The 72,089-nt window shown below is 40.7% G+C and overlaps 3 protein-coding genes and 3 pseudogenes across 3 annotated transcripts in view; 1 reads left to right on the top strand and 5 right to left on the bottom strand.

Moving 5' to 3' along the window:
- Positions 1-7,590: 7,590 nt before the first annotated feature.
- On the bottom strand, positions 7,591-11,011 carry LOC147435674 (sugar transport protein MST4-like). Its single transcript, XM_086488666.1, has 5 exons — positions 10,853-11,011; positions 10,262-10,399; positions 9,315-9,640; positions 8,586-9,212; positions 7,591-8,264 (listed from the first exon to the last, which is right to left on the bottom strand). The coding sequence occupies exons 1-5, from the start codon at positions 10,857-10,859 to the stop codon at positions 7,794-7,796; spliced, it is 1,569 nt and encodes a 522-aa protein (XP_086344792.1). The 5' UTR covers positions 10,860-11,011; the 3' UTR covers positions 7,591-7,793.
- Positions 11,012-38,533: 27,522 nt separating this feature from the next.
- Positions 38,534-38,885, bottom strand: LOC147435673 (uncharacterized; annotated as a pseudogene).
- Positions 38,886-45,487: 6,602 nt separating this feature from the next.
- On the top strand, positions 45,488-48,825 carry LOC147435672 (uncharacterized; annotated as a pseudogene).
- Positions 48,826-50,544: 1,719 nt separating this feature from the next.
- Positions 50,545-58,424, bottom strand: LOC147435671 (uncharacterized; annotated as a pseudogene).
- A 9,338-nt stretch (positions 58,425-67,762) lies between these two features.
- Positions 67,763-70,862, bottom strand: LOC147435670 (uncharacterized). The gene is made up of 4 exons (XM_086488665.1): positions 70,201-70,862; positions 70,052-70,115; positions 69,874-70,003; positions 67,763-69,682 (listed from the first exon to the last, which is right to left on the bottom strand). Exons 1-4 carry the CDS (start codon positions 70,305-70,307, stop codon positions 69,516-69,518), a joined length of 468 nt encoding a protein of 155 aa, XP_086344791.1. The 5' UTR covers positions 70,308-70,862; the 3' UTR covers positions 67,763-69,515.
- Positions 70,863-71,048: 186 nt separating this feature from the next.
- LOC147435669 (uncharacterized) overlaps positions 71,049-72,089 on the bottom strand; it is a 122,453-nt gene continuing 121,412 nt past the window's right edge. The window contains exon 14 of the mRNA XM_086488664.1: positions 71,049-72,089. This exon is cut by the window's right edge and continues 264 nt beyond it. Within this exon, the coding sequence (XP_086344790.1) occupies positions 71,274-72,089 (816 nt within the window). The 3' untranslated portion in view covers positions 71,049-71,273.

Genomic DNA, 72,089 nt, shown 5'->3' with positions numbered 1-72,089 from the left:
CCCATGAATACATTGAAGATCTCTACAAACCCATGTGGAAGAAGAATTCTTAACAAAGATGATTCGAATTGTGGTGCTATCTACATACACTGTCTGTTTCACAATTTCCTTCTCCATTGGATCTTACCAAAAAAAATAAAAATATGAGTGCTTTGACTTATTTTTTGGTAATCATAAACTGCTTGACAATATTCTCATAGGATGGAAATACCATCATCCTATAAAAGGATTAGTTTTAAACAATGACTTTCTTAGACAAGAAACAATTCCTTACTGTACGTGCATTCAATCTACCTCATTCTGCAGGAATTTTGAAGGATTTGGTAACCATGTCTGTACTCAAGACCTTAGCATTATCGATAATGTCACAATACGTAAGTTACTGGCCAAAGGGCTCAATCACATACCCAACTATCCAAAAAACCCTTACCTTGCCCTATCAGCTTTACTTAGTTGCCTCACTGACCTTGTCAGTGCTCTCCGGCTGGAGATGACAGTCCTACCGGACTTAAAGGAATTAGTGAAGGAAGGCTTCCTGCATAAAATTTATCTACTTCCTAGGAAGTGGCTCTCTTTTGATAGCTCTTGGCTTACACCTCAACTAGCTCTTGATTTTCAACTAATCTCAGATAAATGGCTTGTGGTTGGGCTTGACAAAAGTGTCAACTGTCCTACTATTATGTGAAAATAACTTGCTTGGAAAGCAGCTCGAGATCGAGTATCAGGTAAAGAATTCTGTCATACTAACAATACACCGCAAGATATCTCTAACAAGATCTCTAAACATCTAGGACAACTTGGTTATTCTCTTAGTAACACCAGGTTACATGTACTATTTCCTACATATAAATTCCACAAACATAAATTCAGAGGGATATCTGATGCCTCTAACTGTATCTTCACAGATATCACCAAAGATATTACTCTTTGCCTTGATATTATTCTCACAGAATTTGAACTCCTTTGTGCAGAGAAGCAAAGAATCTGCAAGGACTTCCTAAATATTCAATACAATCTCTCTGGTTAACAAAAAATGCTACAGAAGTCACACTTAACCTTCCTCAACATATCTTCCACATCTTCACAGCTGATATTACACAATGCTATGAAAACATTCCACTTAGTGGAGATCTCGGCCTTAAAACTGTTTTAGCTAAGGTTATTGATTTAGCCTTTCCCAATGCTAAAAAGAGAAAGTATCATTTTATCTCCCTATCCAAGAAACCCAGATGGATTCAAGCGTCTCACTCCATACACCCTCTACACTTCAATGAAACAAAGATCTGCTCCTATATCTTCTGGCTATTGAATAACTGCATTGTTATTGCAGGCGGCTGCTGCTTTAACCAATGCCTTGGCATCCCTATGGGTTTCTCTTGCTCACCACTTATGTGTAACATTTACCTATCTTTTTTCGAATACAAATGGTGTCTTAAGAACATGGAAACTAACCATAAAATACTTCCATTATTCAATCACTTTTAGATATATGGATGACCTGCTTAGTGTTAACAACATAATGTTCTCTAAAGAGATTGATCTAATCTACCCCCACTGCCTAAAAATTGAGTCTAGTTCCCTCCCAGATAATTCGACTGTTGTTGAGAACCTTTGCAAATCAACCCAATTTCTTAACCTTTCAATATCCCTTCACTCCCCATCTACAGGTGGATATGACCTTAGATTTATCTAGAGAAAGGATCTTCTTAAGCTTCCTCATATAGAATTCATTAAAAGAAATAGCAATAGGCCATACAAAGCCTCTATTTGCTCTTGTATTGGCCTTCTTTACTTAATTTGCTACTTTTCATCTACCTCCTCTTTGGCCTTGGAAGAGATTTCTATACTAATTAAAAAATACTGCCAGAACAGATTGAACCATAATCAGATCCGGAACACCATCATACAAGCCCTCATTCGGCATAATTGGCCTGGACTATTGTTTCAAAAAGAGAGTCTCATCTCTCTCATAAGGTAGTAGGCCCATACACAATGGGCCTACTACCGACCCATTGTGTGTCGTGCCTGGGTTAGGGCGGGTACACACACACACACACACACACTGTGGTATATTGTTCATAAGTTGTATTTGTTAAAAAAAAGAGAGAAGAAAAACTTCCAAAAAGAAAACAACCCCCCCCCCCCCCCCCCTCTTGTTGCTCTTTTGCCTGGACCATACTAGGTCAAACTTAAGAAATTGTTTTATTAAAAATGGACCACTACTACCGGGGGGCCTAGCCCTTGAATATATTATGATGCTTCGTACTTCTACAGAGTCGAGCGTGATCAATGTCGAGCGTGATCAATGTCGACTGCTCTCATGGCATAGTGAAGGAGGCTTTCTTCCCCCCTGAGTATCGATCTCCATTGATGGCCATAGGCATGCAGCTCTATGCTATCACACACTCATGGTGGAGTGCGGCCTAGCTCTCTCGTTACCTTGGCACAGCATACGGACAAGACCTGCCTCCTCTTGCTATAAAAACAGGTGAGGGCGCATCTCTGCCCCTCACTTAGCCATTGTGGGTGTGTTGAGTTATTTTGTGAAACACCTCTTGTCTGCTTTACTACCAAGGAGCATGGAGCTCTCCACGCAGGTGACTCAGGTGCTCATTCTTACCCCTGCTGAGTTTGCTAGTTTACTGCACTATTTATGCATGATTAAAAAGGTTCTAATCTAGGGAAAGTGGTCCTACCTTATGCTTGTTGCAAGCACACATACTATGCAATAAAAACTATAGCTATGGTATTATTGTAAACTGTTTGCAAACAGAATTTTCTGCTGCTCCTCCTGACCGTGGACTGGTTAGGTCACCTTTGTGGTTTACTGTTGGGGACTGTCGGGCTCTACATATTAAGATGGGTTGGCATCTCTTGGGCAGGTCAATGGAAGTGACTGCATGTAGTAACTAGGGCATATTTTGGTGGTTAGTGGGTGTTCTGCTGCTTTATTTGAAAAGGAACTTTGGGTAGTTAAGCTCATTACTGCATATAATTTTATGAATAGTTTTCTCATAACCAAGCTCTTATCTGCTTGTATTGAAAACACTGTACATGGAAAAAATTTGATAGGCCTAGGTATTATTTATGGCCTTGGGATCACTTGTGCATAAAAAACGACGGTCGGTGTTTTTTTTTATTGAAAGGAAAACTTGCATAGAAGCTGGGGCTTGGCACAGTATGATGAAATGGCTCTGTAAACAGTTGTTGTTCAACTTCACCTCTGCATAAATTATTATGTGTGTGTGTGGCAGTATGTATGTGTGTACATGTGTATATGGTTGGGAGTATGATGGTTGGCTTGGCTTAAAGGTCGTTCTTAACATCTGCTACATCTAGATATGTACATTGCTTGACGAAAAACTGATTCTTTTTCCCGATTATGTTGGTGATGACCTACTGGTCACTTGGCTCTGACTCTAGCCGTTGCAGGACCTGGAAAAAAACTAGCATATTGATTGGTTTTGTCGCTGTTTTAACTGGGTTTTTTGGCCAGACACTACAGTCCGTGATAGCTTGGCATTTTTTGAAGATAAGTACACAACAGTTAATTTTTTTCGAAAAAAAAGGGCTATGTAGAGTCGGACACTACTGTTCTTAAAAGCCGCTAATGACTTTTGGATATGAAGGTAAGTATATGGTCGGGTTTTGTTTCGGCTTGGGTATAGCTTCCAAGCTATTGCTCTTAAAAATGAGGTTCTACTCCATAAAAAAGAGGGAGTCTTGCTACTCTGTTGACAGGTTACACTGGTGTCTTATTGGTTATGAAAATGAGGTAGTCATCATCATCATTTGATACCTTTGGTTAACAAAAAATAGTCGGATTTCACATCTCTTTATATAAAGAAATACCTTTGATACCATGGGTTTACTGATTTTGAAGGTAAGTATATGGTTGTTTTTTTAAGCATAGCTACTGTGCTATGGCTCTTGAAATAATTTGACTTTTGATGGACTTCACCATGTTAAGAAAGACTGCTAACATACCAGTTCTAAATGAAAAAACTAGCTTGTCTAAAGTAATTAAAACCTATAAGATGGACATGGATAACAACTGATATAGTCCATTGATACCCCTAAAACACATCCAAGGCTAACAGAATTGTTGTCTTGTTTGGATGGATGCAGGTAAGGACTCTATCTTATCTTGGATGGCTTTCTTTTCTTTGGCAAGCAACCTTTCTATAATGAAATACTCACTGAGGAATAGGGAAGTTCTTTTACTTTTAGTCTTACTGAAAGAGGATCTCTTTCCTACAATCATTGTACCTAAATAATTCTAATATTGAGTTATTTTTGTACATATCAGTTCATTATTCCTTGGCCAGCTGTCTTTTGAATGTAAAAATTTAATTATGTCTTATTAGTTAAGATTTAAACAGCTACACACACACACACACACACACACAATACAAGCACATGAGTCATGTGGTCTGCTACTCTGCTATACTGCCACACATTGCGACACAGAGTACGCTTCCACACTCATCCCTCTTCTCAACGTACTTACAAAGCTCATCATCTCTCTCTCTCTCTCTCTCTCTCTCTCTCTCTCTCTCTCTCTCTCTCTCTCTCTCTCTCTCTCTCTCTCTCTCTCTCTCTCTAAATCTCTGTGTGTATGTGTGTATGTATGCTCTACAAATGAGCTCCTACAGGCTCATCCGAGCCCGTTTTTTATATTCTTACAGGCCTGCTGGGATTTTACGTTTCCCGAGTGAATCTGCCAAGCTTTTACGTCTCACTAATATGCCTGTAGCGAGCTTGCTGGGCTTGTTGTTTTCTCCGGTAAGCCTGCTTGGAAAATTCAAAAGCCCGGTGGGCTTTTGGTGGGTTATCATGTCACCATTCACTGGCTTGAATGTGATCATGCAAAGTGTAAGATGTGAATATGATAATAACACATTGTAATCACATTAAATAATATATTGTAATCACATAAAATTTTATGTGATCATGCGATTATTAAATCGTTGCAACGAACTATTAGAGGAGCCTCTATGAGGGTTTTAGGAAAGCATTTAAAGGAAATTCTCTTGAGCTTCAGAGAATAAACTTCAAGCATCCAAAGGAAACCAATGACCTTCCAAAGATTTGTTCAAAAGGCTTTCAAAGGCTTTTCAAGGCATCAAAAGCTACTGACTTCGAGCTTCAAACAAAAGAACATTTTTTTCTCTCTCTCATTCTCCTTCAAGCTTCACAGTTAAACCTTGTAATTTAAAGCTTAAATTTTGTGTTCGAGCACAATATCATGCATGTCTATACATCCATCATTGATTATTTTATCATGTGCGATTGTACGGACTTCAACAGACACTGGCTTTGGGTTAAAAAACCAAAAACTAAGACCACTCTAAGGCATGATGAGAAAGCAAAAGGGAAAAATCACTTTAAGGAGAGGAGCATTGGTTGTCACATTAGATAATTTTCACCAGTAGTTCTTAGTCTGCATTTACTCTTTTATTCAAAAAAAGTGTCAAGAAGTGCTACGAGTCTGGATATTTAACAAAGGATTGCTGGAGATAAACAACCAAGATAGCATGTATGAGTGACATCCATAGCTTAATTTGTCATGGGTCCTCCACAAAAACTCTCAACAAGCTCCAACTTGATGCCAACCCAACCCCCACAAAAAAAAACAATGAAGTGGTTGTTGATTGTAATAAGTCGGTTCTTGAGACCTTTTCACACTTGGTTGTAGTTGATACTTGATTCACACTACCTTGACCATAATCCCGGGGCGTCCACTACAAAATATGTAAGATAGCACGTGTGAACACAAGGGATTTATAACTAGGTACATTTACAGAAAAATGTACTTACATAAAGGGTTATTTAATTGAGAAAGTGAAAACTATCATACGTAAGGGCTAGTTTTTTTACAAAAACGCATACATAAGGGATACATATAGTACTTGAAAATATACAGGTAAAAGATTGTTTAAATACATCTTGTTTGCACGTGCTATATGCAATTTTTACGTAGTGGACTCCTCGGGACCATAATAATGGGCCTCCATAATTCTTTGAATCACAATTCTAGAGAACATACACCAATTAGGAAGGGAAAAATAGTGTAGTTCTTACAATATATTACATAAATTAGTGGCAAAATCCAGAGTGGAAGTCAAATTGGATTGAGATGCGTCAATTCAACCATCAAAATGCCCATGAGTTACCATATACAATATAGTTTCTACAGAACATGGTACCTTTCTTTGTATCATGGTCTCACTTGCTGTATCTGGTTGTAACAAAGATGTTAGGTCATAAACTTAAATAATTATATTTGTAACTAGAGGAGAACTAGAGGTGCCTCCACACTATGTTACATGGGCCATGTATTGTAACCACCATGGGTGTACTATATTGTGAATGTTGTATGCTTTGTAAATTCGGGTTGCCTGATTGGACGGCCCACAATTCACACACCCCCCAATTTTTGCCTCCACCCTTGATTCCATTTGAACATGCCCATGAGAGATAGTGTTGAGGCTGGTGGTGGGTAAAGGTCTTGGGCACCAAACCCTTAGTACATCAAACTCTAGATGTATATTGTGAGCACACTTTTGGAAATGAAGAAATTTGGAGCTTACGGGTGGAAGTCTTCCTTGTTCTTCTTCCTATCTTTTCTCTTTCACCAAGAATTGACTTGCCTGTGCATATTGCTATTTGCATACCTGGGTGCTGGGTGGGGTGTGTGTGTGTGTGTGATTTCATACAAATTATATGTGATTAGCAATAATCATGACAAGTTGTGAGTCTTACAAAATGTTTACTTAGGTCGATCAGGTTTTAGGTTAATCCATTGGTTTCCAACAAAATCAACACCACTCAATATACACAAACATATACACATATACATGTGTATGTATACATATCTATACATATGTATATGTATATATGTATATGTATGCATGGAGGAATACACGATAAACCCAAATTCACCTTAAATGGACAATGCAATGTATAACAAGAGTATACAATCATCAGCTCCATCATGCATGGTGTGGTGTATAGACAAAGATATTGGACCAAACTCAGCTTGCTCTCCACAAGTGAGGCATCCCCTTATTTGCCCTAAAGGCGAGCTGGCCACCTGTCCTCGACACACACCACAATAGTATTGACCAAATACTACAGCATCCCCACTGACGTCGTCGTCTGGGCCGAGTTGTGGGTGAACAACTGGGTACCAACACAAGAAGATTTTCTCATGTAGGAAAACGGAGTCTTTTCCAGTGTTTTTCATATAGTAAATAACATCATGAGCTTTTGCTCGAGAGGCATTGCATACCTAGGTAGGTACGATTGGGGGCAGGGGACCCCCAGCCCCCCCACCAGGCCGACGGTCCCCTGCCCCCAATCGTACCTAGCTAGGTATGCGGTGCCTCCCTCACAAAAGCTCATGATGTTAAGGAAAGTCACAATGTGGGAATCATTGTGAGAATTAGTCCAAAACTTCTTGTGCAATATATGATTGCAGAATGGGCCTTTTCTAGGGTGAATTCTTTAGAGAGAGAATCCTGTGAGAGGATTGCATAGAATTGTAGCACACACTCCACAATATTAGATTGCACAGACTCACACACATCAACCACTAATTTAGCCTACTACTCAAAATCAAATTGACATTCAATATATACATGGCATTGTTTAGAGTTGTGACAGAGGAAAAAATAGTGCTTGCAAACAAAAAAGCAAGCACTTTTTACACAAAATTACTACTTTACAATGTGGAGAGCTCGTCAATCCGAAGGCGCAGAATGATTAGAAGCAAGACACCAATGTTGCCATTATATTGGGACTGGTTTAAGCTCCAATCCATTGTCTGTGCCTGCCTCGGGATAATCCGAGCTGGGCACAATCCTCTTCCAAAACCAATGTTGCTTCCACACAACTCCCATCTCTTCAATGGGGATGTTCTTTGTCTCCGGAATAAAGAGCAGCGTGAAGATGCCCATTACCACGACCCACGCCGCAAAGAACAAGAAAATGCCATACTTGAATGTACACAGCATTGACAAAAATGCCTGTGCAATCACAAATGTGAAGAGCATGTTTATGCATACTGTCACACTTTGCCCTGATGACCTTGTCTCGAGTGGGAAGATCTCACTCGGAATTAGCCATCCCAATGGGCCCCATGACCATGCAAATGCAGACACAAACACACACACCATCAGCACCACCACAATGGCCGTCCCATGCGATAGCTCCGACCCACCGCTTTTGAGCCCAACACCTAGAAGAATACCGATTGCCACCTGCGTAACGATGCAATCTTGTTAGTATACATTCTCTCTCTCTAGCATACTACTCCAAGCATATATATCATCTGATCTAGTAGTTTGGGGGGGTCACTCATAAATATGTAAGCCTAGAACGCCTGTGATAGAGAGGCTTTACATATACTGTTGTAGTAGTGAGAGCTCTTTACCACAAATAGGCCTTCAATGCATGTGATATAGTCTATAGAGGGCCTAGGCTTTACATATAGTGAACCCCCCAGTGTAGTAATGAGCTTTACCACACGACTGACAAGACATATAGTGCAATATATGAGGTCAAACAGATGATTACAATACCTGAGACAAAAACATTTGCACACAAGCTTCAAGCAGCAGCACTCTGCGCCCGACCTTATCAACCGAATAAACCCCCACAAGCGTCGAGAGAACATTGACGGCTCCCGTAATCACAGCCGAGTACAGAGATGCATCATTCTTGAACCCAAGAGTTTGAAATAGAACAGGAGCATAGAACATGATGGCATTGATGCCTGTAAACTGCTGGAAAATCTGAAGCGCGCACGTGATTACAAGCTGCGGCCAGTTTCTTCTCTGAATCAAGTTCCTAAATGGGTGCTTTACTTGTTGGGCAATGTGGCTTGCTTCGACAAGATCTTCGAATTCTGCATTGATGTTGTCTGTACCCCTTATCTTCTTCAATACTACCTTCGCCTTCTCTAAGTGGCCCCTCTCGACCAAGCTATTGGGCGTCTCTACAAGCACTAAGCTTCCAAGGGTTAGGCACAAAGCGGGTACTCCAGCTATGGCTAGCGACAGACGCCACCCCCATGGCCGGATGCGAAGTGTGCCATAGTTGACAAGGTTTGCAAAGAGGATCCCTATGGTTACATTCAGCTGAAACAAGATGTTGAGCGCCCCTCTGAGGTGCGTAGGTGCGATTTCGGAGAGGAATAACGGCACTCCCTGCACAAACAGCATCCGCAAATCAGCAATCTTCTCTCATATGTACATACATACATTCATACATATTTGACATCAAACATTGTACTCAGAATAGGATACTACCTGATTAGCAAATCCCACACCGCAGCCAAGAAGAATGCGACCGATGATAAGCATGGGCAAGTCCTGGGCAGCCGCATTGAGCACCACTCCGACATCGAAAAAGACGCCTGCAACAAGCATGGTGACCTTCCTACCATACTTGCGGGTCACTATGGATGCGAAGAATGTTGCTATAAGAGCTGCCAAGTAGAGGGAAGATGTGAAGAGCTGCAAATTTTGGTTGTCGTATTGGCAGTAGCTGTCCCCTGTTGTGGCGCTTGTCTCTTTGTTCCTCAACACTTCAGGAAAGAACTTTGCCAGAAAGTCATCCATGGATGTAACTCCGCCTGAAATGCGAAGCTCATTATGAGTGTGAGAGGAGACACTTCCTATATCACTGGAACTCTAGTCTATGCGTTTATATGCATATACAGTACATACTTATACATATGCATATGCACAGATACATAATACATACACATATACGTATACTCCGCCTGAAACGCTACTCTCGTCGTGAGAGTGCAAGCTTCCTATATCACCGGAACTCTCTATGTGTATGAAAATAGACACATACATATACATACGCAGACAAATACACATGTACGTATGTACATTTCCACATGCTTTAGACATATCCCTGTCAGTTCAAGTCATGCACATCTACATTGACCTTCCACAAAAACATACAGAAATGTGTTGCATACACAGGTATATCCAACTTCACAAAAAACGCGCAGTCAACAAAACCCAATTCACATTTCCATCCATCTCATTACAACGATGACTGCTTAATGTGCATGTTTGAAAATTTGCACAAACATACTCTCTGTTGAAACGCATCGCCTACCGTATCTGAAATTCTCTACTTATGTGCAAGTGATCAAGATGGATCTGTGCAAAGATGCATGCTTGCAAAGGAAGAACTACATACACAAATTGTGTATAAGAGAATCTGTAAGTGTTACCTGAAATACCAACATCATAGCCGAACATAAGGCCGCCACTTGCCGCAATAATGCAGGTGATGATGACATAGAAGGTAATTTTGCCTTCATATTCGGCAGCTCTGCTCCCAGCAGCAGGTGCTGCTGAGAATCCCCCTCCTGAAATGTACCCAATCTTCTTTTTCAATGGAAAGTTGAAGAGATTTTTTCTAAGAAGAGATTGCAGGGGACTATGAAGTGAACTCTAACTCAAGCTAATTGTACTTTTCTGTTAAGCTTGAACTAATCAATCAGCCGCAGGCTTTTCGAATTTTTACCAAAGAATATAACAGAAAAGCCTGATCCTGCTAAAAAAGAACTTCCAAATAAGCAGTTTACTTAAGAAGAGTGAAGCCGAAGTTAGCTTAGAGATGGACAAAATTCTCTAAGCTTTCTGCATGTAGGACTAATGATGGGGGTGTACTTAATTAACTACTTAATCAAGATACCAGTCAGCTGATTAACTATCTAGTCAGTTTACAGTAGTTAAGTAAAGCTGCAGAAAGCTTAATTAATACCACTTCATTAGCAAACCGGTGTTCGATCAGCTGAGGTTTAACTAATTATGCTTACCTGCCATGGAGAGCTTGCTGGTTAGACCTTCTTATGTCAGATACTTATGTCTGATGAGATGAGGAGAGAGAGAGAGAGAGAGAGAGAGAGAGAGAGAGAGAGAGAGAGAGAACCAGCGAGCTGCACTGCAGGTGTTTTAAGCAGAAAGAGAGAGAGAGAGAGAGAGAGAAAAGGTGTTTTAATAAACAGACGTTAGTAAGAGAAATTCTAATTGCCAAAAAAGGAAGAGCAAATCGAAGACGTGTGTTATAAGAAAAAACGTTAATCTTTAGAGAGTAATAATAATAATATTAATATCTTTTCTTTGATCTATAAATTTAGCCGAAGTGGATAAAAAGTCGAATTCGACTTTTTTTCTATCCCGGGCCCACCGCCCCAAATTTAGGAGCCCCCATCCTGCAGATGTCTGGAAATAAATAAAAAAGAAAATATAGAATTTTTCAGCATTGTACACTTGTCCTCATTTTTTTTGATACTCGATCGATTTCTGTCCGGACTCAAATTGCAATACCCTTTTTGGTCAACAATTTCAGCTTAAAGGAAAGAGTCTTAGCCCATAATCTTTTCTTGCTTTCGACACGTTTATAGGCAACAATCAGCTAAGCTTTAGGCTCCCTGCCAGCTCTACAACAGTAGGACAGTGATAGTGGGTAGAAGTCACACTCTACCCCCTTCACGAGGCCATTGCCTCCACGCTTGCTCTAGATATGTATGCGTGACCGATTTATAAAAAATGGAGGAAAGAGAAAATTTGTTGAAGATGCCATCAACCGAAAGCAAAAGAAACATACACGTGTGGGTTGCGAAGTAGGCCGCGCCGTATGGCTCTCTCTCTCTCTCTCTCTCTCTCTCTCTCTCTCTCTCTCTCTCACGACTGTGGGTGACACCATGCCTTTTCTCTCTCTATCGTAGCTCTCCAAGGTTCTAGATGCTCCTAACCTCTCCCTCTCTCTCTCTCTCTCTCTCTCTCTCTCTCTCTCTCTCATGTGTTGTGTCAACCGACTTCTGGGTGTTGCGATTGTAGATGTTTTTGAGGTGGGGATAAAGTAGTTCATGCGTGTAGGTAGTTCATGCATGCAGGTCTTTGTGAGGTCAGGTTACGCAAAGGCAACGAACGAACTACTACAGGAGTTTTGAGGCAGGGGCAACACGAGAGCAGGGAAGGAGGTTGCAACTGGGATGCGAGCCGAGTCTCTGCGTGTGTGTGTGTGGTGGGTCTATAGAGGACAGTTGTATGCTACTCTCTCTCTCTCTCTCTCTCTCTCTCTCTCTCTCTCTCTCTCTCTCTCTCTCTCTCTCTCTCTCTCTCTCTCTCTCTGCCCCCAATGCACTCCTGCACGCGTCTGCAATCTCTCTCCCCTATAGTGATGCAAGCGGCTGAAGCGCCTGTTTGATTGCTGCAGTGTCTGTCCGCAGAGGAGCAAAGGGTTGGGGACAATGCTATGGTGATGGGGCGGGCAGGTGCAGGAGGAGGCGGTGTAGCGTGGAGAGCGAAAGCGGTGCAGAGAAGAGAAGGAAAAAGGGGGGGGGGGAGGGGGAGAGGGATAATATTTTGAAGGAATCATGTGATTTTTGGGGATTGTTTTTTTGTATCACGCATAGTTTTAATAAAAAATAGTTGGTTGTTCAGATTCTATGGGATATTCCCTCTGCTCCCAAAGAAAAATAAAAATACATGTAAGCAGCTCCGTCTCTTTCTACCTCTGTCGCCCGTTGATTCCCTTGTCCCCTCCCTCATGTAATACCAATGACAAACCCAGGGGTGTCATGGACCCACGCCAAGGGCCGATTGCTAGGTGTGGACAAGAAATTCTAAATATGGATAGCCAAGGGCCTATATAAAGGGTGGTAGGGCAGAGAATCCTCAAGGCAGTTCCTTGGGTTCTCACACTAGCAGGCGGCCCTTGGCCTGGGTCCATGACCCCCCCTCGGTTTGCCCTTGGCATTAGATTTTATTATTTGAGTGCTCTTTATGACCTATGAATATTATTGCTTTGATACCACTGCTACAAGCAAGAGCGCAGAGGATTGTGCAAAATCCCCAAAACCACATACTACAAGCCATACACCAAAAAATCTGCATACCTGGATAATCACGTAAGCATATAATCGAAGTCGTACGCGAACAGAGAGAGACATAGGGCGAGAAAGAGTAAGAGAGCGCCTGCAGATGCACCTCCTAAAACGGAGTGCTATACCGGCACAACGAGCGAGAAGAGAGGAGAGGAGATAAGAATAGACACACGCACTGGGTGTAATCTCCCCCCATGCAAGAGTGAGCATTTTCTTCTTGGACGTATTTATTTATAGATTTCTTGAATGCTCAAAATGAGTATACACTGCCCGACCCGACACAATAATATTCATAGCTCATAAAGAGCACTTGAATAATAAAATGTACATAAAATGTATATCCTTTGCTTTTGCCACCTGTCAGCTGCAATAAATAAATTTCCTGTCCGCACCTAGCGTGGGTTTTCCCTTGGCATTACACCTCAGCCCCACCTTAGAGCTCCTGCCTTAGCCCCACTATGACTGGCTCTAAGGCTCCATATCCATGACCTCCAAGCAACAGGAGTCGGCATATCTCATCGAAAACTTGTGGACGAGACCCAAGCTGCTTGTTGAGAGAGAGAGAGAGAGAGAGAGAGAGAGAGAGAGAGAGAGAGAGAGAGAGAGGATGGGGGGGGGGGGAATTGGATGCTTGGGTTATGGCATGGAGTTCGGGTACGATTGGGACTTTCAACACTCAATTAGGATGCGAGGTGAAGCACTTTTCAAAATGGTCAAATTACCCCTTTTGGGTCATTTTTAGTCAGGAACACTTGGTCATCAAAAATTACAACAGGGCATGAGGTGTAGCTTTGATTGCCACAAAAAAACCCAAAAATAGCCCAAAAAATGAGCATTTAAGCTCGCAAGTTTTTTTTAAAAAAAATTATGGCTAAAAAATCTTAAAATTTCTACGTCATACTTCATTTAACAATGAAAAATCTTGAAAACAATGGAGACTTGACGAATTTACAATCACATGTTTAACTCAAAAAAATTACATTCCCATAATCACATCAATTTTTGACCAATTAATAAAACATAAACTTTGTGATTTCACTATTGTGATGACAAATGCAAATAAAACACACGCTTATAATTTACAAACCCCAAATTTTACATCTATTTTTTAAAAAAGTTAAGTTGCAAGATTATCGATACTTTTGCAACAAAGCTTCATAAACAAAACCAAAAACTAAAATTATGAAGCAAGTTTGAAAGCATATTTCTTCTCTTTGTCATTCACAATTTGTTTTTCTTTCCCTTCTAGAAGACAATATAAGATATCATGCGATGTATTTTCTCTGACATCAACAAGATAACCTACCACTTTGAAAATGCTATTCTCGTTGTTGGGACCTTTATCATCATCGTCATAAAAAAATAAGAGGTTCAATAATCGTTTGATTGTGCTCGAAAAACACCTACTCAAATTGACCAAGCATGACCTTCAGGCTTCTTGTGTCGTGCATGCTCCCAAAGGATTTGAACATCATGAGTTGATGCTTTTCTTTTGTTTATGAGAGGTAGCAAGCATACCTCTAGGGAGAACAATGACTCTCTGTAAAGGCAACATCGATAAAGTCTCGTCAATACCTTGAGCTTGTTCTAGAAATTGATGAGCAGCTAACAAATTTCATCGAGGAGCAGCACTTTCAAAAGCGAAAGGAGGTGGAAGCACTTGTCTTCTAGAATCTGATCCAGCTATTGACCCACGTATCCTAAGTGCTTGAAAGTGAGGACTGATGGAAGCAAATTTACTACATGAGGGAGTGAGTGAACTTGTACAACCTAAACCAATTAGAGCAGATGAAGATTGATTAGCGAGATTAGATTGTTGACCTCTTCTTTGCTTCTTAAAAACATGAGCATCACCAAAAGGAGAAGGCTTTACAAAGAAGAAGCTGCAAACATCGACAAAAGAACCATAAATTCTTGCTATCACGAATGCCAAATCCAAAATATATACTTAAAAACAGCAAGAAGGATATAAAATTGCAAAAAAATCAAACAAAGAAAATTGAAAAATCTCTCATATTTCAAGGCTTTCTTAAGTAGAAAATTAAGAATTTACGTGTATTTAAACAAAAAAAAATCAAAGTATGTCTTTAGTTATGGCGCAATAGATCTTTTATATGTTAACAAATGATACCAAAAGTAAGTGTATTATGTTAGTTCCATCTTCCTTGCTCTAGTGTCTCAACAACAATAGGTGCTACAGTAGTACTCACACTATCTCTTTGTGGACTGATGGAAGCAAATTTACTACATGAGGGAGTGAGTGAACTTGTACAACCTAAACCAATTAGAGCAGATGAAGATTGATTAGCGAGATTAGATTGTTGACCTCTTCTTTGCTTCTTAAAAACATGAGCATCACCAAAAGGAGAAGGCTTTACAAAGAAGAAGCTGCAAACATCGACAAAAGAACCATAAATTCTTGCTATCACGAATGCCAAATCCAAAATATATACTTAAAAACAACAAGAAGGATATAAAATTGCAAAAAAATCAAACAAAGAAAATTGAAAAATCTCTCATATTTCAAGGCTTTCTTAAGTAGAAAATTAAGAATTTACGTGTATTTAAACAAAAAAAAATCAAAGTATGTCTTTAGTTATGGCGCAATAGATCTTTTATATTTTAACAAATGATACCAAAAGTAAGTGTATTATGCTAGTTCCATCTTCCTTGCTCTAGTGTCTCAACAACAATAGGTGCTACAGTAGTACTCACACTATCTCTTTGTGGAGTGTCTAGAGCAAGACTCAACGGTTCAATCTCCAAGCCAACCACATAATCTCATAAATTTCTTACAACAAGCACTCGTTTGACCAAGGAAGACCAAAAGAGACTAGTTTCTACCATCCAACCTATACTCATTGAAAAGTACATCAAGAATAGAAGAATCACACTTGCTTTCTTGTTGTGTCCTTCTGCATATAACAATAAATCCGTACCATGTGTATAAAGATCAACACAACCAATGTATCAAACGACCAATCGCAACTTTCTTTGCACAAGATTGCCAAAACATAGTTCTCTTTGTATCTACAATCCATCATCCATGTATAATTCTAACCTCCACACTAATACATGTTTTCTGTAAGATACAGATTTTTTGTATGGCTGAAAATTATCTTCTGCTGTGATGCTCAAAACAAAATTTTGAGGGCATAAACAGCTGCAAAAGGGGGGTAAAACCGCAAGACACTTGCTAGAGAATTTCTCGGAATGCTGAATATGTTTGTCCAAGTTCTGGACCTGAAAATCGCCTTTAAACTTCGCCCTTAAAGTACATCAAGAATAGAAGAATCACACTTGCTTTCTTGTTGTGTCCTTCTGCATATAACAATAAATCCGTACCATGTGTATAAAGATCAACACAACCAATGTATCAAACGACCAATGGCAACTTTCTTTGCACAAGATTGCCAAAACATAGTTCTCTTTGTATCTACAATCCATCATCCATGTATAATTCTAACCTCCACACTAATACATGTTTTCTGTAAGATACAGATTTTTTGTATGGCTGAAAATTATCTTCTGCTGTGATGCTCAAAACAAAATTTTGAGGGCATAAACAGCTGCAAAAGGGGGGTAAAACCGCAAGACACTTGCTAGAGAATTTCTCGGAATGCTGAATATGTTTGTCCAAGTTCTGGACCTGAAAATCGCCTTTAAACTTCGCGCACGCACGAAAACACAAAAATGATTTGCACACAACCATGCAAAAGTACACACATGAAGATAAGGCAAACTCACATAGAGAACAAGGAGATGGAGAACATGAAGATGGAGATGAAGGTGGAAAAGACATACCTAGATACGACCTCTAGAGAGAGCAAAACCTTCTCGTTGTGTTTTGGAATACAAGATTGCAACAAAGTTCTATTCTAGAGTACACCTATGCTACAAACTTTATTCTAGAATACACATGGGTTACAAACATGTATTCTAGAATACACTTGTGTTGTAATTTTGTATTCTAAAATACAAAATTGTTACAATCTTGTGTTCTAAAATAGAGAAGTGTCATAATAATCAATATCTAATTCTCCTAAATGATTTTCTCATATTAAACTGATCATTTAATGTGGGGAAGGCCAGGGGAGAAAAAACTAGAATATTGGTTAAGCTAGCAGACCGGCCACAGTAGGGATCCAAAGGAGGGAAAATAGGGATCCAAAGGGGGGGCCATCTGCAAAAGAGCCATGTGCAACAATGGGCTAAAAAGACCCTAAGGTTCAGCCCATTAAGACTTCCAAAATGCTAAGGTTCCAAAATTCAAAGGTTGTGTCCAAAAGGTCAACCCTAGGGAAAATTGGATGCTTTGTGTGTGCCCTAAAAGTCTTTGCACATCCCTACATGGGAGGGGGCGAGCCCTAAAGGTAGGGGATGAGAGAGAAAGCCACACACACACACACAGGCTCCCTTTACACAAAGGGAATGAGGGACACATGTCAGCTCCCTAGGCCAGATGCCCACAAGGTGTGCCCAATTTCTATTGGATGACCCTTGAAGTGGACCAATGAGAATTAAGCTAGAGTAAATCTAGTTTAATTAATTTAAAAACATTTAATAAAAGAAACCAATGATAATTAAGTCTCCTAGAAGACTATTGGGCAGTCTCCCAAGGGGTCCAATGAGCATTCAGAAGCCCCATGGCTTGCCTGATTCCTATTGGCCAGGAGGCAAAGGGGTCCAATGAGAGTTTAGTTTAATTATTTAATTACCTAAAGCTCTCACAAAAGGGGAAAGGGGGACACATGTCAGAAGGCTATCACTTATGCTGCTTAATTGTAATTGGCTTGACTTGGGGAGGGCCAATGAGGCTTCAGCAAGAGCAATTAGCAAGAGGGCTCGCCCAAGAGAGAGAGGGGGCTCATTTTTGCAAGGCATTATCACACACACACTCACACAAGCTCATGTGTGAAGAAAGAGAAGACTATCTCTTCCCAAGCTTTAATGGAGAACTCATCACCTACTCCAAGCTTGTGAGATAGAAGCCTACATCAACACTCTCTTGGCATGTGGATGCAAATCCAACCAAGAGCCAAGATTCAATGCATGCTCGTCTCCTCTACCAAGCTAATTACTAAGCTAAGCTATGCTACATATGAGTGATTATGTGAGGAGATGTACATCTTTCTCGTAAGATACTCCTTCTTCCTCTCAATCTACTCTCATACCCTGCTAGCTCTCACCATCTTCGAAGGTGTGTGAGGTCTTGGGTCTGAGAACGGGGATAATTCAAGTTGTGTTTGTTAAGTGTTTTGCTTAGTGCATGAAGTTTCCATCTTCATTGCACTAGCTAGTCTTGAAGGAACACAAAGAATTGTATTGTACAATGTCTCTCTTGATGGGAGAAACCATAATACAAAGCCTTTTGGAGGGGGGACCGGCTCCATGAAAATCCGGTCCTCAACTGTTGTCAATAGCTTAATTTCTCTCTGTTTTGAAAGTATTGTCGATGCTATCTAACTAGGTGTTATGCTTTTTGTTGCTCTCTCCACCCAAGCACTCTTGTAATTCTCATTAGGAATCTATTCTAATGAAATGCCCACTATGTTCATGCTAATTTCCGCTACACACAAGTTATTAGGCCATTAAATGTTACATTGGTATCAGAGCTCAAGGTTTCTCTTTTCTTGCTCAAGAAGGGAGGTCCTCAAGCTAGCTACAAATGGTTGGTATTATTAATTGCATGTGAGTAAGTAGAATAGGGATTTTTCAGCCTTGCAGTGCACCTGCCTTCGTGCAGTTAACGGGGCATCACCGTCGAGAGTTATGGTCTTAATAGTGGAGTCCTACGGGGATTGCCTACGGCTTAACCACTATTGAGCTATTAGAAGCTTGACAGGAGCTGGTGTTGTTTTGGTGTCGAAAGACCCTCTCTTCTATTCCTTGCAATTAATGGTATTCGAGCCGCGGGTACAGTAGCTTGAGTGCTTTTTCTAAAGGGGTAAAAAGGAGTAGCAACTAGGGCTTGAAGTGCCAAAGTACACCTAAAAAGTTTACACCTAAAAGTTGTTAGAATGGCTGACAATAGTAAAGAGAGTGAAATTAATGTTGATAACTTTGATTTTGCTCATGAGCAAGCTACTAATGATGCTTCAATGCTTGTTAACTATCTTGTTTCTAGGCTTCAACAAGCCATAGGCAATCCATCTCTCCAAAGTGAAGTGCAACAATAGCTCCGTGCTCACGGGATTCTCCAAGCTCATCACCATGACGAGAGAACACCTAGGAAGCCTCCTTGTGAGACTACCAAAAGAGGTCTCTCTCCGATTCGGGAAGAAGAAGAGAATCCATATGAAGGGCTCAAGAATTTACTTCTTGATGATGCATCTCCTTCCCAAAGGAGAACTCAAGAGCCTCCACAGAAGGAACGAGAAAGAAGCAAGTCTCCCGCCACCTCGGCGGAGATGGCTCCACGAAGACGGCGGGCTAAACGCTCTCCATCACCACCAAAGCGGAGAAGACCATCACACTCTTCTCCACGCCATAATTCAAAGAGGGATGATAAAAAGCAAGAGAAGAAAAAGGCGAGAAAGAGGACACCCTCTTCTCCATCTTCTTCATCCTCTTCCTCTTATGAAAGCTATGGTGAAGACGACAAAGATCAAGACAAGAAAAAGGCGAGAAAGAGGTCACCCTTTGCTCCACCTTCTTCAAATTCTTCACCTTCTGAAGAAAGTGATCGTGCAACCTTTGAATCATCAAAAAGAAGAGGCCATAGGAAATCCTATGCCGCATGGAAGAGGTCGTCCAAGTTGAAGAAATTCAAAGAGGGAGGGAAGAGCATCTCTTTCCTTACCTATGATGGTACCTTTGGTGCTACGGACAAAGTCTTGGCCTTTATCCAACAATTCGATGCGGCGTTTGGAGATGAGGGCTTCACGGAGTCCTCTAAGCTACGCCATGTAGCTATGCACTTTCAAAAGTCCGCCAGACAATGGTGGTCTAGCCTACGAGCCAACGGTGAAGCTCCACGAACATGGAAAGCTTTAAGAGCTTCCATTATGAAACAGTTTTTGGCCACCGATGCCAAAGACAAAGTACTCACCGAATGGCGAAGCTTAAAGCTCTCTCCCAATGAATCTATCCACAAATATATAGACAAGTTTTGGGACATACAACTCAAAGCCACTGTCTTCAAAAAGTTGGATTTTGGAGAGCAAAAGCAACAATTTTGTGCGGGCTTAACCGAAGAAATGGCGGAGTATGTCAACTCCCAAAGACCACGTACCATATCGGCGGTAATACACCACACTATGGTCGCCTCTCGAATCAATTTCCAAACGGGGGCAAAAAGAAATAATAAGCCCCCGGAAAACAAGGATTCCAATGAGCCTAAGGGGAAGGACAATGTCCAAAAGTCTCCTAAGGGAAACTCTAACAAAGCTAAAGAGAAGGGAGTTTACAAAGGTAAGAATAAACTCTCTCCTGAAGAGCTTGAGCGTTATCGTAAGGATAACCGGTGTTTCAAGTGTGGCGAACAAGGGCATGCGTATCGCGCTTGTCCCCAAAAGAACAACCGCCAAGATCCTCCTAGAGCTTCCTTGGTTGAAATCCAAGAGGAGGAGACTCACCAAACTCACCACAAAGGATCTCCTCTATGCCATGCTTGGGGAAAGGTAAGAGAACATGATGCTTTTATTCTCTTTGACCCTGGTTCTACTCACAATTTTATATCTATAGAGTTGGCCACCAAGCTAGGAATACAATCCTACGAGATGGGAGATGTCCTACCCGCAGACAGTGCTTTCAAGGGGCAAGAAGCTTCAGTCACTCCCTTAATCGGGAAATTGAGGCTTCATGTCCAAGGCTATGTGGACAAAGAGGACTTCTTTATCTCTCCTCTCAAGCATGAGGATGTAATCCTAGGGGCACCATGGTTTGACCGCCTGGCTGCCGATGTTAAATTTCCTGAAAGGAGAATCTCCTTTAAGTTCAAGGAAAAAGACATGTATATAGATGCTAAGGAAATGGGTAACACCATCCCCATTGTACATACACCAGCTTTCAACAAGTCAATAAAGAACTCTATTTCCGTGTACATGATTTTTGTTAAAGACTCTCAAAATGAACCTAATGCTTTAGCAAAAGAAAATAAAATCAACCAAAAGGAATTAGAGTTATCCAATTTTCTCAAGGGGTTTCAAGATGTTTTTATTGACGACATCCCTTGTGAGCTACCTCCTAAACGAGGTAATGATGACCATGCAATTGAACTTCTTCCAGGAAGTTCACCGCCTAATAAACCTCCTTATAGAGTTTCTCAAGCTCAACAAGAGGAGATTATGCGGCAAGTGCATGAGTTAGTTGAGAAGGGTATGGTTAGGCCAAGCTCATCTCCATTTTGCTCACCTGTGCTATTAGTACAAAAGAAAGACGGCACATATCGTATGTGTGTCGACTAAAGAGTACTAAATAGGATCACTATCAAGAATAGGTTTCCCGTTCCACGGGTAGAAGACCTATTTGATAAGCTACAAGGATCGACCTACTTCAGTAGGGTTGACCTAAAAAGTGGCTATCATCAAATAAGGATAGTTGATCAAGACATTGTAAAGACTGCATTTTGTACTACATTTGGTCTTTACGAATACATTGTCATGCCTTTTGGCTTGACCAATGCACCAGCCACATTCAACCGCTTGATGGAGAAGCTGTTCAGGCCTCATCGAACCTTCACTGGAGTGTTCTTTGATGATATTATCATCTACTCTAATTCATTGGAGGAACACAAGCAACACCTCCAGGTAATATTTCAAGTTTTAAGAGAGAATAAACTTTATATTAATCGAAAGAAAAGTGAATTTTTCTTGCAAGAGATTCAGTATTTAGGTCACATTATCTCTCAAGATGGCATCCAAATGGATCCATCCAAGTTAGAGGTAATAAAAGGATGGCCTAAACCAAGGAATCTTCATGAACTAAGAAGCTTTATAGGTATGTGTGCATACTATAGACGCTTCATAGAAAAGTTATCACAAATTGCGGGACCATTACATGACCTAACAAAGAAAAGCGTTAGGTATACATGGTCTGCTAAGGAGAACAATGCTTTCGAAAAGCTTAAAGAAAAGCTTATCTCTCAACCTGTGCTTACACTACCGGATCTCTCAAAACCATTTGAGGTCCAATGTGATGCTTGTGGTGATTGCCTTGGATCTGTTTTGCTCCAAGAACAGCACGCCATAGGCTATGAGAGCCGAAGGCTCGACCCTGTTGAGCAACCTCTAGGCATATACGAAAAGGAACTCCTTGCAGTTCTACATGCCTTAGACTCATGGAAGCACTATTTATTGGGGACTCCTTTCATTCTGCGAACGGATCACCAAAGTCTTAAGTACTTCATGACGCAAACCAAGCTCTCCGACAAACAAATGAGGTGGGCAAATTTCCTTTCGCAATTTCATTTTCATATTGCTCACATTACTGGCAAGCATAATCAAGTAGCTGATGCAATCTGAAGACGGTCGAGAGTGAATGCGGTTTCCATAGCAACTCACAATGATCTATCTTCAATGATAGATGAGTATGCTATTGATCCCGATTTTAGAGATGTGATTTCAGCCCTTGCATTAGGGAAGAAAGAAGAACCATTTACTTTACAAGATGGTTATCTTATCTATGGCAATAGACTATGCGTTACTAACTCACTACGTGAGAAAGTAATGTATGAATCTCATGCTCCACCTTATGCGGGGCATAGAGGGATTCAGTCTACCTTAAAGGGAATTGAAACATATTTCTATTGGCCTACCATGAAAGTGAACCTACAAGAGTATGTTTCCAAATGTGTGGTATGCCAAAAGACAAAATTTGATAGAGGGAAGCAACTTGGATTGCTTCAACCCTTGCCAATCCCTAATTCACCATGGGAGAGCATATCCATGGATTTTATCTTTGGATTGCCTAAGTCTATCCATGGGAATACGGGAATATGGACGATAGTAGACAGGTTTAGTAAACAAGCTCATTTTATACATGTCAAAAAGACTATCAAAGCCCATCAAATGGCAACCCTCTTTATTTCACAAATTTTCAAGTACCATGGCTTGCCCATGTCCATAGTGTCGGATAGAGATCCTAGAATGACCAGTAATTTCTGGAAGGGTCTCTTTGAGAATTTAGGAACAAGGCTAAACTTCTCTTCGGCCTATCATCCACAAACTGATGGCCAAAGTGAAATAGCTAACCTAACCATTCTCGATCTACTAAAATCCTATGTAACGGAAGTAGATCAAAGATCCCAATGGGAGAAGTACTTACCCTTAGTGGAGTATGCTTACAATAACACTGTACATACTTCCACAGGAAAAGCACCTTTCGAGGTAATTTAGGGAAGATCAAAAAGTCCCTTGCTACTTAAGGTACATGGGAAGATCTTCGCTGCAGATGAGTATAGCCGAGACCTACAAGAATCTTTCCAAAAGATTAAGGATGCTATCTCTATCTCACAGCAAAGGAAAAAGGCTGCTGCTGACAAGCACAGAAGAGCCCAAGCCTTTAAAGAAAACGATTGGGTCTTGTTAAAGTTTCCCAAGGCTCGATTGAGACACACAACGGGCAAGAATCCTACGGGTCACCAAAAGTACTATGCTAAACTAGCAAAAAGGTACTATGGTCCCTTTCAGATTCTTAGGCCAATCAATGAGATGGCCTATCAACTCAAGTTGCCCAATCATTGGCTCATACACAATGCTTTTCATGTGAGCCTATTAAAGCCTTACAAAGGAGAGCCACCTCAAGAACCAACTATTGAAGACCCACCGGAGATCGAGGACCAAGAAGAGGTGATGCAGCCCGAGTCCATTCTCCGACATGAAGACAAGGTACTAAGAGGCGGTAAGACTATCCGACGATATCTTATTAAGTTTACGAATTATCCTTTTGAAGATGCTAGATGGATGCAAGGCATACAATTAAAGGATAACCTAAACCTTGTCAATGCTTACAATGCTTCCCAAGAGTAAGCAAATGTACAAAATGTTAAAAATGAACAAATTTTTTGTCTTATAAGACTCTCTTTTTCTTTATTTGTGCACAAAAATGAAGTAGTATGCATGCTTAGATCAAGTTTGCGGAGACGACGTCTCCCAAACACCAAGTAGAGCTTGTCACTCTACTATGGAAGACTGATAGGACTAATGTGCAGACATGCTTGCAGCAGCCTCATGCTCTCAAGCGCCAAAAGGACTAGTCATCCATTGTGGAATGATGTCGTAGGCTAACATAGGGATCCTCTACCCGCTAAGAAAAGGACTCATGAACATGCTTTATCTTCTCTACACCATAGTCGAGGACGACTATGATTTCAAGAGAGAGGTAATGTCATAATAATCAATATCTAATTCTCCTAAATGATTTTCTCATATTAAACTGATCATTTAATGTGGGGAAGGCCAGGGGAGAAAAAACTAGAATATTGGTTAAGCTAGCAGACCGGCCACAGTAGGGATCCAAAGGAGGGAAAATAGGGATCCAAAGGGGGGGCCATCTGCAAAAGAGCCATGTGCAACAATGGGCTAAAAAGACCCTAAGGTTCAGCCCATTAAGACTTCCAAAATGCTAAGGTTCCAAAATTCAAAGGTTGTGTCCAAAAGGTCAACCCTAGGGAAAATTGGATGCTTTGTGTGTGCCCTAAAAGTCTTTGCACATCCCTACATGGGAGGGGGCGAGCCCTAAAGGTAGGGGATGAGAGAGAAAGCCACACACACACACACAGGCTCCCTTTACACAAAGGGAATGAGGGACACATGTCAGCTCCCTAGGCCAGATGCCCACAAGGTGTGCCCAATTTCTATTGGATGACCCTTGAAGTGGACCAATGAGAATTAAGCTAGATTAAATCTAGTTTAATTAATTTAAAAACATTTAATAAAAGAAACCAATGAGAATTAAGTCTCCTAGAAGACTATTGGGCAGTCTCCCAAGGGGTCCAATGAGCATTCAGGAGCCCCATGGCTTGCCTGATTCCTATTGGCCAGGAGGCAAAGGGGTCCAATGAGAGTTTAGTTTAATTATTTAATTACCTAAAGCTCTCACAAAAGGGGAAAGGGGGACACATGTCATAAGGCTATCACTTATGTTGCTTAATTGTAATTGGCTTGACTTGGGGAGGGCCAATGAGGCTTCAGCAAGAGCAATTAGCAAGAGGGCTCGCCCAAGAGAGAGAGGGGGCTCATTTTTGCAAGGCATTATCACACACACACTCACACAAGCTCATGTGTGAAGAAAGAGAAGACTATCTCTTCCCAAGCTTTAATGGAGAACTCATCACCTACTCCAAGCTTGTGAGATAGAAGCCTACATCAACACTCTCTTGGCATGTGGATGCAAATCCAACCAAGAGCCAAGCTTCAATGCATGCTCATCTCCTCTACCAAGCTAATTACTAAGCTAAGCTATGCTACATATGAGTGATTATGTGAGGAGATGTACATCTTTCTCGTAAGATACTCCTTCTTCCTCTCAATCTACTCTCATACCCTGCTAGCTCTCACCATCTTCGAAGGTGTGTGAGGTCTTGGGTCTGAGAACGGGGATAATTCAAGTTGTGTTTGTTAAGTGTTTTTCTTAGTGCATGAAGTTTCCATCTTCATTGCACTAGCTAGTCTTGAAGGAACACAAAGAATTGTATTGTACAATGTCTCTCGTGATGGGAGAAACCATAATACAAAGCCTTTTGGAGGGGGGACCGGCTCCATGAAAATCCGGTCCTCAACTGTTGTCAATAGCTTAATTTCTCTCTCTTTTGAAAGTATTGTCGATGCTATCTAACTAGGTGTTATGCTTTTTGTTGCTCTCTCCACCCAAGCACTCTTGTAATTCTCATTAGGAATCTATTCTAATGAAATGCCCACTATGTTCATGCTAATTTCCGCTACACACAAGTTATTAGGCCATTAAATGTTACAGAGAAGTGCTAAAACTTGTATTCTAGAATACAAGATTGAATTCTAGAATTTAAAAAAATTGAATCCTAAAATACTTATACACAACAAATGAACAAAAATCTTCATACTCGTGTAGTCTACGATACATGTGTATTGCAAATTTGTATTGAATTGATGTTCATTGATACAAAGCAGCTTGAGAAGAGGCAAATTCAAGTAAGTACTACTTGAGGTGATCAAGGTGACTAAGAAGAAGAAAACGAAAAATAGCAAATGACGTATGAATAAATTAAACTTGGAGGATATGAAAATTCTTGTTTATGGTTTCACTTTGAAGAAGTTTGGTCATCTTTGTCAACAAACCATAAAAATTTTGATGAAAAATTTTTAAGGATTGTAATTGAAATTCTTGAGTCCTCAATTGTAAGATTTCGAGGATGTAATTGTTCTTTTAGTGGAATATTGTGTAATTTTTTAAGGAATATTTGCACTTTTCAGTGTCTTACAAAACTTTCTATATTGACTTCAGTTCAAAAATTTAAAGTCTTTTTGACAATGTTCACTGTTATTTTTTTACATTGCTCCAAAAATTGATGTTCTTTTAGTTCTTTGAGAACTTCTGGCCAAATTCAAGGTGAGGTGTATCTTTCACAATTTAGGTGTACTTTTTGATGACCAAGTGTTCAGGGTTTTAGAAGTTTCCTGGGGACGGGGATGTTGGAATTAGGGTTGCAGACAAATGCACACAGCTTGGAGAAGACGAAGGAAGCTCAAGGCACACAATAGAGAGTGTGTTACTTAATGTGCAATGGAAAGATAGATAGCCCTAGAGTGATGGGCGTATATACAATGCTCGGGGGAAAAAACCTCCTAAAGAGGGAAAAAATGCTCTGGCGGTCCTAGTGTGTTCACACACATCACTACCACATGTATATGGTAACAAATCCCCCCTGGAGTGATGCGGTGAACGAGAGCTGGCACATGAGTAAAGGGAAATGCCATGCCCTGAGGACATGATCAGTCCACAAAGGGGAGTAAGCCCAAAGCTTTGCGGAAAGCTTCAAGCTTCTCATGAGACAATGCCTTTGTGAAAAGATCTGCAAGGTTGTCCTGTATTGGCACATAAGCCAAGCTGATATCTCCTGTTGAGAGCCTCTCCCTGACATAGTGGTAATGCACCTCAATGTGCTTTGTGCGAGCATGAAAAACTGGGTTCCTCGCAATTACCAATGCGCTCTGACTATCAGTGTAGATAGTGTTGGCAGTGTCCTATCCAACATCCAAATCAGCCATAAGGCGTCTGAGCCATACACACTCAACCGTAGCTGTGAAGATTGCCCTGTACTCAGCCTCACAACTCGAAGTGGCCACAGTAGGTTGCTTCTTGCTCTACCATGATATACATGAACTGCCAAACATGAAACAAAAACCACTTGTGGACACTCGCGTGTCAAAACAACCAGCCCAATCTGAGTCCGAAAAAGCATGTAAGTCTGCCGGCAATTATCCCCCCTTGGGATAAAACAAGCCAAGATGTAAAGTGCCACTAAGGTAGCGGAAAATCCTCTTGACAGCCTTCCAATGCTTAGACCCTAGGCTATGCATAAATCTGCTGACCTGTGAGACTGCAAAATGAATAGGCTTCGTTTTGCATACATAAATGAGGCAGCCAACAACTGTTTCGTAAAGAGTGACATCAGTAGGATCGCCAGCATCATGTAGACTCAACTTCAAACTTGTTTCCATGGGAGTGGCAATAGGTTTACAATCCTCAAGTCCAAACTTACATAGCAATGTCTCTATGTAACTTTTCTGACACAAGGAAATACCACCATCACACTGCTTAAACTGTATACCCAAGTAATGATGCAACAACCCCAAATCTTTCATCTTGAAAGTAGCATTCAAATCAGCCTTAAATTCAGCAATATGTCTCTCATTCGGTCCAGTGATCGGCAAATCATCGACATAAAGAACCACAATGAGAAGTACATCACCCTCACGCTTTACATACAATGTGCTTTCTGTTGGACTGTTACAAAAGCCTCGTTTGACCAAATGAGTGTCAACTTTCTCATACCAAGCACGAGGAGATTTCTTCAACCCATACAAAGCCTTCTTAGATCTACACACTTTTTCCTCTTGTCCTTTTATGACAAAACTGTGAGGCTGCGTTACATAAACTTCCTCAAATATGTCACCATTCAAGAAAGCAGTAACAATGTCTGATTGATGTACATCCCAACCAAAATGAGATGCCAATGCACATAGAAAACACACCGTAATTTCTGAATTCTGTGCTTCATCAAAAGACAGAGGTTCCTCAACGTCATGTAATCTAGACACAGCCAAAGCATAACAATCTGATGCATAAGATGCATGGAGAGAGCCTGAACGAGTACAACTAGACAAAGGTGCATCCAATTTACTGTCACGCAAAGTGTGCACTAGCCATTTTGGCATACCTCTAGCCTGCTCATTTTCAGCCCTTTCCTCATCAAGTACATCATGTACATCTGCATTAGTAAAAGGCTGATCTGTAACATTTTCAGAAACCCCCATAGGCTGTACATTTGCCTCATTGGAACTTACATTCGTATTTACACCACTGAAAAGTGTCATAAATGTCCCGTGAGCTTACATTACTGTCTCTAGTACATGACAGCAAGGGCATGACAGAATCTTCCACAAACACTACATCTCGTGAAACCAGAATACGTTTTGTTTGTGGATGATACAACCTGTAACCTTTGCTTTCAGCACTATAACCAACAAAAATACATTTGACAGCCTTATCATCCAATTTTTTGCGATGTGTTTGTGGCACCAAAGCATATGCCAAACAGCCAAAAACACGCATGTGCTCAATAGAAGGCTTTCTATCATGCCATGCTTCATATGGAGTAATAGACTGCAGCTTTCGTAGGACACCTGTTTAGTACATAAGTGGCACACATGATGGCCTCAAGCCAAAAGGAATGCGGCAAAGCTTGACTTTTGACCATACATCGTGCCATTTCCGTAAGTGACCTGTTTTTCCTCTTAGCAACATATACTCCCCCCCTCGATCGCAACGGAGGGTGCCCATAGTACATTTCGAGACATTTTTAGCCATAGCCAGAAATTGTTTGAAGCACATAAAAACTTCGGACTTCGCTTTAAGTGGAAATACCCATGCATGCCTGGAGTAATCATCAATGAAAGTCACGAAGTAAAGGTAATTGCCCAAGGACGAAGTTTGCATGGGTCCACAAACATCACTATGCACAAGCTGCAAGCTGCATGTGGCCCGAATTGAACCATCCTTTGGAAACTTAGAACGTTGCATCTTACCCAAAATACAGCCTTCACAAACATGTTTGACAGGTGCTTCAAGAGGCGGCAAAGAAGCAACCATATCAGATTTCTGCAAACGTAGCAAACTAGCAAAATTCAGATGACCAAAACGTGCATGCCAAAGTTTTGCATCTGAAATAGCCCTTGAATCTGCAACAACATTTGTAAAATTTTGTCCACACTTGTCATACAAAGTAAGCTTATACAGCCCATGAAACAAAAGGCCAGATGCAACAATTTCATCACCAAAACTGAGATCATGAACTGTACATCTATCATCCACAAATTTGACTACAAGTCCAAGTCTAGCAAGTGCGGATATAGACAAGAGATTCTTCTTGATCCCAGGTACATAAAGTACATCAAAAAGTGTGATGGAACTACCATTTGCAACAGTAAGCACAATCTTTCCAACTCCTTGAACCGGATAAGAGGCATTGTTGGCACAAGTGACTGAATTCCCATGAGGGACAGACTCGAGAGAGGTGAACAATTTACGATGTGAGGTAATGTGCTTTGTAGCACCACTATCGAAATATCACACATGTGAATCTACAGCAATTGACAAGCATGCATCATGGACAGCAGGATTGTAAGTGCACTCTACGCTAAAAGCCCATTTTGCTTAAACATCAACAACACAGTCTCCTTTCACGGAAGACTCAACAATGGCTGCATTTGTAGTGGAACCAGCATTTGCAATGGAACCACCCTCTTTCTTCTTAGCTTCTTTGGCCTTCAACTTAGGACACGACTTGATCAAGTGATGAGAATTTGACCCCCACCACAAAGTTAGGACAGTGTTGGGAAATATGAAAGTATGTTGAAGAGACTTTAAAAAATATCCCTCCTGCCTGTGACATGTCAAAATTAGAGCTCTGGGATAAATTGTGGGAGGAACAGAAGGTAAAGATGAAGCGTGTGAAAGCGCAGGACCAACCAGCCTTACTCAAGAGATTAAAGATGGCCCAAGATCATCAAGCAGCTTTGGAAGGTCAATCTCATGCGCACGGATTTGAATGCCAAGTGCGCTCATCTTGTGGGCATCTCTCACAAGGCTTTGGTAGAAGGTATGAGGGTTGGAGCAGGCTCCTTTGGTGTGTGCACATTGTACACCATCAAAGGCATCTCTTTCTTTCCAGACCACATTATATATGTGGCAAAATGCTACAAGGGAGGGAGTGAGGCGAAATTTGACAGCTTCCAGAAAGAGCAAGGAATGCAAACGCTTCACCCCTCCATTGTAAGGTGCATTGGCTTTACCACCGAAGGTCCTTGGATCACAATATTCCCATACTACAATGGGGATAACGTGGGGGGCACGATGTGCCGCTTACCATTCGCCCACGGATTGTTCAGACGACACATGCACAGGCTACAACACGGATGGAGGTCATTGCCTGCAGCAAATCTTCATGTACAAGAGATAGACATGGCACATATCAAAGCGGTGATCGAGCAGATGCCAGCCATTTGACACGCCTTAATCGATGGAGTTGCGGCTGCCCACTCGACCTTGATAGTGCACAGTGACCTGCACCCATTCAACATAATGTTGGATTTTACTCGCGCAAATAAACCCCGCGTTGGCATCATTGATTGGGGGATGATGCTCAAAAAGCCAGCTAAGCGTGCAGCAATTAATTATCTGCATCAAAGTGCACAGTTGGACTCTGCAGTTTTGGAGGCACAGAGAACAGGGAATGCAAAGATGGCTGAGCGATCATGGATTGCTCCAGAATTATACGATCCATAGTTTATAGATGCATACACAAAAGCGAGTGATATTTATGCATTGGGCTATCTATTTGACATGCTGATAGATTTTTGGAGTGCAGCCAAAAAAGTTTATTTTCAAAAGACGTTCTTCACCACTTGGACGAAGATGTTATGAGGGCTATTCGGATTAAATTAGATTGTTGGATGAAGTTAAAAGAGCGGGAACAAAGACGAAATGCATCTGACGTGTTGATATTTTTCAAAGAACATTTGAAGACAGACCCTAACCATGTATAATGCCCCCTTATTGAACTTGCACAATCATTTTATCCGATCTAAACATTTTTATGATATACATATGTCTTGTCCAGGGTATTCTATTTTTTATTGAAGTGTATTATCTGGTTTGGAATGGTTCACCTCCTTGAGTCAATTATCTTTAGTCATTTCAAATTTGTCGTGTTGAGTGTCGGTATTTCAAATTTTCCTTGTGGTTCAATTACATCTGGCAATTGTGATTTTGTTTAGTTGCATTAGTTGTGGTTTGATTTAGTCGGCTATGAAGTCTTATGTAGTGGATGATAAGTTTCTATCTTGTGCATCTGTGAGAATGTTGAATCGTGAGAATATATATTTTTCAATGATATTGAATATTTGTCTATCTGTCAATTGCAGTTCCAAGAGAAAATGGCTGATGACAAAGAAAGATGCAAAAATAACACAGCTTTCTATAGCCACCCAGACACCCCAACTCTCACAGGTCCAGATGGAGAAAAGCATGCACCGCTTAAGCCTGGATATTCAAAATCTGACACAGCGAATGAATCCTCCACTTGTACAAGGGACACATATCAGCAACCTTGTCATGCATCCAGATTTGGTCCCCTCGTCTACTTCAGATGCATCCTCATCTTCCCAATGTCTAGTTTGCTACAAGAATTTTGATGGATGGAGTGGATATTATACATTGACATGTGGTCATTATTATCACTTCGTCTTTCTTATTCGTTCAATGACAAATAGTAGCCGATGCGCAATCTATTCACAAGATATTCCACAAGGAATTAATTTATGTTTGGCATGGTAGCTGAGTATAAATTCAAGCAAGCCCGCCAAGATACCCTAGCAGATTTAGAAATTTGTTTGGTGACTAAGATGCTGCTGCAAAGCAACACAATTGAGATCGACAAACTATGTATAATTGCAAATATAAAGCATTGTATATGATCAAAACACATTGAATACAAGGTCTTTTACAATGGTTTTTGACACGATCTTCATTCTACTCTCAAGCTATATTGAATCTATGAAATTGTTATCTAGTTCTAAGTCTGAGTGTTGTGGATCTCCTTGTAATTCAGCCTCCACATCTATTATCAAATTCTTTTCTATTTTGTCTATAGTGCATTGAGATACACCAACATTGAACTCTTTTTCGTTTTTGTTTTGACAATCATACAACCAAGTTGGCATTTCCTCCTCATAGCCAACACTTTCGACGTGATTCAATATCTTTTTATTGCAAAACATATACACTAATTTTTTCGCTCTCTCTGCTAATAGTCTGTTGCGAATAGTGCTGTGAACATACTTGTACATACTCCAGTTTCTCTCTGAACTTGAGTTTGCTGCACATTGTGCCAGTACTTTCATTGCAAGGGGATGTAAGGTAGAGTAATGATCTCCACCATTCATCATCCACCACTTCCATGCAGGTTGCTCTTTTCCCAGTAGTTGTACAAAATCATTCACAAAAGCACCTACTTTTAATTTAAATGCACTCATTTCTTTGATGCAATCAATTTGGTCCGAACGTTGGAGTAGAATGTGTTGACCACGTGATAGAAATCCCTTACCACCTCTGTATTGGACATCATATCTAAATTCCAATACTCCGGGTCGAGCATGTAAGCAACACTATGGAGTGGACTATGAGCGCTCTTCCACCTTGCATGAAAATACTTGGCCAAAATTCTTCGTTGTTTGCCAGAGAATGGTAGGCGCCACTCCTTCTCTACTACAGACTCTTTCAGCTCTTCGATATTTTCAAGACTCTGTTGGACTGACCACCATGTCATCCACACTTTGCCCAAGTTTGGCGCCCTTTGATCAAGGTCACAGATCGCGAACATAATGGGCATCATCACATGGTATGCATCCATTACACTCCTCCACCAAGCAGCCTTGTTTACGTCGCCACATAGACATGTAATTTTATCGCTCACTTTTTCTTTCTGCTCAAGATGTCATTCATCAAAGGCCGTGCAATTGAATGTGTCAATCCCAGCGCATTTATTATGGAGAAGTGATTCTAATGTATAAAAGTGCGTGCAAAACCGAGTTTCAGCAAGAAGATTCAACATCACTGACATGCGTATTCTATACAGATCGAGCACTCTTTGACGTTTCAAGATAAATTTCACAACCTAACACGTTGTGTCAATTATTTTGGCGAACCATATGGTTTCTTCTCTAGTGTACCAATCCTTCAGCACAAAGTTTAAGTTGTGTGTATTACAACCATTGGCAAAAATGTGTGGAAAGCACTTCTTTATTAATTTACTGGCATTTTTACAATTCTTTGCATTGTCCATGACTACTTGAACGACATGTTCAACATCAATTTAATCAAAACCTTAGAAATGTATTTGTCACTTTTAATTGCACCAAAACTATCAATCGCCTTTATAAACGTTGTGAAGGATTGGGGGGCTGGCCTCTACAACACCTCAAACCAACACCAAGAAAAGAGGATGAAGAGTATAGCTCTCTTGAGATAATATGGGTTGACCTTCTCTCACTAATTTTCTCAATTTCACACACACTCAACCTCGACTAGCCTCGACTAGCTCCGACTACACCGCTATAACTCCCACTACACTCCATTGCACTCAAAGACACCAAGGAAGCAATAAAATCAAGGAAAAAAGTGAGAAAAAAACCATGGAAATCTCTGCACTTTTGACCATAACTCAAAGAGCTTCACTTCTTTTCAAACACCCTTCCATGGGCGCTCCCATATATACACATAGCTTGACCAAAACCCACTCAAATCAAGCTTAATTTGAAAATCCACAAAGTTCAGAAAAAAAAATCAAAAAAGGTGATGGAAAACTTGGGGGAAACCTTGCCCTTTGATATATGTACAAGCAAGGCATTGCAGCACATAGTTTACCCTCGACTAGCTGCACCACAAGGAGCTGCACACACCATAGCCACCATACCTCAAAACAAGATGAAGAGAGGTCAATATGCAGAGCTAAGCACCCACTTTCATCAGCCCATTGATGAGAGACACACTCTCAACTCACCACATCGGGCCCTCGACTAGCAAGACAGGCTGCTCTACTCCCAAACGCCTCTATCCCTCGTGGCACTTCTTGCTGCTAGATCTTCCTCTGTCAAATCCCCCACTCACTCACGACCTCAAGCTGATAAAAACTCAGTTTTGTTCATATTTTTCAAGTACTAAGTGACTCTTTCAAGTCTCGACACGTCTATGTACAAAAACAACAAAACTATGCACCCCGCACAACTGGCCCGCATGCGTAGAGACAGCTGGCACACACCGCCTTTGTACACTTTGTACAAGCATGCTTTATTTACATATAAGGAACCCAAAAGCATTAAAAAACCCTTTCCAAAGTCTTTGGGGTGGCTTGCATCATTCCGTAAAAACACGTCACAACGTTTCTCCCCTTGGACAAACCAGCATTACATTGATCAACGGTCTTCTTTTAACATTTGACCAACCATCACTCACAATTGTGCATCCTGAAAGCGAAATATTCCCAAGTATTATTTTTTCAACACACTCTTTGACTTCGGTGTAACATTTGTCCAAGAAAACATTTCGTATCGTGTGATAAGAAGGAGCTGAAAATCCTAGGCCAAACTCACCGATTTTCTTCCAAGCAGCCTTCCAATGATTGCTATCTACCATGACCAAAGCACTTCCAGTGAAGAATATTGCTTTGGAAAGTGCAGCAAGTGCAGTTTGTGCTTCTTCTAGAGATGGCACTCGAAAGCTTTGATGTAATTATTTTTTACGCATTTGACCAAGTCCACCTTCATTGTGACGCCAACTCATGAGCCCTTACATTCATATTTCGTGGTACATGCCATATTTGAAAGGAAGTAAAAGACTTTAACAACTTCCTCACTTTGAAAAACCAGCCCTTCATGCCTTCTTGATTTACCTTCCAGGTACCTTGAACTTGCCGCACAATAAACATAGAATCACCTTTGATTAAAAGCCTCCTTACATGTCTTTTGACACATTCTTCCAAGCCCAAACAGAGGCTTGCATACTCAGCCTCATTATTACTCTTTACATCCACTTCTTGGCTTCCAAACCAGCACTCAATGCCATTTTTATCCACAAATACATAACCAATAGTGCCCTTATTAATGCTCCTTTTGAAAGCCCCGTCAAAGTATAAGGTACCCTCTACATCCTGAAGCTCCGCATGCATAGTTGGACTTGGTGCTATCTTCTTTTCCAAATCCTTCTTCAACTCACTCCTTGCATGAATCTCTTTAAAAGTGAGCATATCCGCCATATTTGCTCTCACACTATCCTCCTTAGTAAAGCTCATGTCAAATTGTTGCAAGCTAAGTATCCACTTTTGCAATTTAGGACTATCCCCGGGATACCTTAGTGCATGAGGCAATAAACTACATGATGTTAACACCACAAAAGGCTTACAAATAAGATAAGATTTCAGCCTTTTTGTTGTATATACCAATGCCCAAACCAATTGCTCAATCTCATGCCAAGATTTTTGTGCATCATTCTTCACTTTGCTTATGTAGTAAACCGGCCTCATATAAGATTGCTTTTTTCCTTTTTGCATCAATACTGCACCAATAGCATGCTCACCCACCCTCAAGCTCAAGTAAAAAATTTCATCCCAACAAGGAGGCATCATCAAAGATAATGTAGATAGCTTTTCCTTGACATCCTCAAAAGCTGTTTGCTCATGCTCATTCCAAAGAAAAGGGTCTTTTTGTGTTGCTTCTTGCAAAGGGTGTACATATTCAGCAAGCATACAAAAAGACCTTGACAAGTACCTTATCTTTTGTACAAAACTCATCAATTCCTTTGTACTTTTAGGACTCTCCATCATAAGCAAACATTCCACTTTTGCAGGATCTGGAGCTATCCCATTCTCACTTACCTCATGGCCAAGAAGTATCACTCTAGCTCTTGCAATTTTACATTTCAAAGGATTGAGTTGACCCCCATCATCATCAATCCTTTTAAACACCATATCAAGATTTTTCACATGAAGCATTCTATCACTGTAAACACAAAAATCATTCATAGAGACTTTTACAAAGCTTCCAAGGTAAGGCCCCAATACTTTGTCCATCCAACTTTGGAAGCTCGCATAAGAATTCATCAAGCCAAAGGGCATCACCCTATAGCAAAACACTCCCCATGGGGTCAAAAAGCTAGTCTTATTTTGATCTTCATATGCAATCCCAATTTGAAAATACCCACTGAACCCATCACATACCGAATATCTCTCATGACCTGCAACAGTGTCCAAAATCTCATCTTGAAAGGGAAGGGGATAGTGATGCCGCTTTGTTGCCGCATTCAATGGCTTATAGTCCACACATATTCTCCATTTATTTCCCTTTTTTGGGACTATAACCACAGGGGAAACCCATTCTGCATCATCCACAAGGTAGATAAAACCAGTTTGCAAAAGCTTACTCACCTCTATCTCCAACACCTTTCGTTGAATGGTGCCCAATCTCCTTAGCTTTTGAGCAACAGGCTTTGCACCTTCTTTAAGCTTTATTTCGTGAACAACACTCTTTGTTCCCCTCATTTGAGCATAATCTTTGGCAAACAACTTGGGATACTTATCAAACAATGCGTCATATGCTTCTCTCTCATGACAAGTCAGGTCACCTACAAGCATATCCATTAATTCAGCTTTTGGTACATTCGGCTCATGATCAGCCCCATGGGCATTTTCTGATCTCATATTACCCCCTTTATCACAATTTTCATCATATACATGTATCCCACAAAGATCTACATCAAGATCAAGAAGACTTTGATCATAAACCTCATCGTCAATACATGTAGAGGATGCACTAGAAGAATTGTCACACATGTCATAAGTGGATGGCGATAAATATTGATGCATAGTTGGTTCATCATCAATTTCCAGCACCTTACATGTTTTCATATCATATCTAATCCTATTCTCTTTAGGCCTGTCCACAAAGAGGTCAATACATCCCCTGTACCAGTCCTGCCGTGACCTCATAGCAATCAACCTAGGTCTACCCAATATAACTGGATATGCCCCAAGCTTTGCAGGCATCACATGAATGTCCATGACAGCCCTTTGACCCAAAACATTAAGCTCCAAGTCATGAATAACTCCCAAGCATTTCACTCTACTACTATTTGCCATCTTCACACTGAACAAGGATTTGGCTGTGAGCTGCAATCCCAATTGCTGCATTGTTTCCTCTGTCATAACGCACACTTGGGCTCCACCATCCATGTACACCTTATTCACCCTCCTTCCATGTATCCAAGCATCAACCACAGGCAAAACATCAGTAACTTTATGAAGCTGCACTACATGTGCATCGCGTGTCTTTACCTTCATCCTTCTAACACTAGCTAGTTTATGCCAGTGCCTTCTCATACTTGAGCTCAAATGCAAGAGTTTCCCATATGATATGTCGGCCCTCTTGTTCTTCAAGTCTTCTAAGAGATTGTATGCTGATTGACCCTTCCCAAGCTGAAAATCATCCATGCCTATCTTCCTTCTTCTTGCCCTTACCATTGCCTGCTTACTACTTTCAGCCTCTTCCATAGGTGCCTTGCCTTTATCTGCATCTCTCCTTGGCTTTGTCCTTGCTCTTTCCTCTTTGAAAAGTCCTTCACTCCCTGATTTTTGTGCCCTTGTTCTCTTATTTGCAAAGACATCAACCTCATCATCTTCATCTCCCTCCTCAACTGCCTCCAAAATTCCTACGTTAAATTGTGGAGGTGCTTGAGCTTGATTTTGTCCCTGTTGTTGTGCAAGTCCTTGACCTTGGAGAGGTTGCACATTTCCATTTACATTGCCTTCATTACCTATTTGTCTTTGTATGATAGGATATATACCTCCTAGCTCTCTCCTTGGTTGATTGCAATTGGGCGATATATGCCCTCTCTCCCCACAATTGTAACACATCACATTATCACCTCTATTCCTTTGAGGCCGTTCTCCTTGAGGTCTTCTTACTTGTTGTTGGATAGCTTGCATAGCAAGGTTGAGGTTTCCTATTTTCTCTGTCAATCTTTGAATGTCTTGGTGAAAGGATTCCTGTCCTCTATTGTCCACTCTTGGAGCTTCTACATGGATTTCCCTTTCAACATGCATATCCAAAGGCAAAGGCTCGACCACATTATTTGTTGACACATAACCATCCCTTTGATGTACATTTGCTTCTCTTTCCCTATTTGCCATTTCATGCCTTCTCACCTTCTTTCTCCATTGCTCTCTAGAAACCTTTACTGCCTCATTGTAGGTCCCTGGGTCCTTGAGCTCCACCTTGTCTCTAATGCTTTGATGTAAGACAACCACAAACCTATCTTTCTTCAAGAAATCAGGGGGCATTTGATTCTCTTCAAGTCCCTTTATGATCTTTCTCCAACAAGCTTCAAACCTGTTTATGTGCACATTGATGTCTTCATGTTCTCCTTGTTGCAGCTTGCTTAGCTCTCTCCACAAATACTCAGGATCATCCTCCTTCTCAAACTCTTCTCTCAAGGCATGAGAAATAAGATTCCAATCTCCCTTTACACCACCTTCAAGCCTATCTTCATACCATTCACGTGCTTCACCTTCAAGTAGCAAACTCACCAAACGTACCTTGAATGCACCATCGTCCCTATTGCTCTTCAATGCAATCAATTCGATCCTTCGGATGAACTTGTCCACATCTTCTCCTTTCCCACCCTTGAAGATTTCATACCCATCTCCCGCCATAGGCCTTGAGTTGATCTTCAAATGGATGCCAATCTGTAGATCAAAACCCTATTAGAAGGATTCTCTTCTCCTCAGTGGGGGCACCAGTTTATGTGAAGGATTGGAGGGTTGACCTCGACAACACCTCAAACCAACACCAAGAAAATAGGATGAAGAGTATAGCTCTCTTGAGATAATATGGGTTGACCTTCTCTCACTAATTTTCTCAATTTCACACACACTCAACCTCGACTAGCCTCGACTAGCTCCGACTACACCGCTACAACTCCCACTACACTCCATTGCACTCAAAGACACCAAGGAAGCAATAAAATCAAGGAAAAACGTGAGAAAAAAACCATGGAAATATCTGTACTTTTGACCATAACTCAAAGAGCTTCACTTCTTTTCAAACGCCCTTCCATGGGCGCTCCCATATATACACATAGCTTGACCAAAACCCACTCAAATCAAGCTTAATTTGAAAATCCACAAAGTTCAGGAAAAAAAAATCAAAAAAGGTGATGGAAAACTTGGGGGAAACCTTGCCCTTTGATATATGTACAAGCAAGGCATTGCAGCACATAGTTTACCCTCGACTAGCTGCACCACAAGGAGTTGCACACACCATAGCCACCATACCTCAAAACAAGATGAAGAGAGGTCAATATGCAGAGCTAAGCACCCACTTTAATCAGCCCATTGAGGAGAGACACACTCTCAACTCACCACATCGGGCCCTCGACTAGCAAGACAGGCTGCTCTACTCCCAAACGCCTCTATCCCTCGCGGCACTTCTTACTGCTAGATCTTCCTATGTCAAATCCCCCACTCACTCATGACCTCAAGCTGATAAAAACTCAGTTTTGTTCATATTTTTCAAGTACTAAGTGACTCTTTCAAGTCTCGACACGTCTATGTACAAAAACAACAAAACTATGCACCCCGCACAACTGGCCCGCATGCGTAGAGACAACTGGCACACACCGCCTTTGTACACTGTGTACAAGCATGCTTTATTTACATATAAGGGACCCAAAATCATTAAAAAAACCTTTCCAAAGTCTTTGGGGTGGCTTGCATCATTCCGTAAAAACACGTCACAACGTTTCTCCCCTTGGACAAACCAGCATTACATTGATCAACGGTCTTCTTTTAACATTTGACCAACCATCACTCACAATTGTGCATCCTGAAAGCGAAATATTCCCAAGTATTATTTTTTCAACACACTCTTTGACTTCGGTGTAACATTTGTCCAAGAAAACATTTCGTATCGTGTGATAAGAAGGAGCTGAAAATCCTGGGCCAAACTCACCGATTTTCTTCCAAGCAGCCTTCAAATGATTGCTATCTACCATGACCAAAGCACTTCCAGTGAAGGATATTGCTTTGGAAAGTGCAGCAAGTGCAGTTTGTGCTTCTTCTAGAGATGGCACTCGAAAGCTTTGATGTAATTATTTTTTACGCATTTGACCAAGTCCACCTTCATTGTGACGCTTAAAAAGAACGCTGATTGAAATCTCCTCCCCCTGTGCAGGTTGATCTCCAAGGTTAGTTGGCGTCACTACAGGATCTACAGAGTTAATATCTGGCTCTAAGAACTCTTGACTTGCAACCACAGAGATATATATCTGTTGTCTCTTGTCACCCTTTTTGGCGAGCTCTTCTCTCAAACGCTTTGCAATTGTAGGTGCCTGAGGATGTTCACATTTCTTACAACTCTTTTTAACGCTACTCAAAAAATGGTCCCTAATACATGGTGTACCGCCTAATTTTGTTGTGAGACAAAATTTACATTGCCAATCCATATGTTGGCTGCATAAGTTGTAAGCATAATCTCACTCTTTACCAGGAGCTTTTTTTTTTTGTTTCTTCGTATCACTTGTGCCCACATTTTTCTCCATTGCTTTTAAATTAAAACTGAAGACAAAAGAACCAAATGTTCAGTTTTTGAAACATTTTTCCTATTTTCAATATATATTAAGAAACCATTCAATATGAAAGTAACCAAAATGCACAATATCATATTTTCAATGCACGCTAGTCTATCCACATATCAATCACTATGTTGTGAGCAAACATACACATTGTAATACACTCTATGCACGGCATAATAACTATAACAATGCTATCAATTTCTCAATGCAATTATTATTATAATGATAATTTATATGTCCACTTTGATTTGCAAACAATACACATCTAATTTCAAATGCTACAAAGAATAATCAACTTCTACACTGAACAATGTCAGTTGTTTGCAAAAAAGAAACGAAAGCAATAAAATATATGATTGGTCATTTCATGCACTAATAATCTATCGTAATACATAATGCACTCTTTGTATAAACCAATTCATGAACTAATACAAATAAATCTTCAATATAATCACACAATTGAGGACTACTTGTATCCAGTGAAGGATTGTAGCCCCCCATGCAACCAATTCAATATATAAAATCTATTTTGACCCAATTAAGGATTATAGCTCTTACATTGTGGAGTGATAGTGTATATCAACTCAAATCTATGATGGTGAAAAATGCAAGACTTCAAGGATCTTTATATGCCCAGTACACTAGTACATGACATCCAACCTTTGACTATCGACTCGTCATTTACATATGCTCATCTTCTAAAACCAATTACAGCCCTCATTTGGACCAATGGATTTGTCGCAATGAACATGACTCTCCAAGTTTTCGATTATTTTGGTTTTGTACCTTTATGTCAGTAAAGGAATTAAAAAAATTTAGAAGTGTTACCGTCGAATTAAGAATCACGTCCGGCCCAAAAAAACAAGTTGTGACTCTATAACCTTAGGACAATGCACAAGGAGATGACTACACCCGGCACTCGGATACACCTCCCAAAGATTTTCAAGGACCGCAGTTAGCACATTGTTTACTATATATAATTACTCCCGCCGGGCTTTTTCATTTTCCAGCAGGCCCGTCGGCTATGCGGGCCCGCCGGGAAAATAAAAAAGGCCGGGGAGACCCGCAAGAAAAATGAAAAATCCCGAAGGGCTAACCGATTCTATGGGTTTTTGCAAGTTATAACCAAAGTCACGTTAACAATTAACGTGATCACGTGATTTTCTTGTGTAAATACTAGAGTTATCAACATAATCACACGATCGTGATTACTTCAATGAAATCCCTGCTAGCATGTAATTATATAAACAAGACAACATTTACATACTAACGTAGAAAAATGTTAGGTTGGTACGTTTATTTTATGTAGAGCAGAAGGTCTTTTGAGGGCACATTGTCAAAAGGCTTTTCATTTTTTACAATTTTACCTTTTCTTTTGCATTTTAGATTAGATGTTCGGTAAGATTGTCATTGAAGTAAACCAATGAATGCCTCCAAAATTTTAAGCTCCATCTTATATAGTATAGATATAGATGCACTTTGTGGTATGCCTTAAGAGGCAAGGCTTTGCCATTGCTCTTCATTTTTAACTTTGACAAAATTTTGGCTTTTATTTTCTTATCCTTAAGTATTTGATATGATTACACACAATCTATCAAATTTGTATATTGACTATATGTTGATTGGTAGAAAATGAGATTCATTATTAGTGGTCGTCAGTTCTTGAGTCCATAAAGAAGGAAAAAATTGTGGTTCTTAGGGTTTCACTTCATTGCAATTGGAAATTATGCACGTGCACATTTACTCTAAAGTTTCGTGATTAAACATGGAGTTAATGGGTGTTAATGAGTTACTGGGTGCTAATTCTCTTATGGCTTGCTCATCGTGTAACTACTGTGGGACTAATGATTGGTCACTAAGTTTGTATTTCCACATCATTATAATAAGATGTGAACAACAAACTTTAAGCCTCTCTTTGGAGTGTTGCAATCAAAGTGTCAAAAGCCTCTCTTTCTTTGTTTCTTCTTTTATACCAATACTCACACTGTGATCACCTCCAATGACTATCGAGGAATGTAATAATCATCTCCAATCACTACCGTGGAGTGTGGTCATATATCAATGCTATAAAAAAAACCTAGATTTAGTGTAATCCTGCTTGCAACATTTGAAATTTACCTCTAAATTTTAAAATGGAAGATGAGAATACCTACAAATTTTACAAAAAACTAGTGTAATTTAGTGTAGAAACCTTCAAATTTAGTCAATTTACCTCTACTCTTTCTCATACGTAGGTTTGCCAAGTTTTTGGGGAAAAGTTTTTTTGAGCACTAGTGTAGGTGTAACTAGCACTATAGAACTTGCAGAACTAGTTTAAATGGGTAGTATATCTTTGACTAGACCAAAATGAGAATATGTGTACTTTGGCAAATGTAGTTGATGTTTTTTTTCTTCAATGTTTTTTCCAAAGAGATGATAAGTGGGTGGTCCTAAATGAGGCCCTCTCAAAATGAATCTTGTATAAGATTTTTTTTTTAACCTCTATTTGAGATTTTCTCCCATTTTCACCCTTGAGTGCCACATCGGGTTGGAGGGCCCATCAAGTGGGTTGTCTCGAGATCCAAAGGGTTGTTGGCGCATGGATATGAGTGTGTTGCAGGTTCATTATTGCAAAGAGGGATTCGGGGAGTCCTCGAAACAAGGGTGATGTTGGGGTGGAGCTCTTGGTTGTCCATTAGAAAAAATATGAACACTCTAGGGGCCCTTTGAGATTAAGATTAATTAAAAGCCAACCAATAGGAAGAGGGTGGTGGACACACTCTATACCTTCTACTTTTTTTTCCCCACCTACACGTGGGGAAGGTAGTAGGGAGAAACTTTTACACATATCATGTATTTACAATTGTACATTGCTTTACATTACACCCTCAAGGAGCAACCGTGGGAACCACCCCCCCAATAAGGGAGGAGAATATACCCAAGAGAGCGCAACATGTGAGCCTCGAACCCTCAACCTTGGGGTTACATCGCAAAGGTACGTCTCACCAACTGAGCTCGCTTCTTGGGGGACAATGTAGGGGGACAAGGTAGGTGGACACACTCTATACCTTCAAAAGAGTAGAGGGCCTATCAAGTGGGTTGTCTCGGGATCCAAGGGGTTGTTGGTGCGTGGATATGAGTGTGTTGCATGCTCATTATTGCAAAGAGGGATTCATGGAGTCCTCGAAACAAGGGTGCTCTTGGGGTGAAGCCCTTTGCTGTCCATTAGAAAAAATATAATCACTCTAGGGGCCCTTTGAGATTAAGGTTAATTAGAGGCCAACCAATAGGAAGAGGTGGTGGACACACTCTATACCTTCTACTTTTTTTTCCCACGGTCAATGAGGGGAAGGTAGTAGGGAGAAATTTTTACACATATCATGTATTTACAATTGTACATTGAGGGGCAACCGTGGGAACCACCCCCCCAATAAGGGAGGAGAATATACCCAAGAGAACGCAACTTGTGAGCCTCGAACCCTCAACATTGGGGTTACATCACAAAGGTCTCACCAACTGAGCTCGCTTCTTGGGTGACAAGGTAGGGGGACAAGGTAGGTGGACACACTCTATACCTTCAAAAGAGTAGAGGGCCCATCAAGTGGGTTGTCTCGGGATCCAAGGACTTGTTGGCACATGGATATGAGTGTATTGCAGGCTCATTATTGCAAAGAGGGATTCGGGGAGTCCACGAAACAAGGGTGCTCTTGGGATGGAGCTCTTGGCTGTCCATTAGAAAAACTATGAACACTCTAGGTGCCCTTTGAGATTAAGGTTAATTAGAGGCCACCCAATAGGAAGAGGGTGGTGGACACACTCTATACCTTCTTCTTCTTTTTTCCCACCATCAGTGCGGGAAGGTAGTAGGGAGAAACTTTTACGCATATCATGTATTTACAATTGTACATTGCTATACATTACACCCTCGAGGGGCAACCATGGGAACCACCCCCCAAGGTCTCACCAATTGAGCTTACTTCTTGGGTGACAAGGTAGGGGGACAAGGTAGGTGGACACACTCTATACCTTCAAAAGGGTAGGGGGACAAGGTAGCTTTACACCTATTAATGGCTTCTTACCTAGTTAGAAGGTAAGGGAGGTGGCTAGCCTCGTCACTATATGGCACGGCTCCAACCAGGGGGGATCTATGGTGGGAAAGGGAAGCAGGAATCGCAATGCAATCCTAGCCGTCCGGCGAATCGGTGAACTAGGGGTGAACTACGCGTGAGCTAGGGGTGAACTAGGATATGGTGAACTAAGGGTGAACTGGGGTGGGAAAGCAAATTGCTCGTCTTTATAGGAAGATTCTTGATCAATGATTGGAGGTGAACTTGGGGTAAACTAGGCCTGAAAAGTAGATTTCACATAATCCAAGACAGTTACACCCCAATCATTATTACTTTGAGAAGGCACATTTAAAAAGCCAAACCTTCACATAGGGGGACTCTAATGTGCATGCATAGTGACGAGGGAGAGAGAGATTTAAAATTAGTGAACTAAAAGTAAACTAGGGTGAACTAGAGGTAAGCTAAGGTGTTTTTAGTTTACCATAGTGAAATAGGGGTGAACTAAGGGTAAACTAGTGGTGAACTTGGGGTGGCCTGTGAATGTGGGTTCACAGAGGTGAACTAAGGGTGAACTAAGGGTGAACTAAGGATAAACTAAGAGTGTACTAGAAGTAAACTAAACTCAGCTTCCTTCAATATGGAATCACTTGAAGACCATGTAGGCAACAAGATCATATCGGACCTAGAATGGGAGAGTGACTCAAGCAATAGCAACAAATGTGATCAAGCTAGTGACTCTCCGAGCTCCTTTGAAGGTGATGAAGTCATATCACGGATGACACAAACAAGGCTACCTTCCTTCAATCCACTACCATATGTTTCTTCTTTTTTCTATTCTTTTGAAAGGAGTACTTATGAGTTGATAAAGAATGTGATTAGGGATGACACTTTAATCACCTTGGCAGCTCTTAAAGCTTGTGATACTAGAGGGGTGCTAGATTTGGGTAGATGGAGAAAAATGAAGGAAGGTTTGTTCTTGGGACAACCTGAAGATGGCATGAGTTATCTTTGTTTACCCTCATCATCTTCAAAGATCAAGATATCTTATCTTGAAGAATGGGGGAACATTGTCCAAGGTTTCCACACAAAGGGACATGAACAAAATCACTTGGGGATAGAAGATACCATTAAAACGATCAAGCTAGAGTGGTGTGTGGACATTAGAAGACATGGGATTCCACTTGACTATGTGAAGGACCTTCTCAGTGCTTGTGAGTGTAAGAGATGGAAGGAATACTTAGAGGCATGCAGTAGTGCCAAAAGAAAGCATACATATGTGCGTCTTCTGCATCACAAAAGTGTAGATGTATCAAAAGTAAAATCAGCTTTGGTGGATATTATGGTTGAGCATAAAGTGAGGCTTATTATGGTCCATTCCAGTAAGATCCATGGTATCTCTAAGACCACTATCGATTACATTTCTCATAGAGGTGGACAACCCCAGAATAAAGGTACCAAAACGAGGCTTAGAAAAACAAAGAAGAGTGGATGCCCTTTCAAAGTCAAAGTAGAATATCTTGATGGTAACAAAAAGGCCTCCATTTTTTTGTTTCCTCTTCATGAAGGACATACCCCTGGTAGTCGTGAGGATTTATACCACTTACTTGTCCATCCAAATTGATTGAGTGTTGTATGGAAGATCTATTTGATGTTGGCAATGCACGAAGTTGCAAAGATGTCCTTATCAAAAGAGCAATTACATTATGAACGGTGTTTTTACATTGAGCAAGTGACCTTCAGATTCTTTATGATACAAAGGGAAGTTTCAATGATGTCATTTCAAATACAAAATCAAGGTATTTACTAGGCTATCTCTTTGACTCAAGTACACTTTGTAATTTCTCGTGGTGAAACTAATGCATTTTAGGTATACTTCTCATTTTGTGCTCCAAGGAAAACTTTCTAGGGATGATTGGACATGTATGTTGATCGAGGCTACAATGCTAAAGAAGCAGGGAAAGGTATCCATAATATTTTGATTCGTTTGGGAGAGTTGTAGTGACCAAAAGTTGTTTGAGCATAGTGCCTATTGAATCTTTTTTTGTGAAAACATGCAGGTGTGCTACTACCAACCTTACGATCCTCATGCAATAGATGACAGTGAAAAACCCTTTGTTCTTATCATTCAAGACCAATGGATGTTGGAAATGGCTATGCAATTCTCTCGGCATAACTCATGGGCTATTGATAGCACTTTTAAGACGAATGCGTTTGGGCTACCACTATATGCCGATGTCTTGCCAAATCAACATGGTGTGGGTATTCCAATTTGGTTTATGATGTGCTCTAATGACCCAGGCTCAGACCATGAGAGGATAGCACTAGAGATAACATTATCTACAATCCTATCTAGAATGGGGAATGTTAGACCTACCGCCCTTGTCATTGACAAATCTGCTTTAGAGCTTGAAGCATTCTCAAAGGTCATCAATGGAGATGAATTTTGTTGGCATTCTTATGAAAAGGGACCCCGAGAGCAACGTTTTTGCCATATTATTGTGAGTTGGTTCCACACAAAGAAAGCATGGGTGGAAAATCCTCTTCCAAATGTTTGTAGACTCTTCATTGTGAATGCAATGCATGTGTGGGTCTCCGTGCACCTTGATAACCAATTGTTCTTGTATATGTAGGTACCAAAGGAGCTCCAAGATCATCTTTATTCATCAATGACAACACTTATGCATGCCTTCGACGAGGTAGAATTTGAGAATCACTACCAAGCACTTCTTCAACACTATGCAACTCATGTTAATGTGCAGAGGTATGTGACAAATGGTTGGTGTGGACGTGATTGCCCATGGCGCAGAAGATGGCCCAAGTTTGGTCATTTATTCAACTATGGAAACTTAGTGGAGAGACTATGGTAATACATAAAGTATACCTTATAAGACGTGCGGATCAATAGATCTATTGTGGATCTCTTGCATGCTATTGTGGGTGATTCAACAACTGGCACTAGAATGGGTGGTACTTTATTGGAGTTCTTCAAACAAAAACAAGAAATAGCTAAGACAATCCCTCATGGATTGATTTCTCTCTTTGTTATAAAAGAGGGATCTTAAACTTGATTTCGTATTGTTACTCTAGTTGACTCGGGCCGCTACAACATCCGGGGCTCTTCAAAGCAACACACTACACAATTACATGGTGGGGAGAAAATACTACAACTGTACAAGAGTGATCCTTCCACCTAGGAAATTGTGAATGAAATGACACTATTATTCAAGGTTCGAAGTATTTCTAATATAAGCCACTGGCATCATGTGAGCATGCAATGCAACTACTGTGATTGCCCAGATTGGGCAAGCAGGTGTAAACACCTATATGCACTTCACCCAATCATAAAGAAGTACTTTCCACACTTGTATCCCTTCATTCCAACTGTGGATAATGAGCATGCCGTTGATAAAGATCTCCAAACACGAAAGATATCAATGAATATTTCATGGACAACTCAATTGAGGATGGGGCTGATGATAATGAGGTCTTGAAATGTGTAAGCGAGGTCAGAAGCATACTTACAACGATTGAAGAAAGCTTGAAGGACAATGATCCGGCTCAAAAAGCAGTCTTGTTACGTGAACTCAACAATTGCAAGGATACCTTATTAAAGACCTCGCCACCGAAGGCGATTGAGATGCCTATGAGAGGAAGTATACGGAAAATACAAGCACATGTGACTCAAACAAGACTTGGGCATGGGAAGAGGCCACAAGAAGCGGAGCCAAATATAGAGTTTTATGAAGCAGGGACATCCCAACCAACAAAGCAAGCTCACGTACTGGTATATTGCGAAGGAAACATCAAAGTGGCAAGTCTCGAGTTCGATTTCATGAGACACCACGAATTTGGTGTCCACATTGTTGCACCAAAACATTCATGGTTGACCTAGGGTTACCATTACATGTCAAACTTGCCATGCATTATTGCCTTTATTGTCACAACATACCCTTCCGGATGGAGAGACCTACCTAATAGATAAACATGTGAGAATATGTGATATTCCAACAAATGTAGTATGCAAGATTATTTCTTGTACATTGAGATAAACCCCAATAGATGAGAGAGACTTTACAATGGTTCAAGACGATGGTGAAGTTCTTTGTAATGTGTTTGCATCCCAATGGAGTCTTGTGCTCATATGATGGATCCACTTTGGTCATGTATATTTGGTTTAAACAAGGTTTATGTCTATTTTGATTCTAGCTACACTTGTCTTGATACTGTGCACTCAATATATGAATTTACATTTGGTTTGCAATATGGTATGCTCTAGGAAATTTTGTGGTGCTACCCCAATTTCACCCTTAGTTTACTACCAGTTCACTCCTAGTTCACCCTAAGTTCACTTTTGGGTCACCACTGTAGGCCACAACCCATTTTCACCCCCAGTTCACCCTTAGTTCACTTTTAGTTCACCCTCAGATCACCCCTAGTTCACTCTTAGTTCACCATTGTCAGGCCAAAACTAATGCTCATCCCTAGTTCACCCTTGGTTCACCACTGTAGGGCCAAAACTCATGCTCTCTAGAATCATTCTCAGATTAGGTCCCTAGTTTATCCCTAGTTCACCCTTAGTTTACCACTGAAAGGTCTAAACCATGCTCTCGGGAATCATTCTTAGATTTGGTCCCTAGTTCATCCCTAGTTCACCCCTTGGGAACCATTCTTAGTTTAGGTCCCTAGTTCACCCCTAGTTCAACCTTAGTTCATCACTGCAAGGCCCAAAACCATGCTCTCGGGAATCATTCTCAGATTTCCTCCCTAGTTCACCCCTAGTTCACTCCTAGTTCACCTCTAGTTCACCCCTAGTTCACCATACTGCAATTAGATTTGGTCCCTAGTTCACTCTTAGGTCATCCCTAGTTCACCCAGATTACCTCCCTAGTTCACCCTTTGTGCACCCTCAGTTCACCCTTAGTTCAACCCTGGGTCACCCCTTATGCCTAGTTTGTATCACAAATGGAGGCTTCGTTGTCATGTAATTTGCATTACCTTAGTTCAAGACTCACTTCCTTATATTTTATAGAAATTCCTTGTTACCATTTGGGCCTTTTACCCCTACAATAATTGGTCTATCATTTTGTGTTAATCACCCCATTTCTCGCTTTTCTCATCAACAATTATTGCACTAGCGTAATCTTCACTCGTAAGGTTTTGGAAACAAGTGCACCTACCTTGGTCACTCTTAGAGAATTAGAATCGATCATAACACATCATTTCTTACATCATAACACATCATTTATTACATCATAACACATCATTTCTCACATCTTAACACATCATTTCTTACCACACATGAAATAGATAGATTGAACGACATATTGGAGAGAATTTAGATCACTCTTGGAAATTTGGAATCAATCTTGATATATCCCTCTTAATATGTACAAAAGGTAGGCAATCAATAGCACACAGAGACATATTGGAGGAACCAAGATGGATTATATTGCGTAAAGAACAAGAAATTTACATCATAACTCCATCATGTGACGTAAAAGACATTAGCATATGGTGCACTATGCTCTCATAAGATCTCAAAAGTTACATCACAAAAGTTTTACATATAATAAAGCAATTTCCAACGCATGAGATAAAAAAGAGATGCTACATAGTTTGGGGTGTCCAAAACACATCATCCTTGCACTCCATCAAGTCCTAGAGACTTTTTGCTCCATGCTATAAGCTCCTCTTTTAGCCTTTGAACGGATTGGTGCTTGAACCAAGTCTTTGTGAGTTGTACATCAAACATAGAGAGTTAGTGAACCATATATATCACTAAAGATAGACCATCACATAAAGTTAAGTGTTTTTTCAATGAAAAACATTTACATACCCTGCTCTTTGATCGTTTTCCAAAGGCCCCAGCAGTAAGATGCTTCATATAAGCCATAACATAAAACTCACAATCATGGGCATTTGGTTGATGAGGAACCTAAAGACATGCATCAATTTTCAATAGTGAAAAATCATATAAATTGACCTTATCAACATGACAACACATGCGTACAACACTTGAGCCATTGACACACCTCAGGTATTTCTAGTGGTGAAAGTCCTTTTCTTGGTTTTTCCATGAACTCTTTCAAACCCTCATTCAATTGTGAGATAGAATCTCAAGAACCCTACAAGGAAAGCTCTTAGATCAAACTCTCACCCAATAACCTCTATATTCCTTACCACATACATACCTATAAACACTAGCAAGATAGGTTGTGCCATTAGAATCCGGCAATGAATTGAAGTACATAATAGCATGTGAATCCCATGGAGATTTGTCAAGCTTTTTGAAGCGATTGTTGAAGATGACATAAAGGACCCAATAGTTCAGTAAACAAGACATAAATATGCAACAAATTAAGCATGAAAACCATAGGTACATCACATCACTTTCAAGCTAAAAGAAAATGAATAAAGCATACCTACTAACTATTGGTAGAAAAAGGAACCAATGTTGAGACATATCTACACCTGGAAGGTAATTCTTGATAAGTCCAATGTCTTCATGATGACGTAGTGTAACATAGTCATACCATATGTTGGGGTATAAAGCCCAATGTGGTCGCCCAGGTAAGTGGGCGGGCCACCAGGTATGTACACATATTCTTTTGTAAAAACCTAATAAGAACTCACTATGCTCTACACATTACAGTAGAGCGAGTTCACCATATCCTCGTGCTCTTCTTCTCGCACTCTCTCTCGCGTCTCACTTCCGCTCGTACTCCTTCAACTGGTATCAGAGCTCAGATCGAGGCTCGGGGCACCACTGCAGGAGGCTAGAGTCACCAACTCAGATTGGAGTGAAATTCGACAGGCAAAGACACGGCCCCAAATCTCGTGGGTGAGGCCGAAGGACTTGGTGTTGTCAGAAATTCATTCTGAGGTCATCTCGGCCACCGTTCGGCTTCGACAAAGGTCTGCGCAGGCCATTTTCAACTACGTGGTCTTAGCGAGTGCAGATCCGACTCTGCAAATTTGGGGTTTTCGGCCTACGTCTGCAGGTGCTGAGGATATCGACACTCCCAGAGTGTTGATTTGTGGCTGTCTACACATCGAAGGACGGCTCACAGTTCTTGGAGGCGTGTCACATACGACACGGGCGCATCTACACATAGACTGTAGGCGACATCCACTAGTTCATCAGGTAGCTTGTGTTTGCTGCTTGATATTCCAGATTTCATCCTGACATTGCAGGTACTTCCACATGGGATGTATTGTCAGAGATGATGTATGTCTGTTGAGGGTTTGCTGGCTGTGAGTCACGCAGCAAACAACCGCCACAGCGGTTACAGCATACAGTGGGAAATTTGTGGATGTATGACTTTGTGGGAAGTCTATGTACTGTCAGATTTACTGCAGCCTTTGTTGAGGGTCGAGTGAGGTTTTATTGAGCTGGGGGATTCTCGAATGTTGAGATCCTTTCGGTGATACAGGTCTTGGAGCGATCCCTCGAGCACCCTTAGATAGGCAGCTAGGATGTATTGACTGTGAGTTAAACAGTTGGGATTGCATCTTTGCTTTACTGCCGTTGAGGCATTGTCGCAGTCTATGCTTACAGGACAGTGACAGGACAGTCAGAGACAGTACAGGTGCAAGACAGGTTTACCCACAGCTTATAGTGTCAGAGAGACAGTGTTTTTGAGCTGTTTTTGGTCTGTTTTTGAGTACACCAGAGCCATTTTACAAAGGAGACTCTGCCGAAATTTATGCTTAATCTGAAGCTTTCTTGGTTCATTTGGCAGGTTGATATTGGTTCAGAGGTCAGTTTACAGGGGAAAATCTGCCGAATTTTTCCCAGGAAAGTAAACTACTGTGAAGCGTAGCTATGGCTGGATCACAAGACACTGCTCTTTACAATATCAAGAAGCTGGATGGAACCAATTTCCCATTGTGGAAGAAGCAGATTTGGCACGTGTTGGTACAAAAGAAGCAGATAAAACCTATAAAGCTCAAGGGGATAAAACCAGAAGATATGGACGAAGATGAATGGAGCGAAATGGATGAATTGGCACTTTCTACCATTATGCGGACTTTGGCAGAAAGCGTTTACTTCAATGTAGCAGACGAGATGTCGGCTTATCAAGCATGGTTAAAGCTGAGTGATCTTTATGAGAAGCAGAGTGCAGCTTCACAGGTATACTAGCTTAAGAAGCTTGTTGACTTGAAGATGAAAGAAGGGACACCTATGTCCAATCATCTGAATGAATTCAACACAATCTATAGTCAGTTGTCAGCTCAAGGTGTCAAGTTTGATGAACCTGTTAGAGCTATGTTCTTGTTGATCATATTGCCGGCAAGTTGGGACACTTTTTCGCACAGCTTTGAGTAATTTTGCACCTCCAGATGGTTTGAACATAGCAGGTGTAGAAGGAAATCTGCTTACTGAAGAAACCAATAGAAAGACAATGCACAAAGGCAAAGGAACAGCCTTAGTTGTCAGGGGAAGGACCAAAGAAAAGTACAAAGGTGGAAAGAGGAATCAGTCTCGTAGCAAGTCCCGCAGTGCTAAAGGCAAGAGTGACATAGAATGCTACCATTGTGGCAAGAAGGGTCACATGAAAAGAGACTGCAGAGAATGGAAAGCAGAAAAAGGCAAAGAGAAAGATGAAGACCATGGTGAGAAGAACAAGTCCTCAGTGAAGATTCAAGAAAAAAATGCGACAAACACTGTTGCAGAGGATGACAGTCTAGTGTCAGGAGACATCTACTTCTTGAAGAATACAATGGACTCAGCTCTTCTTACAGCATCTGATCGAAATGCACTGAGTGACTGGATTATAGACTCAGGGGCATCACTTCATGTGTCTCCAAACAAGGAGTGGTTTACCTCTTATGTGACCACTAAAGATCATGTTCGGCTAGGCAATGGGCAGACATGTGAGATCTTAGGTGTTGGAGATGTTCAATTGAAGTTTCAGAATGGCTCTTCTTTCACGCTGAAGAATGTGAAACATGTTCCCGCAATTACAAAGAGCTTGATCAGCACAGGTTTACTTGATGATGTTGGCTACGTCACCACTTTTGGACAGAACATGTGGAAGATATCCAAGGGTTCTATGACAGTAGCACATGGAGTAAAGTCTGGAGGACTTTACATGATTTATGTATCAAATGTCTCTAAAAAAGTAATCAATGTAACCGAGCAGCCGAACGTTTCTTTGTGGCATAGCCGGTTAGGACATATGTCCAAGAAGGGAATGGAAATCTTGTCTCGTTCTGGTTATTTGCCTGGCTTTTCATTTAATGATTTTGAATTCTGTGAACATTGTCTGTATGGTAAGCAAACACAGCAGCCACATAAGCATAGAAGCAGTAGAAGAGATACACAGTTGGCACTTGTTCATAGTGATTTGTGTGGACCTATGCCTAACCTATCTCTAGGGAGAGCTTCTTACTTTATGACATTTATAGATGATTACTCGAGGAAAGTATGGGTTTACTTTCTCAAGCACAAGGATGAAGCGTTGAGTGTTTTCAAAACTTTTGTGACACTTGTGGAGAATCAGAGTGGCAAGAAGCTTAAATGCTTACGCACTGACAATGGTGGAGAGTATGTTTCGAAGGCCTTTCAGGACTTTTGTGAGTCAAAAGGTATAAAACGTGAACTTACTGCTCCTTACAATCCTCTTCAAAATGGTGTTGCTGAGAGGATGAATAGGACCATACAAGAGAAGGTCAGAAGTATGTTGTCTAATGCACAGCTGCCAAATGGGTTTTGGGCTGAAGTTGTATCAACAGCTGTTCATCTTGTAAATAGATCTCCTAGCAAGGTTTTGCAGAAGGATTTAGTGCCAGAGATGGTATGGTCAGGCAAAATGCCCTCATACAAGCATCTCAGAGTCTTTGGCTATGAGGCATATACTCACGTTCCAAAAGAATTCAGGAACAAACTTGAGCCAAAGAGTAGAAAGTGCATCTTTCTAGGCTATGGTAATTCTGGTGAGATGGGGTACAGACTTTGGGATCCCGAATCCAGAAAGGTTGTCCGCAGCAATGATGTTCACTTTAATGAATCCAAATATCATTCTAAACCAGAGAGGGTTGAGGAGATTAGAAGAGTTGTCTTCCAAGAAGATGGACCTACACGTGCAAGACAAAATGTCAGGGCTCAAGAGGAGCAAGGACAGGATAGAGTGGAACCACAGGTTGTGGCTGAGCCTGATCCACCTATTGTGCATAGATCTAGACGTGTCTCGCGACCTCTTGATAGGTTTGTTCCATCTATGAACTATGTCATGTTGACTGATTGCAATGAGCCTTCATGTTACAAGGAAGCAGTGCAAATGAAGGACTCCGAGAATTGGCAATTGGCCATGCAGTCAGAGATGAGAGCTCTGTATAAAAACAAGACATGGAAGCTAGTTAAATTACCACAGGGCAAAAAGGCTCTACCTTGTAAATGGGTTTACAGGTATAAGATCACCGCTCATGATAGTCAGCCAAAGTACAAAGCAAGGCTTGTTGCCAAGGGCTTTAAGCAAGAACAAGGCATTGACTTTGATGAAGTCTTCTCTCCGGTGGTCAAGATGACTACATTGAGATGCTTTCTTGCATTGGTTGCCATATTAGATTTGGTGTTGCACCAAATGGATGTCAAGACAGCGTTCTTGCATGGTGATTTAGATGTGGAAATTTACATGCAGCAGCCAGAAGGGTTTGTTGAGAAAGGCAAGGAAGATTGGGTATGCCAGTTGTTAAAGAGTCTTCATGGCTTAAAACAATCACCGAGGGCATGGTACCATAAATTCCACAAGTTTATGCTTTCTCAAGGCTACAAACGTAGTGAGTTCGATCACTGTCTATATACAAAGAAGGCTAAGGATGGCAGTTGGCTGATCCTTATTTTGTATGTGGATGACATGTTGATTGCTGGCAAGCACTTGGAAGAAATTTCAGCTTTGAAGTCAAAGATGGCAAAATCGTTTGACATGAAAGACATGGGTGAGGCAAGTCATATACTTGGTATGCGCATTGAGAGAGACAGATCAAAGAAGTTGATTTGGTTATCTCAAACAGAGTATATTGACAAGGTTTTGCAACGTTTCAATATGGAGAAGGGAAAGGCATTGAGTGTTCCATTGCCACCATATGTGAAACTTAGCAAACAAGATTGTCCTGTGTCTGAGGAAGAACAGGCTGAAATGGATAAGATTCCATATGCATCTGCAGTGGGTAGTTTGATGTATGCAATGATTGCTACTCGCCCAGACATTGCATTTGCAGTGGGAGTAGTAAGTCGATACATGTCAAACCCAGGCAAGAAACATTGGGAGGCAGTGAAAGGAATATTGAGATACCTGAAAGCTACAAAGAGTATGCGTATATGCTATGGGAGTCAGGAGCTAAGTGTAAAGGGTTTTACAGACTCAGATTATGCAGGTGACTTAGACAACCGAAGGTCTACGTCAGGGTATGTCTTTACATTGGCTGGTGGAGCAATATCATGGCATTCTAGATTACAAGATTGTGTTACTCAGTCTACCAGAGAGGCTGAATATGTTGCAGCATCAGAGGCATGAAAAGAATCAATTTGGCTTAATCGACTAGTAACAGATTTGGGAATCAAAGAAGAGATGCCTGTGTTATATTGTGATAGTCAAAGTGCTATACAATTGGCTCGCAATCCAGTTTATCACTCAAAGACAAATCATGTGGATGTGAAGTATCATTTCATCAGGGAAATGCTCGAGGATAAGCAACTTCAGCTTGTCAAAGTTCACACCACAGAAAATCCTGCTGATCTACTTACAAAAGGACTTCCCTCAGAGAGCTTTGCGCATTTTCGCAAGCAGTTAGGTGTAGGGTAGTACATCACTTCTCTACATCTCTTGTATATTAGCTTGTATAGTAGCTTCTCTCACACTTAAAGTACCACATTGGACTTTAAGTGGGAGGTTGTTGGGGTATAAAGCCCAATGTGGTCGCCCAGGTAAGTGGGCGGGCCGCCAGGTATGTACACATATTCTTTTGTAAAAACCTAATAAGAACTCACTATGCTCTACACATTACAGTAGAGCGAGTTCACCATATCCTCGTGCTCTTCTTCTCGCACTCTCTCTCGCGTCTCACTTCCGCTCGTACTCCTTCACCATAAACTATCCATGAACCAAACTTGGTCTAAAATCTCTTTAGGCAATGTGTTTTCTCTCCAACTATCACCATAAAAAACAAAGACATTGCATTGAAAACTTACATAATACACGACATATTTTTGAAAGCATACAAATGAGCTTTAAGCTATAGTTACATCATAAACAAGTTCATTGTTTTTGTGGAAGCTTTGGCATGGGAAATATCTTCAAGTATTTTCATGTCCACTTCCGAAATTATGTTAGATCAATGAGATCTAAATTGAATTGGTGATCCACTTTCAAAACTATATGTCAAAGCAAATTTATACATTAACAAATGATAGAGAATGCTAAACCTTTAGAGGATGGTAATAATCACCTTGCTTGTATGGACTCGTTGCCATTACTACTACTTGCTTCCAAGTTAATTCCCCTCTTGCTTATCACCAAAGAAAGTGGCATGTTGCCTTTGCAAAGAGGAGAGTCACTAATCATTTGGATTTGCTTTGACAAACCAATGGTCACCCGAATATGAAGTATATTGACAAGTTCATGAGAAGGTAAGTAGAATTATCTACTATATGCATGATTTATATTTCTACATGAACAAAGTTTTACCTGTTTTCCTCTTTGAACGGACAACAAATTTTCAAGCAAGGAAGCACCTAACGGTACGGGAGTACCCTCTATGAAGTTTTATTTTCCCTTGCTTCACGGGTGCAAGCAAAGGACCATGACCATCATCCAATGTGAGATTTGGCTACAAGACATGCAACTTATTTAACACCAAATTCAAAATCCGCATCATACCATACAATTAGTCATTTAAATAACAACACTACATGCGACATACCGGAGTACATGCTTGCTCAATATCAACTTTCTCCTCTACTTTTTTGTCCTCAACGTTTTCCTCTTCTTTATGTATTTTTCCACCGGGGTTACGCTTCTAAAAAGAGTCGAGAGTGAAAAGCAAAAAAAAAAACGTAATCCTTATAAAAATAAAATGTGATGGTTGCGATATATATGCTTACATTCATTTCGAAGCCACCATCAATCCGTTTTTGTATACCCGCCATGCGTGCATCTTTTGTGCTCATGTAGTCCCCTAATGCATTGGCCATTTCTCTTTCTACAAAAGCTTCTTTCGATCCCTTTGCTAGCTTCTCACTCTCATCGAAAGCATTCATTTTCAAAGCAAGGACTTCTCCCTCCCTTGTTTCTCTCGAACTTATAAGCCGCATCCTTGAACCGCACCTTTAATTGCTTCTCGTATGTGTTTGCCCTTGACAAAGTCCGATTCATCATGCCTCGCGGTCGACCACCCTTGCGTAGCGGGATATCACACTCGGTGCCATGATCATCTCGAAGATGTTCCATCATGTCGACCCTCTTCTCGTAACATATTTTGTTAGCCCGGCACTCTTCCGTTGCAATGCATTGACGAGTTTTTCTCCCATTGTCACACACAATTTCGATGTAGAGCGGCCTCGCATCTTCCATCCCCCGTGATTGTTTGTTTGTGAGCTAGTGAAGTGGGACACTTAATTGAATGCTCCTCCTCCTAAAGCGTAGTTCATTGCAATTTCAAAGCCTCACCGGTATATGACACACAAATGGGTATAAGGCACAGAGCTGAGGGTATAAGAGAGTATAAGGCACACAGAGCATAAGCCTTTGTATGCTAGGGTATTAGGCTGTTGTAAAGAGCTATGATATCTTTGCTTCACAGGTGCCGAGCATATGATACTGTTGTAAGCCGCAGAGCTTTTCAGGTAATAAGCATAAGCAATGCTAATAATGCAGTGCAAGAATAAGGGTGCAATCACTGTAGGCAGTGCATGAAGCACCCGGCTACGCCTTGCTTGACGCAGGAGAAACCAGGGGAATATCGAAAGCGGAATAAGGGTGCAATTGTTGCAGGCTTGCGCAAGGGCTGATCTGACGCAGGAGAACGCAGGGGAATACCGAAAGCGGGCGCAGCAGGACGAGGCCTAGTACACCAAATTGCACGCCAAGGGAATCATTGAATGCTCCCGCTCCCCCCTTCAATAACTGCGCCTCCATCCCCTGAACTGAGCGCCCCCCCCCCCGTCAGACGGCTCTTATCCGCCCTACTCCCCCTGCCCTCAATCCCCTCTGGCCTCCAGCCGTGCCATATAGTGACGAGGGGTGGCTAGGGGAAAGGGATGGGATGGGACCATTTGACCTCTTTTCCCCCACTTTTTGACTCGGATTTAAAAATACACTAAGAATTTAAAATTTTCAAAAAAATCATATTTAAAATTGTTTCTCCTTAAAAGGTCCTCGAGCCTATTTCATGGTCAAAAAAGTGTATTTTACCTCCAAAAGTCAAAAACGTACACTGAAAAAGAAAAGAAATGATTTTTTTTCAAAAAAATCAAAACATCTTTTTTCACCCTCCAAAGGTTTTCCAACCCTATTCTATAGCTTAAAAGTGATTTTCTCTCTCTACAAACCCTTTTCCAAGCTCTCAATTGTTACAGCACATGCACCCCTATAGTCTAGCATCATCTCTCTGCTAGCTTTCTCCCACCTCCATTGTAGCACCAAGCAAGCTTCTTTCCCATCTCTTTCCCTTGTCCACCACATATTTTCACACCAAGCTAGCTCCTCTCCTTTCTCTCACCTCCATTAAAGCATGAAACAAGATTCTCCTCCTTCTACTTTCATTCACTGACACTACATGAAAATATCTACTCTCGAAGGTGACAAAAGTATGAGCTCACATGATTTACATATCACAACAACAGGAGGTGTGAATGGTCATAGACACACAAATACTCAAGTGTATATGAATCTCTAGATGAGGAAGACAAATACTTGTAAGGGAAGGGAAGCCTCACAACAACAACATTGTCTCCCTTTGTAATTTTTTTCATGACGTTGGATTCCTCTATAGATGCTTTTGTATTTATACTCATTTTGGTGCAATATAAATATGTTTTCTTTTAAATGGTGTCGTATTGAGTGAGAGTATTTGATTTAGATTATTGGAGTTTCATACAGACATTGTTGACCTTTATGAATATTTTGATTTTCCTCTAAGATGTTTCAAGTCTCAAGTCTTAATCACTCCATCATGAAGAAATTCAAGCAATTTTTTGATTTCATCTTAATCAATAATGGTTATTCTTATTAAAGTAGATCATAACCTTTGTTAAGATGTCCTCATTTGGGGATGTTGAATATATTCTCCTTCATTAGTAGTGCTTCATAAGTTGAGAAATCTAAATTCTTGTCTTTCAACATGTTATTGTTTCCATACTAGTATGCCTATGCCAAGTTTGACTTAGAGAAATGACAACTTAAGATGGAGGTGTCGATATATAGCGGTGATTTGATAGGTGAACAATTAACTTATTGTTGATTAATGTTTTAGTATACATATATTGTAAAGCCTTTGAGTTTCCAACTTTTTGGACTACATAAGTAGTCCTTAGTAAAGGGTTGGATTTTTAGTGCATCTTTGGACCATTGGATAGAACTTGCAAATTAGCACCACATGCAAAGCTAATGATAGTAAACTTTTTTTGAAATATTTCTTTTAGGCCCTTGCGAGAGAGTGTTGACATTTGTGTGCGTCTATCTTTAAAGAAGGGCATTGAGTATTGTATTTGAGTATTGTGTCAATCATTGTTTTTTATGTTTTTGGAAAACTGTCATCAAATTAGTTCATTGTTACACTTTTATTCAAAAACATGATATTTTATTGTGATACCATATGTTTAAAAATACTAGTGTCACTTTCTTTTTTTCCTCTCTCACAAAGAATCTTTTTATTATGAAATTCTTCTCAATAGCTTTATGTAGGCCATAGTGAATTTTCACCTTGTTTGAGTAGTGTTTTTTTAGTATCAAATTTTATTAAATATCCCTATTCATTGGCTATTGGTAGCTATTTCTTTGGTATTGGTAAAGATGATATCAATAGCTATCACCCTTGTAAACTTAACTATTAAATTGTGGATTTGACTTCTACTATGTAGCTCATTTGGATAGAGAAAGTGTAAAGTTAAATTATAGAGGCATGTATTGTTATCATAGAAGATATGTACCAATGGAGCCCATGTAAACTGCTAATCAAAAAATCTTTGGTTGGATACTTTAACAATAGGGGTGACATGTGGTTTTAAATGCCAAAGAAATGGCTTTACCAAAACATTCCGAAGGACAAGGGGTAAAAAAAGGAAGTAAAAATTGGCTCCTTGTTTGGCCAATTTCTAGTGCTGAATGTTTAGTGTACACAGGATCACCCAACAATCAACATTGGTGTCAACCTATAGCACGGCATTGTTGTGATGATCATTGGTTACCTACATGTATGACTTTTGATGCAAACTCTGGGGACAAGAAAATATGCACACTTATGGTGTGTGAGATGCATGGTTTGTGATATTGTTGAGCGATATGACTGTTAAATCTAAGGATGCAAAGGGGTAAGGCAATGGAAGGGAGACGAGGGAGAGAGGGGAGAGGGAGGGAGAGATAGGAGAGATGCAGGGGAGAGGGAGAGGTAGGGGAGATGCAGGGGAGAGGAGAGGGAGAGAGTTATTTTTTTGGAGGGAAAATAAAAAGTCAAAAAATGGCCGTAAGTCCAAAAAAGGTCAAAAAATTCTTTTTTTTTGCATATGTTTATAGGTTAAATAACCTTTTAAGAAAAAAAATAGGTGAAAATTGATTTTTTGAAAAAAAAATCATTTTTTAGCTTAGGGCTATGCACGTTTTTTATGATGTCGCATTGGAAAGGGATGGAAGGAGGTAGTTAATGCCACAACACCTGTTTTCCTTCACTTTTCAAGAGCTAGAGAGAGAAAGGGACCTCTAGGAGGACCACAGCTTAAATGGTCCTAAAAAAAGGCTAGAGAATCCTACCTACTAAGTACACTTGTACCCCAAAGTCTACACAAAATTAACCTTAATTCCCCAAGGCCCATGCAAAGTTCATATTTTTCCTAATGCCCTGTCCTCCTTGGTGGTACTTTGTGGACCAACTGAAGGTGCACATCTCCTCCTTGGAGATCAAGTGCTCGCCCTGCCACGTTCGAGTCTTATTGATGTTATACCATTGGGTGTTGGGTGGTTTTGGATTAAGGTGTGTTGGAGATCTATCATTTTATCCTTTCGAGACCTATGGACTCGTCTCCTTATCATCTGGTGATGGTCGAAATTATGTATGGACTCCGAGTTGGCCTCCTATGGTTGGGGAAACTCCTTGGTGGCACTCTCTTGAAGTGTTCCTCTTGATAGGCATTGCTAGCTCCTTTTCTCCGTGTGGCTTTAGGTATGCTCTGTTAGTCCTTTCAAGCTCAGTTTCTGTCTTGGTAGCTAGTTTGGGCATTCTTGGTTCTGTGTGAGGAGATCAGGTGTGATGGCAACCTCTCCCGTCGTGCTTTGTTTTCTTTGGATATGATTGTATGGGTTTCGACTTCCATGTAAAAAGCCCGGTCTCTTATGGACTCATATGTGATCTTTGAACCGGTGTATTCTTGTTGAACTCCAAGGTTCATGTTGAGCATGGAGGCGTTGTAGATTGTTGTGAATATAAATCTACTTATTTTGTGAGTGGGTTTTGCTTTTTATAAAATCAAAAATATTTTTTGCCTCTTAAATTGTAAAAAATGACTTTCTATGCACACTTTACCCATTTTGCGTATTTTGCTTGTTTTTTCAAGAATAAAATGTGAATTCCCTTCAAAAGATATAACAAATCAATAACTATATAAGATTTTCAAGATTTGAGGGCCAAGATGACAATAAGAAATGAAACGCGGTTAGGATGTTGTCTTTTTTTTTTTGGGGCGATACCCACAACTATGAGTAGTATTAAATTAATCTCCAAAAATAATTACAGGCAAACCCTGGTCCAAAAACCTGAGCCAAGGCATCAAGGTACCATAGATTATAGTCAACCAAACCCTAAGGCCTATTCTGGGAGTCACCCGACCATAGTGTTTTATGTTGAAACTATAGAGACTATTATTGCAAGAAGTCTCTATAAGAGCTTAGGATGGTTTTCATAAAGGAATATTGCTAGAAAGTTGTTGCAAACATCACAATATTCCAGTCATACTATAAATATCTAAATTCTTTTTGAAGTTTGGCTAGTTCCCTAGTATATGCATGAATATGCTCTTGATGCTAATCCAATAGAAAATTCTCAAATCCTAAAACTAGCCCATTGTTGGAGAGGTATGTCAAAATTAAAGATTAACCCTTGATGCACGCAGCCTATATTTGAAAAAGTCGCCACATATTTTCAATCTTGAAAGCCAAATTGATGCAACTATCTTATCTGATACACCGAAATACCTAAATGTGGAGGTAGCACCAAAATTTTACAAGTTTTGATCTAGCACACATAGCATAAGCTAAGGAACCATGCATGCATAATAAGCAAAAATAGGCTTTTTAAATTGCAACTCTTGGTGAGACTCATACTAATTTTTCTTGGGACAAGAACGATAGCCATGTCCTTGCTCCCCACACTTAAGACACTTATGGTCCTTGCGAAAAGCTTCAAGCTCTTTACGAGGGAGTTTATTTTTACCTTTGTAAACTCCCTTCTCCTTGGACCTATTGTTGTTGTAGCTGTTGTTATAGGAAGTGCCTTGGGAAGAATTTTGGGCATTGGTTTTCCCCTTTGCATCATTTTTGTCTTTGTTTTCTCTGGTTTGATATTCCGTCTAGCCCCTTGTTGAAGATTGATGCGGGAAGCAACCATGGTGTGGTGGATTCTTCGATGATAGAACCAGGCCGTTGGGAGTTGACATACTCGGTCATTTCTTCAGGTAATCCCACACAAAATTGCTGCTTTTGCTCGGCAAAAGTCTATCTTTTGGAAGACAGGACCATCAAGTCAGTATCATGTGTGTAGGGAATGAGTAGCATGTGTGAGGCTTTATAGATTCCATAGGAATAATGTGACTATGCACTTTTATGGTGCATGCTTGGCTTTTAGGGAGTGTAAGCTAAGGCTTACCCCAACACCCATATGCCTCCTCTCATGACTAGGTCCTAAACAATATACTCAAAAGCACATCCTGTCACATAGAAGCCTTTCCCAACTGATGTGAACCTGCAGATCGCATTTTTATTGTTCGTTATCGCTGCCGCCCACTCCCATAAGCCATGAGTTGACATGCGACGGCCCATAAAATACAACACTACTGATTGAGCACAACAAAATCTATGCTCCGAATTGTGGCTTCTAAATTAAACTTAACTTGCATCACATAACCATCATCCGCCTTATTTCGACTTTGCTTGATCGCCCCAAAGTAGAATTTCTTATGACAATGACCGAGTGCCAAACACAGAGTGTTTCAATAGCTTCTCTGGAGGTCTTAGCAATTGAACCACTCGCCCTCTTTCTCCCCTCTGCTATGAATATAAACGTTGCCTCCCACCCATCGCGATCTAGAGACCCCTTCTTGTCCACTAACCCGAACATTGCCTCATCAGCTTCCATGCCAGTTAAGAAAATCCCTCGCGATGGCTCAGCACCACGTGTCACATCAATTACGGCTTCAAACCAACAAGTGACCCGGGGTATACAAGGCCCCCTTAAAAGCCAAGGTTAAATAATCGTGATTATAAGGTCTCCAATAAGACTTATTATAGGGGATAAATAATCGCGATCATTAAGGTCACAAATTCACCCTTACAAAATGGGAAAAGCGCTTAAGGTCACAAGAATGCACTGCCACCTTGAGCACCCTGCGAACCTGCCATTTCTCTTACAAATATAGACTAGCATGTAATTCTATTGACAAGACAACATTTACATACTAACGTAGAAAAATGTTAGGCTGGTACATTTATTTCATGCGGAGTACAAAGTCTTTAGAGGGCACATTGTCAAAAGGCTTTTCATTTTTTACACTCTTTCATTTTACTTTTGGATTCTAGATTACATGTTTCGTAAGGTTGTCATTGAAGTAAACCAATGAATGCCTCCAAAATTTTATGCTCCATCGTATATCGTATATAGTATAGATATAACTTTGACAAAATTTTGAGTTTATTTTCTTATCCTTAAGTATGTGATATGATTACACACCATCTATCAAATTTGTATATTGACTATATGTTGATTGGTAGAAAATGAGATTCATTATTAGTGGTCGTCACTTCTTGTGTCCATAACGAAAGAAAAAAATTGTGGTTCTCAGGGTTTCACTTCACCGCAATTGCAAATTATGCACGTGCACATTTACTCTAAAGTTTCGTGATTAAACATGGAGTTAATGGGTGTTAATGAGTTAATGGGTGCTAATTCTCTTGTGGCTTGCTCATCGTGTAACTACTGGTGGGACTAATGATTTCGTCACTTGTTTGTCTAGGATACACTATAATAAACTAAGTTTGTATTTCCACATCATTATACTTTCAGCCTCTCTTTGGAGTGTTGCAATCAAAGTGTCCAAAGCCTCTCTTTCTTTGTTTCTTCTCTATACCAATACTCACACACTGCAATCACCTCCAATGACTACCGAGGAATGTAATAATCATCTCCAATCACTATCGTGGAATGTACACTATTGAATCACTCCATTTTCTTTAGCTCTCCTTTATTCTTCACATCAATTTGCTATCAATTCTTCTCGATGTGTGGACGTGCTCTATTGATCATTGGCTCTCTCTCTCTCTCTCTCTCTCTCTCTCTCTCTCTCGCGCGCACACACACACACACATGAACATAGGTCATGTTTATGTGGGCATATATCAATGCTATAACAAAAAAAAAAGATTTAGTGTAATCCCGCCTACAAAATTTGACACTTACCTCTAAATTTTAAAATGGAAGGTGAGAATATCTATAAAATTTACAAAAAACTAGTGTAATTTAGTATAAAAACTTTAAAATTTAGTCAATCTACCTCTACTCTTTCTCATATGTAGGTTTTCCAAGTTTCTGGGAAAACGTTCTGTCGAGCACTAACGTAGGTGTAACGGGCACTATAGAACTTGCAAAACTAGTCTATATACCAAAACCAGAATATGTGTATGTAGAACTTGCATAACTAGTTTATATGGGTAGTATATCTTTGACTATACCAAAATGAGAATATGTGTACTTTGGCAAATGTAGTTGAATTTTCTTTTTCTTTCATGCTTTTTGCAAAGGGATGATAAGTGGGTGGTCCTAAATGAGTCCCTCTCAAAATGAATCTTGTATAAGATATATTTTTTACCCTCTTTTTGAGATTCTCTCTCAATTTGACCCTTGAGTAAAACATCAGGTTGGAGGACCCATCAAGTGGGTTGTCCCACGATCCAAGGGGTTGTTGGAGCATGGATATGAGTGTGTTGCAGGCTCATTACTGCAAAGAGGGATTCGCAGAGTCCTTGAACAACGGTACTCTTGGGGTGGAGCTCTTGGTTGTCCATTAGAAAAAACATGAACACTCTAGGGGGCCTTGAGATTAAGGTTAATTTGAGGCCAACCAATAGGAAGAGGGTGGTGGACACACTCTATACCTTCTACTTTTTTTTCCCCCACCATCAGTGCGGGGAAGGTAGTAGGGACAAATTTTTACACGTATCATGTATTTACAATTATACATTGCTATACATTACACCCTTGAGGGGCAACCGTGGGAACAACCCTAGCAATAAGGGAGGAGAATATACCCAAGAGAACACAACATGTGAGCCTTGAACCCTCAACCTTGGGGTTACATCGCAAAGGTCTCACCAACTAAGCTCGCTTCTTGGGTGACAAGGTAGGGAGACAAGGTAGGTGGACACACTCTATATCTTCAAAAGAGTAGGGGACAAGGTAGCTTTACACCTATTAATGGCTTCTTACCTAGTGAGAAGGTAAGGGAGGTGGCTAGGGGAAGGGGATGGGGGGGCACCATTTGACCTCTTTTCTCTCACATTTTGGCTCGGATTTAAAAATACACAAAAAATTTCAAATTCCAACCAAAAAAACAAACAAACAATTTTTCCTCCTCAAAAGGTCCCCGAGCCTATTTCATGGTCGAAAAGGCATTTTTTACCTCCAAAAGTCAAAAACCTATACTAAAAAATAAAAAATGATTTTTTCCAAAAAAATCAAAACATCATTTTTCACCCTCCAAAGGTTTTTCAAACCTATTCTATAGCTTAAAAGTGATTTTCTCTCTCTACAAACCCTTTTCCAAGCTCTGCATTGTTACAACACATGCACCCCCTATAGTCCAACATCATCTCTCTGCTAGCTTTCTCCCACCTCCATTGTAGCACCAAGCAAGCTTCTCCCCCATCTCTTTCCCTTCTCCACCACATATTTTCACACCAAGCTAGCTCCTCTCCCTTCTCTCACCTCCGTTAAAGCATGAAACAAGATTCTCCTCCTACTTTCATTCACTCACACTACATGAAAATATCTACTCTCGAAGGTGACAAAAGTATGAGCTCACATGATTTACACATCACAACAACAGGCGATGTGAATGGTCATAGACACACAAATACTTAAGTGTATATGAATCTTTAGATGAGGAAGACAAATACTTGTAAGCGAAGCCTCACAACAACAACATTGTCTGTCTTTGTAATTTTTTTCATGAGGATGGATTCCTCTATAAATACTTTTGTGTTTATATTCATTTTGGTGCAATATAAATATGTTCTCTTTTAAATAGTGTCGTATTGAGCGAGAGTATTTGATTTAGATTATTGGAGTTTCATACAGATTTGAGAAACACTCTTGACCTTAAACATTGTTTCAAGTCTCAAGTCTTAATCACTCCATCATGAAGAAATTCAAGCAATATTTTGATTTCAGCTTAATCAGTAATGGTTAGTCACCTTTGTCAAGATGTTCTCATTTGGGGATGTTGAATATATCCTGCTTCATTAGTAGTGTTTCATAAGTTGCAAAATCTAAATTCTTGTCTTCCAACATGTTATTGTTTCCATACTAGTATGCCTATGTCAAGTTTGACTTAGAGAAAGGACAACTTGAAATGGAGGTGTTGATTGGTACACACCCATGTATGTTGATTGGTACACACCCATGGTGCTCGTTGTTCGCCACCATTGCTTCTCATCCTGTGGTTACCATGCTTGAAGCTAGTGATGCAAGAGAGGAGATCCAAGGGTTGAAGCTAGTGCTGCAAGAGGAGAGATCCAAGGATTGATCTTTCCGGCAACTCCTGGCAAAGCTCTTTGCAAATGACTTCATGAGGTGGGAGTATGTGTTGCTTCCCTTCCGAAGTAGGGTAAAAGTGATTAATTCGTTTATGCTCCCGTACACGAGCCGTACATAGCTTTCATTGGCCTGCTCCTCAAGATAGTCAAATGGAATTGGAAAGGATTCTTGAAACCGGTGAAAAGATTCTTGTGGGAAAATAACATCAAAGACTTGATGCCTTGGCAGTGGGTCAAATGAGAATATGTCGCTAGACCAATGGAGCAAGGTGGTATTAAGATCCTCAACCCTACTATTCATGCAAAGGCCAAGTGTGCCAAAGTCTCAATCGCAAAGCAAGACCAAGCATGGGCCATTATGACAAGGGATGTGATTGACAAGGAGAAGCTTACTGGCCCTGTAGGAGAGAGAGAGAGAGAGAGAGAGAGAGAGAGAGAGAGAGAGAGAGAGAGAGAAGGCAACAGCGGCAAATCCCCGGGGCGATTCTCTGCCTGCTTTGGCGCTCGACGACACCTTCCATTCAGCGACGACACCATCTTCAGCTTCGAAACAAACCTTGAGAGATTCTGTCGCTTTTCTGATTTTCTCCAATTGGGTACACCCCCTACTCACTTTCCAAACCTATACTTTCTATAAAGTAGAGAAAAATGTCATCCACGCGGCGACAAATGCAGCCACCGACTATAGGAGGTTGGACCATTCTCTCTCCTCTTCTCACTCACACACTACACACATGACACTCGCAACGGCTCCCTGTCTGCTTTTTCAAAGGGCTACCCGGTCTCATCTTTCATTCTCTCTTAAATCTTCAAAAAGACTGCAAAGCAGATGTATCTCAGACGCACAACAAAGAACTGATTCTCCATAGCTGCCTAGTCCTCTCTCTCTCTCTCTCTCTCTCTTGCTTTGTATCTCAGACGCACAACAAAGAACTGATTCTCCATAGCTGCCTAGTCCTCTCTCTCTCTCTCTCTCTCTCTCTCTCTCATATCTTTCATTCTCTCTCTTATAGCTTCAAAAAGATTGCAAAGCAGATGTATCTCAAACGCGAAACAAAGAGTTGATTCTCCATAGCTATCCACTCTCTCTCTCTCTCTCTCTCTCTCTCTCTCTCTCTCTCTCTGTGTGTGTGTGTGTGCGCGTGCGCGTGCGTTCTAAAAACGAATTTTGGTATGTGGCCATGACGTTTGAGTATCAAGGATTCAAAGCCCGTCAGGCCAAAAACGGGGTCCAAATGGTGTTGGAAAGGCTTAATTTTTCCGCCATTAACGGATCCATGAGTGTCCAAGATCTTGCTTGACTAAATATCAGCACTTTCACCTCTCTGTTAATGACCTTCTAGTGTGTTTAAAGGATCGTTTTACTTGCCTTCTTTTGCAAGGTACAGATCTAGGGTAATTGGCATTTCAACACAAGATAATACGTCCAATTTAATGGAGACATGGGGAAGTCTTGTAGAAGGGATGCAAATCAGGTACTGGCAGTGAATGTCGACAAGTCTTTGATGTGTGATCCGCGACAAGCTTAGTCGATGAGAAAACATAGTGAGATGAGATCAATGGAGCCTCAAGTGACCTTTGTGCAAGCTCTTCCAAGCCTGCAACCACACAATATTGGTGGTGAGGGGTGTGATATTCAAAGATTGAACCTTGCCCATCTTTAGATTTCCTTGTAGTTTTAGCCACGCCTTTATATTGTGAACCCTCAACATGCCCCACTACGAGAAAAGTGTGCCAAAGCTCTACCCATCTGCTGGAAAGCATAGCAGCAAAGGTAGAAGGCTCTTACAGAGGACATCTATGCCATTAAGTCTTCCACACCCCCATACTGAAACGAGGGGTGCACCTGATGACCTCAGGCCTTTTACCCCTCCTAGAATGTGAGTGTCATTTAGCGACGATGCCGACCTCTTGAATTCCTGCAAGCAGCATATCCAGTCATTCCCAATTCTGTCAATTTAAGATACCATATTCTCATCTGTCCCTCTCAAACTGCAGAAGCCAGGAGACTGCTCATCAAGCCGCAATACACTGGTGTCAGCACACAACACACAAAAGCCATATGTGAGCCTGAGAGCAAACACATAAAAAGGATGAGAACCACGAAACTGCTTACCCAAAAGGCCGTCCACAGGCACAACACCCTGTTGAAGGACAGAATGGCACAGACAGCACACCAAAATATATGTGCCTCAGGAGGCAAACCCAAAAACAGCATCGCATACACTCTAGAATTGGCAGAAAATAAAAGTCCGATCGTGCCAGCAACACCAGACCGAAGTCCCCATATGAGGTATCATCCACATGATGTAAGAAATGTCACAGCTGATCCAGAGGCTCCAAATGCATGCACAAAACTCGCCGTATCTCCAAGCTACTTGTTAAGCTGTGCTATATTTGAGGATGAGCTAGTTTTTATGGAGAAAGGCATTTATTCAACCTTGCCACGCTTCTGCCAGATGCTAAAAGCAACGTTGAACATCCCACAGCTATTATAACTCAGTCCATCCATTGGCAGCCAATGCTTAAAAGCAAGACCCAAAGGCTGTTATAAATGAGTCCATCCATTGCTCCTCAAATATGTCTGGCTTGGATATTGAACTCCAATATTCTCCGCAATCGCCTTGACCCATGACCCATGACATATGACCCCCCCCCCCCCCCCCCCCCCCACCCAAAAAAAAAAAAAGAAGAAGAAAACATCTAAGGAAATAAAAGAAAAGAAGATAACTCAGACCGCCTGCTTACAAAAAGGTGTCAGTCTTATTATCCTACTATCAATTTTACACCTTTTCATTTGATGAATAGAATTTCTAAAACTGAATCTTCCAATCTTCAACTTCATGAGTCATTAAAAGGCAGGACATTGAAAGTAGTGACACTTGAATTTACAAACCTTGGTAAAAAAAAATAGCATGGGGTATGTCATCAAAGGGAGCTGTAGACCCCCACACACCAATAGTATTAGACTCATATGATGTGTACAAATGAAGCAAAATTGCATGACAAAATGTACATAACAGCTCTACATTCCAAGTTCAGCCAATGTGATGGCGATTTTTACAACAATAGACTACACCAGTATCTACCAAAAGAAGCCTTCTGCTACTAAGAAAATTTCTATACAAATTGTCCAACAAACATAGATAAAACCTTGGAAGGTGCTATATTCATTAAAACCCCATCACACTACATTCCTTTTTGAAGCACGAGTCTTTCATAAAGCTGAATGACCTCCTTCTTTGTGGGGTTCTTCACCTGCAGCAGCTCTTCCGCAAAGCCAGCTTTGGTCAATTCTTGCTTCAACCGAGGAATCGTAAACTTGGTGTAGTCATCTGAGTCCTTTGAATCACTTGTCGATGTTCTATTGTCATCTGGCTTTGCAGGTGTATCGCAATGACTATGCCTAGGGCTACAACCATTTTCAATGCTGGAGTTGTTGGGTTTTTGGGCTGTGTTTTGGTTATTTGCATTCACCTCAGCATAATGGACCGAGTCCTCAAGCATACTATCATCCACCCTGGCCCTCTTTCCTGGAGACGGAGATACATTGCATGGCCCTCCATGACGGATTCTCAATTTGCTATCCAGCACAGTCTCATTCAATCGGGTTGTTGAGAACTCTTGCTGCAACAAATCGAGCTTTCCTTGTACTGCTTGTAGTTGCATGGATAGAGCCTCTGCCCGAGCATTGGCCTCTCCACATGCTTGCCTTTCTGAAGCCAGCAAGCTTTCTAGAACATGAATTGTGTTGGCCCTCTGCTTATGAGAAGAGTCCAAAAGGTCCCCCATCTCTTTATCTCTTTCCTCCAACTTTTTATCCAGAGATTTCACCCTTGAAACAGTATCTTGCTCAGCCATGCGTAGGTTATTTATCTCTTCTGAGAGGTCATCCCTTTCTCTAACAAGAACTTCATATCTCCTCTCAGCACTCACTTGCGCAGCAAGTCTTTCTGCGGCAATCCTTTCAAACTCCAGTTTTCCCTTTCTTGCTGTCTCAGCCTC

Source organism: Adiantum capillus-veneris, chromosome 18 (assembly GCF_014529385.1).
Source record: "Adiantum capillus-veneris isolate H3 chromosome 18, ASM1452938v2, whole genome shotgun sequence".
Taxonomy (NCBI): domain Eukaryota; kingdom Viridiplantae; phylum Streptophyta; class Polypodiopsida; order Polypodiales; family Pteridaceae; genus Adiantum; species Adiantum capillus-veneris.
The sequence above is the reverse complement of the archived record's forward strand: the minus strand, read 5'-3'. Positions and strand labels throughout refer to the sequence as shown.

Coding starts and splice junctions, on each gene's coding strand:
- LOC147435674 (XM_086488666.1), bottom strand. Junction 9,213..9,314: donor GTGTGGGATTTGCTAATCAG/GTAGTATCCTAT, acceptor CTGTTTGTGCAG/GGAGTGCCGTTATTCCTCTC. Junction 8,265..8,585: donor TGCAAATGTTTTTGTCTCAG/GTATTGTAATCA, acceptor ATCGTTACGCAG/GTGGCAATCGGTATTCTTCT.
- LOC147435670 (XM_086488665.1), bottom strand. CDS start 70,307: ATGCGATGCTGTTTTTGGGTTTGCCTCCTGAGGCACATATATTTTGGT. Junction 70,004..70,051: donor GAGGGACAGATGAGAATATG/GTATCTTAAATT, acceptor TGCTGCTTGCAG/GAATTCAAGAGGTCGGCATC. Junction 69,683..69,873: donor TAATGGCATAGATGTCCTCT/GTAAGAGCCTTC, acceptor GTGTGGTTGCAG/GCTTGGAAGAGCTTGCACAA.